We start from the raw sequence: 72089 nt of genomic DNA, 5'->3' as shown, positions 1-72089 counted from the left end.
CAAAACATAAGCAGCATTATAAATTAACAACTGCTACATGTAGTAGCATTTGTGTCCAAAGTTTTAATACAGTGTGTGTATATATGTGTGTGTGTGTGTGTGTGTGTGTGTGTGTGTGTGTGTGTGTGTGTGTGCGTGTGCGTGTGCGTGTGCGTGTGTGTGTGTGTGTGTGTGTGTGTGTGTGTGTGTGTGTGTGTGTGTGTGTGTGTGGTGTGTGTGTGTGTGTGTGTGTGTGCGTTGGTGCGTGTGTATGTGTGTTTAGTCTATGCTAAATAAGGGTCCATCCTCCTCCCGTGAGGGCATGAGGGCACAAAAGGCAGCTTTCGCTGTCGTGTACGGACCCAGGACATGTCACCAGTCATGCCCTTTAAGAGTTAATTTTGAAGCACAAATTCTTGATAATTTACCTCCATGCAATGTCCACGAAGAATAAGTCAAAGATAAAACTTTTTGATCCAAATCAATTAGAACCTAAATATACAGTAACCTGAGACAATAATGAAAGGTGGTAGGCCTTTAAAGGGCTGTTTGTGAAAGCAAAAGGACTGCCGTTCAAGCCGTCTATCCGTGCTAGGGGCTCACGCAATCTAGCACACCTTCCTTGTCGACGCAGAGCCTACTTTGTAGCGTCACTCTCCTCGGCATTAGTCAGGACATCGGCAGCTGGTTCGCAGTACAAGTTCTGATCTTTTGCGCCATCCAAAGTCTTCAAATCTTTTGCCGATTCCCTGTACCTTCTCAGCGACAGTCACGCTCCGAGGGGATTTGAGAAGAAGTTTGGATACACTGCCTAAAATGACTTCTTATATGCATCATTTACAACTTATTGTTATTTAGAGAATCTAATATTTTTTGAGAAACATCTGTTTCAATTAATAAGATTGTCTTATTTCAAAAAAATTAAATCATATAATATCTATAATCTCCTCAATTATTATAATCTAAACAGAAAATATTAAAATATAAAGTTTGATAAAAAAAAGATTTTTGGAAGTAGGCAGGTAACATATATATTTTGAGGATATATATATTAATAAATTCATACATTGTAATCTCCCTTTATAATATATACACGTATATAAGGATTGTAACTGTGTCTGTGTGACGGTGACCTGAGAAAGGTCAAACCTGCGCTCTGCACATCGTCTCATTATGATTAACATTTTGCCAAGTAGTTTTAATTTATTGCCATCGGTCCGAAAGATACAAACCGGACACCTGCTTACAGACGGACGTACAGACAACCAGATGCATAACTATATACGCCGAAATTCTTTCGGGCGTGTAACAAATTATTGATTGTCACAAACTAGCAATTATTTATCAATTGTATCTGTTGCTGTGTTAAACGGAATTCAGGCATATTAAATAGTACAGGATTGTCATGAGTTAATTATAAAAATGGAAAAATTATCCAAAACAACTATCAAATTTAGGTTGTGTTTGTTTTGTTTCTTTTCTTTTTTTATGCTATAGCAATTGCAAGTTTATGGCAAAAATGAATGCAATATAAAACGTACTCTTAAATCACTTCGGATGGTACTGAACCTCTGTCCAAAGACATCTTTATGTCCACTCTCTCATTATATACTGAAGCTTTGATATTTTGAACATGTCATGTATTTGGATCCGACTGAATTACGCTTTTATTGAACTGTCGACATCGAGTGAACATATTAATGTTTTCTTCTAGGGATCTATTTTTTCTTTGAAGTGGCTTTAAGCTTTTATTTTGTATTAAAAAAACAATTCTGTGTTGTTTTAAACTAAGTATTTTAATCAGTAATTGTATAATAATTCATCTGGGAAAAGTGCATTATGACACAGTTAAGCCTTCTTCAAAAGAGCGTCCTGAGAGCTAACAATAAGGCGTTAGGGACGTTCGTTTCTAAAATAATAGAAGATTGGGAGATGAATCGTCCGCTTCATTAATTTAAGTATAGAGAGCGTATCTGGAGCGGGGGTCTTATTGTTTATATATTTTGTATTTTGATTTGATAAATATACATGTATGAAACGATTTATCTAAAAATAATATATTAACACCAATGCTGCCTGACTCAACAAGTTATCATGCTAGAGAAACTATCTTTGCCTATTGAATTTAAGGAAAATGTTTGCTATTTAAAATCATTTTAGAGAATGACAATTTGGCTACGATCTTAAAGGCGACGTTATTCATAGCTGTATATACATGAAACCAATGTCAAACTTTGATATGCAATTTTATTATTAAAGTGACATTATGCAAAGAAGACAGTGAGTGTACAGGTAAAGATTAAAAAACACGTATTTTATGGAAGCCAATTAGTGCCATTTTGTCTAAGGAGGTTTGTCTTAGACTGATGACTTATGTATTATGCCTTATGACTTATGTCAGATGTATACCAAAAAAGGCGACAAATACACCAGTTTATGTACGTGCAGTCATTGCGGCGTACGGAAGGGGTACAAAATAGTGGGAAAAGAAGACTGCTTTGGTAAGTGTTGAACAGTTTTACTTTATTATATTGTTTATGAAAGGACAACTACTGTACAGGCTTTCTGTAAAATTAATAGCATCGAGACTACATAATTTTATGCATAACAACTTGGATTTTTGATTCAATTGATGACTTTATTGTGTTATGCCGCTCTTAACTTCTTTTTAATGCATTGAATAATGTCCTGTATTTGGTGTTCTTGTTCTTTTAACAGACATATTATTACTTATATCCAGCCCGCTTAGCTCTTTGAGAAGATATTAGTACTGGTACAGAATCCAGGAACACTAGTTATATGACTGAAATACTGTGAAATTGCCTTAAACTGCAACAAAACAAAACAAAAACTTTAAGCTGGAATATTTCTAATCTCGTCATAATTTAATACTTTGGTTTAGACACACATTAATTAAAGAACAATTTTACATGCGTAGCACCAATTGTCTTCCTTAGCAACAAGATAGCTATAGAATCTACCATCATACCAAGAAAGTAGTTGATACCAAACTCCGTCTACGTTCAAGTTTTCATCTCGTATGGCTTAATTTCAACCAAAATTAAAATACCACCTAGTAGTTGAAATATTTTAAAGCAGCATTTTAATACATTACATATAAATATTCAGTTTTGTCTGACATCTTATGAATAATGATTAACATCTTAAAAGCTTATGTACTTTGTATTTCAGATATCTTTAATGAATGTGTTTGCGTTTTATAGCATGTGGCATTGTCTGGGAAACAGCAGGCTGAGCTCGTTTTGGGAGTGACACCTGACAAGCCTAAAACATTGACAGCGCTACAGGAGATACAAGACTGGTATGAGTGATACAATATTTTTATTTTCTGTAGGTTTTACATATCATGAAAGTGTTCTGCTATTGTTTGTTGTAAATACATGTAATATTAAAATATCGTCGCGACACCTTGAGGAGTAACTAAATGTACCAACTTACGACTTCGAACTAGATACACACCCTATCACATTGTTCTTGATTATATTTTCAATGAAATTGAGACAGGCGGTCAATCTATTGATAGCTTTGCATCAATGCTTTTCTTGTGACTTATGTATAATGACTTTTGTATTATGTGTTATGTGGTATGAAATTGACAGTTATATAATATTATTTTGAATTTAAACAAATATTGTTCTTGTTTTATCATTATCATTATTTTATATATTCACATATATGAATTTGATAAAATATCATCATTCGGTACGTTGGGCTTTGTAACACTGCACTTTAGGGTCAAACGCACTTTGGGATTCGACCCCAAAGTGCGTTATGTATTTTGGGGTCTGACCCCAGAGTGCATTGCGCACTTTGGGGTCCAATTTCGAGCCCAGAGTGCGTTAAACAGGTACATATGCATTTTTTAACACCAGACGAACGACCGCACTTTGGGGTCATACAAAATTAATTTTTATTATGTTTTAAATAATATGTTGTGGTAAACAAAAATCAAGGTATTAAATAGACGCAAAACATGTGCCCTAAATTATATTAGAATCTATAGGGATTTAAATGATCTTGATCAGTATGTGAAGAATTTTCATCAAATAAAGAATTTGTATCAATTATTAAGTTCAAAATATATTTTTCTCAAATTTTCCATTTATTTTTAAAGAATGTACACTTTTCATTAACTCCATTGTTTTTAGCTAATTGCATCATTTTTCCGGTTTTTTTTCACATTTTATAAAAATATGATAGTCTTAGCATAGACAAAGGTATAAATTCTGTGAAATCTTAATAAGACATTTCAGTAAAAGGGTGTCTGATAATATGTTGAAAGAGCCATTTATTTAGCTAAATGTGACATATAAGAAACTTGACTAGGTGTAGATGCGACTTAAAGTAGTAGTCCGTTCACACAGTACTAAAAATACCATAAACTATTTAAGGAGTCGCACATTAAGAGAGAAGCATCAGAATAATGTAAAATTCTCACTCGGGTATAGAGGGGATTGTGGGGTATCGATTCCCCCCGAGGGTTAAAATAACGTTTTAAAGGCCCATTATGCTTTTGTTTGTTTTCTTTAAAGCTTTTCATTTTGATGTTCTTTTATAATATAAAAAAACTGACAAAATACATCTTACCAATTACCTGAACCATCTTTTTCATCTGTTACTTTTAGACAATGATGAGTACCTTTATAGTGAATGAGTATCTTATATGGAAGTCAAATACTACATTGTTTTGACTACTTTCATGACAAATAATTTCACATTTATCGTTACTTTATTCAGGTAACAAGCATCTTACAATTCTCTGATACCATTATTTTAATTCATGTTTGCTCTTTCTAAAGAAGTATGTATGATTTCCCATTAAAAAAGCCTCTGGCGAACGGTTGTTACGGAGCTTATAAAAAAAACTTTAAGTTTTTTGATAAGCTTAATAATGTATTTGTAAAAATCACTATTTAAAGTCCGATTGAAAAACTTGATATTTCACCAGAACATTGCAATAGTATATTTATAGTTCTTTGGAAAACAAAAATTAACTGCATTTTATTTCATCCCCATCATATTTTAAATGGGGCTCAATATGGCACCAAAAGTTATCAAGTAAATGACTGACGGAACGGGATATTTTTCGCAGCATCTTTTAATTTTAGGAATACATCCAAAATTTATGTACTAGAGTTCTTTGTTATATGAACACAATTTTTAGATATATTATGTGATAAGCAGGCTTTGATCCCCTTTCAAAATTCCATTTTATTTAGTTCCGCCCATTGTTTTCTCGTTTAGGGCACACGCATGAGTGCAAAGTGCGGTCGTTTGTCTGATGTTTTAAAATGCATGTGTACCTGTTTAACGCACTTTGGGTTCAAACGCACTTTGGGGTCCGACCCCAGAGTGCGTTACGCACTTTGGGGTCCAATTTTGACCCCAAAGTGCGTTAAACATGTACACATGCATTTTTAACATCAGACAAACGACCGCACTTTGGGGTCATAAAAGAAGCAATAAAAATGAATTTTCATTATGTTTAAAATAATATATTGTAGTCAAAGCCAATGGTAAACAAAATTCAAGGTGTTAAAATAGAGAAAATAAGAATCCCTAAAGAAAGTCAAACACGGCACAAGTGAAAATGTTTCAGGCTCGGTTTGATTGAGCCTGTTCAAGGATTTAGAAACATCCGCAGATGTGTTCATAAGGCGGTAATCATGGAACCTTCAATGTGACACATAAGTGCCATTCCATGAAAAGCGGCATATTGTCCTCAAGTAAAACATGCGTGTGCCCTTAACGAGAAAACAATGGGCGGAACTAAATAAAATGGAATTTTGAAAGGGGATCAAAGCCTGCATATCACAGATAAGACGTCAAAAGACAAATTTAAAAAGCAGGCCACATTTCCTAAGGGTGATTCAACAGTATTCAAGTAAGGAATACTGGAACCACCCAGCAAGAAAATAGCCGAATAGAAAGAATTAAATAAGCACAAGCACAACAATAATGTCGTGCTGAACGATCTTTAAGGATCGGAAGCATAACAATAAAACATAATATTGAATAGACGCAAAACATGTGCGCTGAATTATAGTAGAATCAAAATGTAATTTAAATGATCTTCATCATTTAGCGAAGAACTTTCATCAAGTACTAGTAAAGAATTTGTATCAATTAATAAGCTCAAAATATTTTTTCTCACATTTTCCATTTATTTTAAATAAATGTACACCTTTCATTATCCTCATTGCTTTTAGGTAATTGCATCATTTCCCCGTTTATTTATTTACACATTTACAGAAATATGATATTCTTAGCAAAGACAAAGATATAAATCTTGGGAAATCTAAATACATAACACATTTCATTGAAAAAGAAATGTGCCTGATAAAATGTTGAAAGGGTCATTTATTTAGCTTATCTAAGTGTGAGATTTAAGAAACTTGACTAGGTGTAGATGCGGCCTTAAGAAGCAGAAGTCCGTACAGGCAGTAAAACTATTTTAGTAGTCACATATTAAGAGCGGAACTTCATAAGAATGTAAAATTCTCATTGAGGGGTCTAGAGGTGATGGTGGGGTGTCCATCGCCCCGAGATTAAAAAATAAGGTTTTAAAGGCCCATTATACTTTTATTTATATTTCTTAAAAGCTTTTTAATTTTGATTTACTTCTATATTATCCAAAAAGTTATCATTGGCCAATTACCTGAAGCACCTTATTCATCTGTTGATTTTTGGCAATAAGTACAGTCATAGTGAATTAGTATTTTATATGAAAGAACAATACTACATTGTTTATATTTTGCTACTTTTATGACAAATTATTTCACATTAATCACTAGTTTATTCAGGTTACAATCATCTTACATTTCTTTGATACCATTATTTAAACATTATAAAATTCATGTTTGCCCTTTCTAAAGAAGTATGAAAGATTTCCCATTTAAAAAGCCTCTTGCGAAAGGTTGTTACGGAGCTTACAAAAAAAACTTAAGTTTGACTGACGATAAGCTTGATAATGTATTTGTAAAAATCACTATCTATAATCCGATCGAGAAACTTGATATTTCACCAGAACATTGCAACAGAGTATATTTATAGTTCTTTTGAAAAAATATTAACTGCATTTTATTTAAAATGCATCATATTTAAATAATATCAAGGTATTAAATAGACGCAAAAAATGTGCCCTTAATTATAGTAGAATCAATGGGATTTTAAATGATTTTGATCAGTTAGTGAAGAACTTTCATATTTAAAATGGGGCTCAATATCGACAAAACATGATATTTTTCGCAGCATCTATTAATTTTAGAAATACATTCACAATTTATGTACTAGAGTACTTTGTTATATGAACACTATTTTTAAATATTTCAAGTGGTAAAATTAATGAAACTTTTATCACTTGAGCATCAAACAAAGTATCGACCGCCATCTTGAACTCCACTTCGAATATTTCAACGTCGCAGATCGAAAATAAATCAGTACTCAGTATTTAAGCAGAACTCAGTTGACACCTTCAGGACTCTGGAACCCAAAGTGCGTTAATATGTAGCATATTTACGCACTTTGGTGTCAATTTCTCGATTTTGACCCCAAAGTGCGTTGGACCCCAAAGTGCGATGCGAAGTGTAACGCACTTTGGGGTCGGACCCAAAAGTGCGTTTGACCCCAAAGTGCGGTGTTACAGAGCATAAAAATGCGTGAAAACACAATTTCTTAGTAACTTTAAAACATCATTCAAATTTCATAAACTATTATCCTTTGATAACTGACAGAAAGCTAGATAATAAAATCATGATAGAAAGTGATCTAACAACCAATATACAAATAGTTACCCATTCCTTCTACGCAATCAGGGTACTTATTTATTACCCATGAATAAGAGTTTGTAGAAAAGCATCAAGCATAAGAAATCAGTCCTCTTTGCATCAATTAAGGACTGGAACTGTAAATCTGTTTTGTAATGAAAAAAGTTGCATAAAACTTGGAAATATAACTCTATTTACCCGAGGTGACAAAAAAGAACATATATTTTAAAGGTATTTCCAGCAGTGTAAATATGTGATGGAATCTATAAACATAGCACCAAAAAATAGACAAAAAAGTTTTTTGAGACATTAAATACGTCAATAATTTCTGGGACAATATGAGTCAAGCTTTTGTAAACATTGTTAGTCATACAGGTCTTGTAAATGTTTAATGAAATTATATAAATTAAAAAAGATATCATGTAACTTTATATAGTACACTTGTGGCTAACGAACGCGCATTTTTTGGCAACACATGCAGCTATCTCATGATGTATTTAGTCCAAGGCCGTTGTTCGAGATTGCGAAGTTTACAGTAGATATATAGTGTCTGTGAAGACACGTTGATTCAGGAAATATGTCAAAAATCAGTGTGGAATTGCCCGACGGAAAGACATATAAATACATATATGAATCTGGATTACTTTATGAGTAAGTGGGTGATATTTTTTAATCATTTATATAATATATCAAGAGTCAATGATCGCTCAAGTAACCTTTTTCTTACATATGAGTTTGTTTTTTAACAAAACGGTAAATTAAAACATTTGTGAGATTTCCACCACATTAATTAATGATTGATCAGTATGTTTGTTTAGTTTGCTTTAAAGTTTTTAACGCAATATAAGTACATTGTAGATAATGTGTTGTAAATGTCAACACAAATGTTGAATCGAGAAAATCCTGCAAACAAAATTGAACATATGGAATAAATATCATAATAGATAAATCAATATTGTATATTTATACCGTGTGTGTCTAGTAACGCCGGAATGTGAAGCTAACGCACGATTCGTGCAAAATGTAACGCAGAATTGTGCAATAAATGACGGATACCTGACAGGATTTCCAACGCGGTAAGTAAACTGGCAACAATATTTTTTATTAAGCAAATTGAAAAAAAAAGGAATAGCCGCATACGGCTGCTAAAAATCACACTCAAAACGACGATCAAGCCAACATTTTCACCAGTGAGCAATTTCGAAATAATCTTGATGAGGTATAAACATATTAAAGTCTTCGCAGCCGTATGCGGCTATTCCCTTTTTTAGTTTAGTTAAATAAAGGTCGTATTGACCAGTTTACTAACCATGTTGGAAATCCTGCCAGGTTTCAGCCATTTATTGCACAATTCAGCTTTACTTTTGCACGAATCGTGCGTTTATTTCACATTCCGGCGTTACTGGATATGCTTATACTGTTTTGCAGGCAAATCTAGTTTTATCTTGCTTAATTTCAGTGAGTCAGTGAGTTGATTTTGAATTTAGTGCCTGATAAAGACCTAAAAACGCAAATTGAAAATATACTTAACCTTGATATTCGAGAAAATGATGTTTATCTGGCGACCTTTCCGAAAAACGGTAATATTTTGTTTTTGCTCTTTTTGCGTGAGTAAATGAACTTTTATAGGCTTTACAAAATATAAAGTATTGTTGTGATAAAATAATGTTTTGTAAATAGTTAAAATGTATTCATTTATTTATTATAATGAATGTTCTCTGCAAGATTTCAGTTTTGAGTTTATTTGGAATATTTAGGTCAAGATAAAGAACGGATTTTTTTGGTTTATTATAGTTTTCGGAAGGTTTGCGAAACACCTGGATGTTATAAACTTAATTCAGTAAATGTGGTTTAAGTTTTGCAAAATGATAGCTTGATACAGTTATCATGTTTTCTTTATATAGAGGATATTAAATGAGTGTAGGTTTAATACTAAATTTATTGAACGTGTTGAATAAAATCATAATATGCGAGCCTCTGGCGAGCACAATATTGTTTTATTTAATTAGGTATTGAATCTACACGAACATGATATTTTATTTATCACATAATTTAAATAAGAAAAAGAGTCATTTTCCATTGACGTATAGAGTGACGCTAACAATTGCACGCTTTAACTTAGCGCATATGACGTCATTACACTAGTGTAATATCGTTTTTATTAATTAAATGGCTTTATCAACACACCCGTTCCGAGTTTGCGACTCCGTAAAAATGGTATTGCACGGCCGTGCATATATATTGACGTTACGCCATTAGCGTTATACAAACATAGTGTAAAGACGCGTTATACTATAGGCGCGTCAATGAAAAATGACTTATTTCACATTAAACGGTCTTTATTTTGGGTATGTGATAAATAGAATATTAGATTCGTGTAAGTTCATTACTGAATTTATTGCACTCGTTGAATAAAATAATATTATGCTCGCCAGAGGCTCGCATAATATAATTTTATTCAACTCGTGCATTGAACTTACACTCATTCAATATCCTCTATTTATTACACTCATGCACTGCGGTTTATGTGATAAACTCTTATACTTCTAGGAACACACTGGGTATGGGAAATTTTGGGTATGTTGAAAAATGGGAGATCGACGTACGATACGAAAACAAAACAATCAGCAACATTGGACTTTCAGTCACCAGAACTTATCGGAAATATTACATCACCAAGGATCCTGAACTGCCATTACCCGTGCAAACTTACACCGAAGGGAGTATTCAATAAAGGAGTGAAAATAGTTCATGTTATGCGAAACCCAAAAGATGTAATTGTATCTTGCTATTATCACATGAAGATAATGGCTGGTGAACTCTTTCAATTAAGTTTCCAAGAGTTCCTTCCCTTGATGATTGGTGACTATGGCACATGTAGGTTTGATTTCTGTTAAGTTTTTGTTTAACGTCGCGCCAACACTGTAAAGATCATAATTATGATTTACCAGCTTTATTAGTGGAAGAAGAAGGCCTCATGAACCACTTTGTGTATTATTTCAGGCACAACGGACACGTGAGTTGTACCACGGACAGTGCGTTAATTAATTGAATAGTTTCCGAGCATAAAAAAAATTCTAAGTCGTGAGCTTGATTCGAACACACAGAGATGAGGGCCTAGTTGTTTGAAGTAATCGACCTTAACCACTCGGGCATTATCGACTTATTATATCTTTTTGATCCTTTTTCAAAACCCGCATATTTTATATTAATATATTAAGAACAATTTAGAACAAAACTCTGTAGATGATGTGACTTTATTCTTTTCAGATTTTTTCTACCCATGGTTCAAATACGTGAAAGAATGGGAGAGATTTTCAAAGAAACATCCAGACCAAATACTTAACATATACTATGAAGACTTAAAGGAGGTATATTAAAATATATTCCTGTAAATTTACTAGGAAATCTGGTTTGATAGGTTAATATAAATTGCAATTATAGAACTAAGTAAGTTCTTTAAATATGCTATTTGGTGTTACACAGTGTGAAGAACAAAAACATTTTGAAGTCACAAATGAAAAAGATAAAACACATATTCAATGTAAGTATTCATTTTTTTTATTTGCCTCTTATAGCCATGACAAAATACCGCATAATAAAGACCTAACCGAAACCGTGTAGTAACAAGCAAGGAATTCCGTTCAAACTGTGCTACCATCAAACCATGGAGACAGATTTTACTTTGATTAATTATTCCTTTATTTATATAAAAAATCAACAGAGTGAAGCTAATTGTCTGTAAGTTTTCCTTTTATAATGCATCCATGCTACTTAAATACAACTTATACACAAAATTATAATCTGATTTTTTAATAGAATTCCGTCCGGGAAATAAAGAAAATGGACACATTTCTTGGAACGGGACAAACTGGTGATGTTATCAAAGAGATAGCTGAAGCATGTAGATTTAAAAACATGAAAAAAGCTGATGCAGAAGTGAAGTTGCCCGAGGAGTTCATGATTAAAGCAGGAAGACCATGTTTGTATAGATTAGGTATCAATCATTGCTGTTTAGACAAACTACATCAAAATTTGTTTCTTTATTTTTTTCATAATGCTTTTTGGTCGTCATTGGTTGCTTTTTTATAATAAAATCATTTTATTAGTTGATACATTAAAATTTGATAATAAACAATCATTTTTGTTTTTCTTTTTTGGTTTTCTTTAAATACAATTGTATCCAAGTTACATGTAAGTTAAAGAACCTGTAACACAATTTTTCTATAGTTTTAAATCATAAATATGATGCTCTTATTAAGATTTATCAAAATTGTAGGTTCCAATTTAAAGCATTATTTGTAAAAATATTACCGAATTTAACATTTCATGTAAATAAAGGGAGGTAATAAAAGTTTTATTTTCTGTAAAGTTTAAGTCAAATTATACAATAAGAAAAGAATGCATAAATTTTAATGATTACATATAATATGCACAAATATTTGCAGTACATATTTTACATATTCTTCGATGTTTGAAAATTGTTTTCTTTGCATAATTATGTACATATATATAATTTCACTTAGTACTCTTCAAATTATATTGCTGTGTCGCTTGTTACTGTGATTTTTTCGTGTTTTTTTTTTCTTGACCTTAAACATGCAATATTCTTTAATTAAAATATTCCCGTCTGCTGTAGGACTGGTGTAAAATCAAGTATACTAAGTGAGAGCTTCCAGAAAAGCTTAATGTACGATGGCTTGGAGATTCACGTTTATCATTGGAAAGAGTTGAAGGCAGCACACTAGCATTTTTGGTTAGTTTTGTTCATTCTGACAGAAAACATTACAAGAATTGGTTAAATCCTCATTCAAACATTTTTTTCAGGTGAAGTAGGTGACTGGAAAAATCACTTCACCCTTGAACAAAATGAGCAAGTGGATAAATGGATTGAGGAGAATTTGATTGAAACAGAACTTTCGTTTAAATACACACTTTGAATACAAAGAAAGGATATATAAATATTTAAGAGATGTACATAAAACAATGATACTTTAGCTTTTAAAAACACTGTGTATTTTTCTTACGCGCCTTACAAGGACTTACAGATATCGATACAAAAAGAGAAATAAAATATAGCAATTATTGGAAATGTAAAATTTCTCTTTAAGAAATAACTAATCTAAAAGCTATAACCTAATCTAAAAGCTATAATAACAATTCGTTTTTTACAAGCATTGACTTCTCTATACATCATATAAATGTATATAAATATATAAAGACCAATGTAACAACATTACCAGTGCATTGGGGGGGGGGGGGGGGGAGCAAAAATAATGAATTCTATACTTGATCATTTAGGACTTAATGATATAAGATTGTTTTATGATACCAATTAAAATTGTTTTCATTTAAAGGAGTAATTTATACAAGATTTGTAGAACGATTTTTGGCATGCAGTTAATGATTTTTGGCACTGCCAAAATTGGAAAGCAATTTTTGAACCAATATGAGAAAAATAGAAATACGACTTAGCTCTCACGATATTAGCTTGACTTTTTTTTTACTTCTATATATATGCGTTTATGTAAAAATGTGTGTATATATATAGGATATGGAAAGGATTCATACTTTGACAAAACTAATTTGACAAGACAGACCGATTAAATTTATAAAAAGGAAACGTTAAGATTTGTTCAAACATTTCTTTGTTAGAAAAAGTAAACCCCGCCCGGCGCGGCGATACATGTACTACGACAAACTCCTCACAGCGGTTACGTCACGCTTTGCTACTTTAACCACTGCCACCACTGAAATCACGTGATGATAGTTGTATCATGTGACAAAAACATGGCGGCCAGTTTCAGAACGCCAAGGATCCCATATCAAACTGGCAGATTTATAATTACATCTTTACCAGACAAAATAAGTTCAAGACACACAATTTGTTATCACTTTAAAACAAGTGCCGGATCAAATCTTTTTGTGCAATCGTTCAATAACTGTTTATATTCTGCCATTGTTTACTGATTGTTACTATGCATACGGTGTCACAGTGAAAATATCTTTCGTTATGTTTACAAAATAATTTTTATACGTATAATTTTTTTACTTTCTTGTACATTAAGCATAACTATTTAACGAAAGAAAACTAAAATGATATAAAGTATTCTATTTTAAAATTAAAAGTGAAAAAAATATATCCGGCTATATTCGACCGAATTTACTTGTGGTGGCAGTGGTTACTGTACAGATCAGGGGAAGTAACCGCTGCGAGGAGTTTGGTACTACGACCTTTGAAGGTAACTAGGGTTTGACTTGATTATTAGTCTTTACAAGAGTAACTTGCCTTAGTAGTCAGTCTATTTTTAGAACAAACACGGAATAAAAAGAAAATGTTAACAGCGCATAAATTGGATGAAAATTCTTCTATTTCTTTGAAAATTGTGAAATTACAATTGCATGTACTGAATTTATATCAAAACTTAAATAGAAGAAATTGTAGAGATTTCAGTAATATTATAATAAAAATAGGCAAAGAATCAGTATAATTAATGTACTTGATATCAAGTGTATGTATATGATAAACGAATAGCTGTAACGTTTTATTTTGTGTGGTCGTATAAAGTCTTTGGAAAATGTGTAGATCTCATACTTACCTGGTACAGGGAACACCGTGATCTGCAAGGCGGTTTCCCCAGAAAGAGGCCCTTCCATTGCACTTCGGTTGGGCTGACGCCTGCGATAGCCCCAAATGTGGGTTACTCGGGTACGCAATTTATTGGTGTGGGGACTGCGTTCGCGCTATCCCTGAATAATTTCATTTGTTATCATCATAGAAACAAGAGCTGTCGGTAGGACAGCAACGCTCGACTATTCTTAGTGCTTGATAGTAAAAAAAATGCTTGATACAGTTACCTCCTCCTGTTTACAGGTTGGGGTCATGATGGTGAACAAGTGTGCAAAGTTTCAAAGCCATATGTCAATGGACTTTGAAAATATTTGAACTATTAAAAAAACTTAAACGTAAATTCTAAAATCGAAAAAAGGGGCATAATTCTGTCAAAATGCTTGATAGAGTTACCTCCTCCTGTCTACAGGTTGGGGTCATGATGGTCAACAAGTGTGCAAAGTTTCAAAGCCATATGTCAATGGACTTTGAAAATATTTGAACTATTACAAAAACTTTAACATAAATTCTAAGTCGAAAAAGGGGCATAATTCTGTCAAAATGCTTGATACAGTTACCTCCTCCTGTCTACAGGTTTGGGTCATGATGGTGAACAAGTGTGCAAAGTTTCAAAGCCATATGTCAATGGATTTTGAAAATATTTGAACTATTACAAAAACTTTAACATAAGTGGTTACGCCGACGCCGACGCTCGGGTGACTGCAATAGCTCTTCTTATTCTTATCGAATAGTCGAGCTAAAAAATAACGTGATCTCAAACACCAAAAGCAGCAAGTGTTGTTCCCTGTTGAATCTGTAAAATGCCTTAAACAATATTATAATACAAGAAAAGCATTGATGCAAAGCATCAAAGGGCGTCCAAGCAAGAAATGCAGCAAGTGAAGATGAACTAGTACACATATGATTATAAACTACCAGAAATGTATATCACTTATGAATGAGCGGACGAAAGACATTGTTCATTATGAACTTTGATTGGCATGCTAGAGATTAGAATATTACTTGTTATTTCTTTATGATCGTGGTTATTAATAGCAACGGATATACATGTATGCAATCATTTACATGAACAGAACAGAACAGAACAGATCTTTTATTTCTGATTTGTACATAGTACATCATCATATACATAACATAATAATATTTGAGTAACATGTAATTTTCAGTGCAATCAATATAAAGAAATTAATACAATAAATAATATAAAGAGATTAATAATTGTAATTGTAACAATTGTCATTGTTCAGATATTTGTTATTAAGCCTCAGTTAAGTGAGGATGAACATATTTAAGAAGAAAAATCAATATCAAAACTAATTTTTAATCTATCATTAAACTTTATTTTTAATAAACTAAATTTTTATCTATCATTGAACATTATTTAACACTGTAGTTCTAATAGTCATAGCATTTTTGTAATATAGTGCTAATTTACATAGCTCATTTCTATTAATACTTTGCAGCAATGCAATAAATTTGTACATACTTGGGTTAACAAAATAATATCTTTTAATATAAAGGGTACGAATACTTGTATAACATGGACATATAAGAACAAAATGAAATTCATCTTCTAAGTCTCTTAAAGAACAACATTGACAATACCGTTCATTTCTTTGTATTCTATTTCTGGCATATCTACCAGTTTGTATTCTTAAGCTGTGTGCAGAAGTTCTTAATCTAGTAATAAGTCGTCTCAAATGATCAGGCAATATATCTAAATAATTTTCGTAACAAAAACTAATTTTACACACATTATATAATTCCAATACAGAACTTGTTTCTTTAGATACATGCCACCCCTGTATAAAACAATCAATTATTCGTTGTCTAAATATCGGGATAAAGTTTTTAAATACAATATCATGTGGGTTATTCCAAACATCTGAAAACCATAGTCACACAAAAGCTTTTTAACATAGGCTACCCAGTTACATAATCCTTTATTACAATCATTTAATGATAGCTGGTAAACTGAGCGTAAAATAATATTGTCTGTGTGCAGCAACTTAAACCAATATTTAACAATGCGTACATAACGGGATATGAACAAAGGATATCTTCCCAACTCTCCATATACACTAACAGTACAGGTAGTATTTCTTACTGACAACATATTTTTACAAAATTTTAAATGTATTCTTTCAATTTGTTTTGATTTTGTAAATCCCCATATTTCTGACGAATAACTCAAAATTGAGCCAACAAAAGAATCAAATAGCTGACATAATAACTTTGGTTTAAAACTATACTTTTTACAATTTAAAAGCAAAACATTAAGCGCCTTTAAAGCTTTACCTACAATGTATTCCTGATTTAAAGTAAAATTTCCGGTGTAATTGAAAACTGTTCCTAGATAATTAAAATCATTTACTACTTCAATATCATTACCATCATATGTCCAAAACTCATTTCCTAGTAAACCGCCTCTTTTCCTAAATACAACAATTTTAGTTTTATCTAAATTTACTTCTAATCCCCAACTTTTACAATATTCATATAATTTATCTAAATGCATTTGTAATTCTTGAGGCGATTTTCCTAATACAACCATATCATCAGCAAATAATAGTAAAAGTAAGATAATTTCTTCTATATCAAGTCCAGAACTAATGTTATCTTGTAAAAATAATTCTAGGTCTTCTACGAACAGAGAAAAAAGTAGTGGCGACATTATCTCCCCTTGTCTTACCTTGAACTTTGATTGGCATGCTAGAGATTAGAATATTACTTGTTATTTCTTTATGATCGTGGTTATTAATAGCAACGGATATACATGTATGCAATCATTTACATGTATAATCCATATGTGTAACGCATGATCAACACGTACCTGGCACCTTGTAATTGTCCCTTATTATGTTATCGCTATTAGCGAAGACCCCCTCTTAAGGTATCTGTTCACACTTAGTAAAAATATGACACTGGTTATATTACCATGTTGATCATGTTGAGCATAATTGTTTATTATACAATAATTGTAATATCTATTAATTTTAAAAAAAATACAAATTTTATGAATATTGTTTTCTTTTCTTTTTTGTGTTTTATGTGCTATTTCAATACTGAGTTTTTACTACTCTTTTTTTATTAAAATTGTAAAATAAATTTTAAGAATTCGATTGTCATATTGACCGACGATTATAAGTAACTGGAAAAAAGTCAGTAAATTATGGTTTATCTTTCAATATATAATATTGTTTATTCTTAAACCATGTACATGTACATTTGTATTTTTCTTTATCATTTTTTAAATTATCAATCAATTGAATAATTCATTAAATCTAATTTGTAACATTGAACAATTCCTCGCCATCTTTACTAAACACGGATAACAAATTAAATAAAATGTTTCAAAGTTGATAATTTATTACATGCTTTTCGGTGGTTTATAGAAATATATCAGTGATATAAAACTGGTAATTTCACTGTTTCAAAATGATAAATAAATAACCCCGAAGAGCGCGATTTATTGACGGATTTGAAAATGTTTGCATTGCGAAATTCTCCAGTTCGCTATTCAGTGTAACATATCGCGACATTTCATTCTTAATTAATAATCAAGCACCCTCATACCGATCGGAATGATCGGCTTTTATTATGACCTAGAAGTTGCTGTCGCCCTTTCACAAAATCTGATTTCATATATGAAGTTTGTTATTATTAAAGTAAAAAAAAATCTGTATATTTTTTTAATTACCATTTTTCATTTTTTTGGCTATTATTGGCTGTAACTTTGTTATTTTTGAATGGATTGTGTTCAAACTTTAACATAATAATCTTCAAGGATAGCCCTTTAAAATAACCAGACAGACCTTGACCTTCACTTATAAATGACCTTGACTTTGAAGATCAAGTTATTGAAATTTTCATTTTTATGGCTGTAACTTTGCTATTATTGAATGGATTGACTTCATTTCTTAAGTACAAGACCTTCATGTTTATCAAACTCAAATTGACTTTGGCTCTTTTATGACCTTGACCTTGAATGTTAAATTACTGAATTTTCACTGATTTGTGCATTAAGTGACCATATATATTTATTGGTGTGTATGTATACAACAATTGTGCATATATATAAATGCGTATATATATATATATATATAAATGCGTAATAAATACGGTGGCTCTTGTTAAGGTAGAAACAGTAGATATAGAATGCTGACAGAATGACTGGAAGTTGTAAAATATGTTGCTAAAACTTAATTGAATATGAATATCATGTTGCTTTATGTAATCAAATATACAGAGATCTAAAATAAAAAAATCTTGGCAGAGGCACATTGCAACGTGCACAAAATTTAGTAAATTAATGTCTTCTAAGAATAGCAAAACAACATTAAATCTGGTAAAATCCGTTACGAACGCTATATCTGTAAATACAATTTCTCATGATATATAAGTATCTAATGATCGTAAATATTATTATGGTACATAAATGCATTAGTTTGTACTTAAAGTGCATGTATTATTTTTGTCATAATGACATATTGTGAAAGATACAGATAAACCTTGATTTTGAACTTTGATTTTTATCTTATTACTGTCTTGTCTGTGGTACACAAGTTCTTTAACAAATGAATTTCCAAAATGAATTAAATATGTATGCCTATATATCAACATGTGTCCACTTTCGTGAATTCAACAATAAATGCACAAGAAATAGAGAATATACCGTACCTTTAGGCAAACAAGCTTTGCATTGCTATTTATAACCTTAATCTTAATATTTAAGAGAAAATAATCAATTACCTAAATTTGAGTTTTCCATTAAAGGGAAATAAGAATGGTAAGACATGTTATTATTGTACTAATGGATAAATAGGTAGATACATACTTTTATTTCCTCCAATATCGTGTTTCAAAATTCTAATAAAAATGTGACTTGCTTTTAAGATTGAATAATATTTGATCAAAGACATAATAAGTAGACGATCTTGTTTGGAACGATATTGTTTTGAAGTCGCATGCCTCATGATGAGCCAAATTGTTTCAAAACAATCAACCTTGAGAAAAATGCTATTTAAAGGAAATAAAAAATATTTGCAAATTCAAGAAATAATTTTCATGTTTTATGCAAATAATGATTCATTTTGGAGTATTTATTAGAAATAAACAAACTTGTTTATTAATTAGGAGAAGAACCTTGCTGAGCTGTGTCAAATGTTCTGATCTCTAGCAGGAAAATTATGAAATCTGCATGGAAATATTTTCAAACAGTGTCCGGTTGATGGTCTCCCTAGTATGTCAGCAAGTTTCGTTTACATAAAAATTATTGTGAAACTGACAAGTATCTGGTATTATCAAATAGTATTAAAACAACTGTTCACCCTTTTATAATATTTTGCATTCATCGTAGGAATATTGATTTATTATATTAAGTCCGACCCCGATAATTCGTAGTACTGGGACTGAATATTTACTTCGAATAAACGATGACTTCGAATAGTCGGAATCCGAACATAGTGATAGACGACAACGACTCAACTTTGACCATATGCCAATCATAGCAAAACTACCGTTTACAACACATTTGCTTCCGGTAAATATTAAAGTCTGTATTGACCATATGATCTGACGTATCATAAAAATCTGGAAACAAAGTGATCCCTCGGAAGCATAAATCACAACAAAATTACATGAAAATTGCAGACTCGGTTTGATTGAGTCTGTACATGAGGGATAATGAATAAGTGCAACATCCCTCACGCCCTCTAGCTCCGGTTTGAGCGGTACTCAATTCTCAACACTTAAAAGTGCTGGACTCAATGATCCCGAAAGACCAGAAAAACATAACAACACTGAAGTGAAGAACGGGGCAACGTAGCCGCGAGATACGACTACAGCTTTTATATAATTCCTTCTGGAGATCTGTTTGCCAACACGATATTTACATCTTAACTTGACACATACACTCATACATACATGTTATATCGTTATAACCTTCAAATGCAGCATAACGTTTATCTTCAACGTTGATATGAAATAAAGTCCGCATATTTATCAGTTAAACATGTATAAATAAAGTCAAACACGTTTGATATATTCAACCACCTATAAATATTTAAGAATATTATTTTAACTTGACGATATAACTTTGAGTTCAAGGGCATTTATTCAATTAAATAGGGTAAGTTTCATATATAATTTTGAGTTTAATGAAAATTTATAACAATAATGCCATAATCTCAAAAGACAATTTTAAAGCTATCTTTTTGCTGTAATCAAACAACGTACTATATAATTATATATATAGTTATATATCGTATTTCTTGTTATATATTTTATACTATGTTTCAAGTCAACATTTAAAATAATATCAGTTTGATACTTGATAAAGTGTGATTTCGTGAATGTAGCAATTATCTCGTTCAATTATAATTGCATTTTTTATTTTTTCTATTTCATTGCAATATTGAACGTCGGAATTTCCTGTTATAAGTGTCAAAATACCGTGTTAAACCCGGTGCTAGAGGGCGTAAGGGAGGTTGCACTTATTCATAATTCCTAATGCACACACCTATTCAAACTGAGTCTGTAATTTTTATGTATTTTTTATGTAATTTTGCTGTGATTTATGCTTACAAGGATCACACTTTATTAAGATTTTTTTCCTATAAAAACCACAGATAAAAGACATTTTAGTGGGCGGAAAACTTACAATGATAAAGATTACCACAGAACTACCTAATGGACGTAAGGAAGAATACATATTCGCGGACGGAATCAATTACAGGTGAGTGTTATAATGACATACTTGTATAATACATAATAATTAACAGTGCATGTTAAAACGATCACCAGAATCCTTCCAAAGACAAAATGGTCTTATTTAAAGTAATCACAGTTAATTTTTAAATTTAACTTTTACAGGACCATCAACATAAATTTGTTATTATGGTATTATTATGTTGTGGGTATTGACAGAATTTATCTTATTTTTTAAGAAATAATATATCCCAAACAGTGATTTTATCGCTGAATAACATCACTGTTTGGAGTTCAGATGCAACGAATTATATCACGAGGGCGTAGCCCGAGTGATATAATGATGCGCATCCGAACGACAAACAGTGATGTTATCAAGCGATACAATCACTGATATATTATTTCGATTCTAATACGACATCAACAAATAAATGTTGCTGTACCTGATATTAAGCAAAATTGCGCCTGATTAGTTTCCGTACTTATTTTCAGCGCGTCACATTTTCAGTGGCTACGTCACGTGTATATTGATTACGTCACATATCTAAACATAGAACGTCAAACAGTGACTTTATAGAATATTCTAACACGACCCGAAATTTTTCCCATTGAACATAGAAGAACAGAAAATGTGTGTTATTATGCAACAGATGCACAGTTTGACGTTCTATATTTAGACATGTGACTTATCATTATACACTTGACGTAACCATTAATAATCCGACGCGCTGAAAATAAGTACGGAAACAAATCAGGCGCAATTTTGCTAAACTATCAAGGACGGCAACATTTATTTGTTGATGTCGTGTTAGAATCGAAATAATATATCCAAATCAGTGATTGTATCGCTTGATAACATTGCTACGCCCTCTTGATATAATTCGTCGCATCCGAACTCCAAACAGTGATGTTATAGAGCGATAAAATCACTGTTTGGGATACATTATTTCTTAAATAACACACACTGTCGGTTCTTCTATGTTAAATAATAAAAAAATACGGGTCGTGTTAGAATACACTATAATAACTTTTAATAAAGTAACATTTTTTTTTTAATTTTAGCTTCAGCTGAAAAAGCAATTACTCTGATGTGTATAACTGATCAATTAATTATTTTTATTTTTAAGTTTAATAATTATTTTTGAAGTGTCTATTTTTTATAAGACTTCATGCATAAAATTACTTTTGTTGACTGCTAAAAATGTGTATCAAGTTTAAATGTAATGATAAACGCTGGGTTAGGTCACATGACTCCCTTTGTCGATACAGTGTATAGAATGACCTTTTGATGATTATCTTGATTAGACCTCGCATAAAAGTTATTATATTTCTAACTGCCCTGTTTCACAAATTTACCTGCCTTTCACGTTCGATTTATTGTGTTTTATTAAATATAATGTTCATTTTAAAAAGGGATGTATATTCCGTGCTGTTTAATTTTTACAATTAACACAACTCGTTATTCTGTATCTAGTAAGTTAATATCAGCCTGACTCGTTATTTCAGTTCAAAGGCACTGAACTTCTTACCAAAGAAAGATTTAGAAGCTCACATAAATGACGTAAAACAGTTACAAGTTCGTGATAATGACATATATTTGGCTACATTTATGAAAAGTGGTAAGTGTTGCAAATCATAGTCTGAACAGGTGTAGCAAAACACATTTTACTTGTTCTTCAGCACACAATTTAGTGTAAAAGTGATTTTTTTCCATAACAGGAGGTATATATTGTCACAAATAATAGTGTTGACTGTATTTAGTATCATATTTGACAATAAACCACGAAATAATTATAACTGCAAATCGGCTCTTACTCAGCAGTAAGTATGGGTAAGAGTTCGTATTAAGACGACCGTAGGGAGTCTTATCGAACTCTTACCCATATAACTGCAAATCGGCTCTTACAACTCGATATCAGATAAAAATATAGAAAGTGTCACCTCTTTAATTAAGCATAACATTGTTTTTCCCCAGCAGTCACGTACAAACATGTTTCCTTAAGTCTACAGGTGGATCGGGTCAAATTACCTAACTGTAGCAATGTAATCAAAGTAATTATTTTATTCACATCTTCATAATATCTTGGATTATTAATGCAGTTCATTCCTATTATATGAAACTTACTTTAAACAGTCATAAACATTTTTATGTTACTATGTAATCATTTGTCTCTACCAAATCCACGTGTATTATCTATGTAATAAATTTGAATATATACTCAAATTGCATCAGTGTTATCAGCCTTTTTAGAAACACCTGACCTGGCTAATTAAAATATGCCAATCACAATTATCAGCACTGGTCTCTTCATGAAAAAGTGGCTACACTAATTACTGTCGAGTAAGAGCCGATTTGCAGTTATTTAGTGTAGCCGCTTTTTCATGAAGAAACCAGTGCTGATAGTGAAAATTGTGATTGGCATATTTTAATTAGCCAGGTCAGGTGTTTCTAAAAAGGCTGATAACACTGTAGCAATGTGAGGATACATTCAAATTTATTACATAGATAATGCACGTGGAGCACAGCTCGCAGAGACAAATGAGAACACAGTAACTTTTTGATATCCTTTTAACTCTAAGAAAAATGTCAATTATTAATTGCTGACTGTTTATATTTTCTAGAAAAAGTAAGCAAAACATTATTTTGTTTCATATGACAGGAATAAATTGCATTAACAATCCTAGGTATTGTTGAAAACTCATTGTTTTACATGTCAGAGTAAGTAATTGGACCCTATCCTTGTTTGTACGTGACTGCTGGGGAAAAATAGTGTTCTGCTTAATTAAAGAGGTGACACTTTCTATATTTTTATCTGATATCGAGTTGTAAGAGCCGATTTGCAGTATGGGTAAGAGTTCGATAAGACTCCCTACGGTCGTCTTAATACGAACTCTATTTTTTTTCCATACATAAATGTATGTTGTTGGCCCGTGTGAGATACGTGATCCGATGTAAAATATCTATATAATTTACTTGTATAGCAGGAAATACATTGTTCTAGAACATAATATATTTATTCATCATACAAATTTTCACGTTTTATCACTTAGTAAGAATCATTTTTATAAAATAGGCTACGTCGTTGGTACAACTTACTAACTCTTGAGAATGAAATAGCTATTTCCTTTAAAAAAAAATAAGAAAAACATTCACCGGTCGAATGAGAATGTCTCAGTTTCTTCATTCATTTCAAATAGTAGATTTCTATTAAAATTTCAGTGTTTCGGTTGTCGTTTAAGTTAAGAAATTTTCTTTAGATGCCTAAAATACAAACATCGAATGTATTTAACACTCATAACTCATTGGTTTGTAAAGTCAAAGTTATACAGCACAATGAAATGTTTTATTAAACTCAGTGTGTTCTTTTATAATTACATGTATTAAGTCAGAAATAAAATCTAAGGTCATTGACCTATCCGTCATTTCTCCAAACATAAAACTAAAAGTTACCAGAGGTTCAAAAGACGTCGAAACTATAAACTACATAGAACATTAAAGCCACTTATTTATGCGATTTGTACAGAACTGTCACCGGTACATTACGTAATACAGTAAATAACACACTTCATTGTTCTGTGTTATTTTGAGAAGAACAAAAAGTAATATATTTAAATCGATGCATGTTGAGTATGATTGTAAGTTAAACATTCAAAAAAGATATACAATTTGCTAATGTACATACATTCCTAAAAATAATGTTCTGTTAAAACATATCAAAAGGTACACATTGGGTATGGGAAATCCTTGTTATGCTTCAACGTGGAAATGCTGAGTATGAAACCAAGACGAAAGAAGCTGCTTTCTTAGACTTTCAATCGCCGGAGATAGTCGACACAATTCCTTCACCAAGAGTACTGAATTCTCATTACCCTTGCAAACTTACACCAACAGGAATTTTCCAGAAGAAATGTAAAATTGTTCACGTGATCAGGAATCCAAAAGATGTTTTTGTGTCTTTGTTTCATCATTTAAGTCACCATAAAGAAGGAAGTGAATCAGAATCTTTCGAAGAGTTTCTTCCGAAATTAATTGGAGAGTATGGTCTGCGTGAGTAAGCTTTTTGACACATATACAGCTAAAGTACTTTTTCCAATCTACTTTGATTCATATCAATAATTGATTCTATGAATGCAGTAATATGTCTACTATAGTATTTCAGTTTAGAGCTGAAACTACGGGTATATTCACATTTTTAAACTGAGATTTTTTTGGCTATGAACACTTTATATCAAAAGATATAGCAGTAGTTTAAACTGCATTTACAATATTTATAACATTGAAAATTATTAATGGGTAATTGCAACCTGGAAATAGACCTGTAATGATATCTGATATTTGAGCTTATCAGTAATTAATGTGGTCAAGATGTGTGTCCAGCAACCGTGTGTACGTTTACCCTGTATAGTCACGTGACGGGCTTGTCGATACAGTGTATTATTTTCTATTTTATTCGGGAATGTTGGTTTAAGCATATTTATTTTAGCTCGATTGCGAAACAAGATTTTTGCAAGTTATATTATTCACTTTCGAGTCTGCTTCCTGGAACCAACCAGTACTGTTGTCATACGGAAAAACAAGACCGTGACCCGAGTATGGCTCGAACCCATGATCTCTGGGTTGAGAGGCAGACACCTTTACTACTAGGCCACCGCTCCCCTTCGGGAATTGTCATCTTTCAATTTAATCAAAAAAATTCTAGATGAATAGCTCTTACAGTATAGCATATTAAGTACATGTATTAAAGTATTAACTTAAATATTAATACTTTATCTTAGCTTTTAAAATCTCTGCGAGAAATGTGAGTTCAAATAATAAAAAGTAAAAGAAAAAGAAATGGCTCATGATAAAGGCTTTATCTTTTTACTCTAAAGGTTACATTTGTTTCTTCAAATGTGCATGAAGCATTTGCTTGTAAATTTAAAGTTTGAAGTGAAGAAGGGTAATTGTAGGAAAATCATACATGGCTATGATGCCATGCATGTAGAAAAAATATATTGATTTTTTATCAATTTTGGGAAAGTCCTGTTGACGTATTTTTCCACAAAATATTACATTAACAAAGTTTATCTTGCATATTTCATAAAAACATGACAAGATAGGCAACAGGACCTCCAACATAAAAACTTTATGCAATTTGACAGAATTTTCTTATTATTACACTATAATAACTTTTAATACAGTAACAAAACTCTGATGTTTATAACTGTATTATTTATTATCTGATAGGTATATGTTTTTAATATTGTAGTGTTTGTTCTCTTCATAAGAATTCATACATAAACAAATAGTTTTTCCGTAAATCACCTACTTTGTTAACGTAGATAAATACTGGGCACTGGGAAGGTTTACCTTCTTCAGGTGACTACCATCGTCGGTACAGTGTACATGTATAAGCTAGTAAAATAAAGTAGTAATATAATTCAAGTTATTAGATGTATATTGTTTCAGCAACCAATCTATTATGGTCAATTATTATAATGTTTATGTTTTTCCTCACCTTTCTCTTTAAGACTTCTTTTATCCATGGTTTCAATACGTTAAAGAATGGGAACGTTTTTCAAAAGAAAACCCGGATGATATCATAAATATTTACTATGAAGATTTGAAAGAGGTAAATTTTTGCTTTTCTTGATTTGTTTGTGTGGCAATCACGTATTTGCACGTTTCTCATTTTACATTATTTGGCACATTGGACGGTGCGTAAATGTTTATGATAAGAGGCATGATAATAACACAGTTATCTTTTTAGCTCGACTATTCGATAAGAATAAGTAGAGCTATTGCAGTCACCCGAGCGTCGGCGTCGGCGTCGGCGTCGGCGTCGGCGTAACCACTTATGTTAAAGTTTTGTAATAGTTCGAATATTTTCAAAGTCCATTGACATATGGCTTTGAAACTTTGCACACTTGTTCACCATCATGACCCCTACCTGTAGACAGGAGGCATTTTGACAAAATTATGCCCCTTTTTCGACTTAGAATTTATGTTAAAGTTTTTGTAATACCTTATATATTTTCATATTCCATTGACATATGGCTTTGAAACTTTGCACAGTTGTTCACCATTATGACCCTAACCTGTAGACAGGAGGAGGTAACTCTATCAAGCATTTTGACAGAATTATGCCCCTTTTTCGACTTAGAATTTAGGTTAAAGTTTTTGTAATACCTCAAATATTTTCAAAGTTCATTGACATATGGCTTCGAAACTTTGCACACTTGTTCACCATCATTACCCCAACCTGTAAACCGGAGGAGGTAACTGTATCAAGCATTTTTTTTTACTATCAAGCACTAACAATAGTCGAGCGTTGTTGTCCTACCGACAGCTCTTGTTTAATAATATACATGTATATGACCCATCTACATTTATTTTAACCGCAGAAATAACTATAGGTTAGTCTTCAAAGCAGCATTTATAAATGTTTCAAGTTTTCCTTTCCTCTTCAATGGAAAACATTTTAATCTTTTAATTTGTAGGATACTGTCAGAGAGATCAAGAAGTTAGACAAGTTTCTTGGCACAAACCGAAGTGACGATCTGATTAGAAATATTGCTGATGCATGCGACTTTAAAAAACTAAAGAAGGCGGACGAAGAAGTAAAAGTTCAAGAGGCATTCACAGTTGCTGCAAATAAAACTAACCCAATTTACAGAAAAGGTAATATACAGTTATACGTATTTTCGGAAACAATATGTTATGATTACTATGAAAAAAAAAACACATTCAATTGGTGATAAAATCTACACTAGCATTACATTTATTGCGAGTTTGTTAGGGTATAATATTTTCAATTTGATTATTATCTGAGATAGATAACGAAAAATGATAACAATATTTTTTCGCATAACCTCATTTTGGTAAAAGAAAATTATAATGATTAATAAATCATATAATTTGTTTTGACGATAATTAAAAGTTATGGACAAATTCAATTGATTTAATATCCAAGCAAGAGGTTCTTTATGTTTACATGTACAAGGAAACGTCTACATTTGCATTAAAATATTTTCTGCTTTTACAATAGGTCAAGTTGGAGACTGGAAGAATCATTTTACCGTCGCAATGAATGACAAGGTTGACGAATGGCTGGCAAACAATTTTGTTGATACAGATCTCAAAATAAGATATACATTATGAATTAAATAATAGATTTACTGTTTGCTTAAAAGGCTTTTCGTGATATAAATTTCGATATTCATATGATATTAATTATCGAAATCCTTGACTTATCAGTTACTTCTATATAACTTTGTAATAGCTAGTGTCAACAACAAACCTTTTAAACAGAAGTACCATTATATTACGGTATATATTTCAATGGTCTACGAGGAGTACATTTTTTATTATATGTTTTTCAAATCTTAATAAAATGATAGAAAATTATCATTTGGATTTGGAAAGAAAAGAAAATGATGATAGAGCGGTTTATTATGGACATTTATGTGATAAATGGTAACATTTTGTTCAAGAACAATATATTGTCTGTCATATAATTTATGTGAAATCTGATCATGTATCTTATACTAACCAACAAAACGCATACATTATTATTCTAAGAATTGTTGTGAAGTATGAATCTAACTGCTATCAACATAATCGTTTTTCTTTCTTTCTTTTTTTTAAAACCAATTCACTTTAAGTTTTCTAAATAATTATGGTTGCCATTTACGTATTGTGAATTTTGTTTTGAAGCTAAAGAAGAATAATTATAAATTATATATATTGTTTAAATCAAGGAATGTCGAAGTATATATATAAAACCTTAAAACTTATTGCTGTAATAGGATGGGTATTTACGGGTTAACAGTTTATCTAAGTAATTTATAAGTGATTATACCCATGAAACGAGGTTATTTTGGTTTTTTGTTTTTTTTTTGTTTTTTTTTGTGTATTTTTTTTTTTGGGGGGGGGGGGGGGGGGGGGTATATAGGAGTCACTAGGTGTTCGGTCGATCGGTAGGTCGGTCGGTCCAGCGGTCCGTTGCATTTTCCTTGTCCGGAGCATCACTTAAAGACTAATAGTTGGAATTCAATAAAACTTCATACAATGGTCAACACTTTGAGAGGAAGTGCAGTGCACAAGAACCATAACTCCAACTTTACTAATTACAGAGTTATTGCCCTTTGTTTCTTTTCCTTGTCATTTTGACGGTCTGTGATGTTTATTTTCAGGATCAGAATTTCGCTTCTACAGATATTGCCCATAATTGTTTAAGTGCGCTGGATATATAATATATTATATCTCGACGCGTAGTGTAATTAGTTCGACTAACATGTATATCAAAAATGAGCTTTGGCAATAACTGTTTGAAGTGGCTTATTAATTTCTTCTGCTACTGTTACTGGGTTCTATACCAATACTGTTTTCTGTGTCAACTTACCTTCATGAAATGTTTTCCCCATTGCATAAATAAGGGCTTTATACAAGGAGCAAAGCTATTTGAATGCTATTTTTGTTTCTGTTAATTTTTTCTTGCCTTCTTCCACTGGCGGAATTATTATCATGTAAATAGTAAAACTTTGAATTAAGAAACATCTACAAATTTGTTTTATACGGATATAATCATGGTACCGTCGATGTGACGATTCAGTGTAAGGCTATGACAAGTGGCACACATGAATGTTCGCAGGGTGACAGCCGTGATTTAAAATTTAACTGACACAACTTAATAAAGTAGAATTGTGATGAAGAAAGGTCGAATGTAAGTAATGTTTTCACAGCTATCAGCGCAATATCACAATTCATTGAACAATTATAAATCATCTCACTTAAAAGACATGTGGATCAAACATTTATACGTCCTGATTGCAGATGACAAAGGTGAACTTGTCTGGAATACAACGGGTGTTTTTTTAAGCTATTAAACATAATTGCATATACTATACTTAGATTAGGTAATATTCACTTTTTCTAAAAGCAGTATTAAAAAATTTTACTTAGGCGGTATGCGCAAGTACAAGTTATGTCCATTATTCTAGTGGGGGAAAAAAGATTTTATGTACACATCATAAGCAGTCTTATGACTTTTTGATATAAAAACATGGCATATCCTATTGATAAAATTTATCTCGATGCCTGAAATGTTGCATAAATTTGCATTAATAGTCCAATTCTTACAATATATGAATTAACGTAAAACAAGATTTGCATTACTGTATTGTAGGAAACTATTATTAAAGGTCCAAAGGAACCAACTCTGACAATTGAAAATAATAAATACACCGCAATTACTGGCCTTGTTTAAATCGGACTTAAAATCGTTATGTATGATTTATACTTCGGAATGTTAGTGATGCAATGTGCTACCTCTATCAGTTTGTCCAGGTACGTATATTAACTATATACGTTTATTTATTTTATTCTATTTTTAGCAACAACATAGATCACAGTTACATAATAAGATATATATAGAAATAAATATATATACATATTTTAAATAACAGTTTATCCAAATTAAAATATCATTTCATATTAATAATAAATAAAACAAATTAAGTTAATGACTGAGATCAGGTGAGGCATTGGATAAATGTATTTAAAAAAAATAAAAAAATAAATATATATTATACAGTCAGAATTATAATTATCACAGAATATTGTTTAAAGTTACTGATAAACATGATATAAAAGAAATAAAAGAATTTCAATAAAATTTCAATACAAAGGTTTTGTTTAAAAGTGATCTATGGTTACAAGGATAGCCCATTAAGCTGGTGTGCTTATTTCCAATTGGGTCCTGTTCACCAAATAGATGGAAACAAGATGAAACCAGAGAGACATTCATTCCTCAAATAAAAATAGACAATGGGATAATCTTCAAATTATTCAATCACAGTAGTTTTGCATTATCACAGAAAGAAAGGCACAGGAAAAAATAAGATAACTAAAAAAATAATATAGTTTGGCGAACTTATGTCGCAACTTAGTAATATAAAAAATCACTTTGATGTTGCGCAGCCCATGTTGAAGCAAAATGGCTTTTAACAGAAGTTTTATATAAAGTTGGATTTGATATACATTTTACATCATCTGGCAAACTATTCCAATCTTTAATACCATTTAGAAAAAAATGCTATTACATGTCTTATTACAATGAGAAATTGAAAAATTAAACTTAATTGATCTAGTGTAGTAGTTGTGTATATCAGACATCCGAACAAAGTTTGTTTTCATATAAGTTGGACACTTATTATAAAAAATCTTATGCATATGATTAAGTCTTAGTTGTTTTACTCTGTTTTCAATATTTAACATGTTAACATCTGTAAAATCAGAAGGAGTTAAACTAGTTCTTGGATGGTAATCTTTTATAAACCTTATGACTTTGTTTTGAGCTACTTGCAATTTCTTTTTCAGACTTTTATTTAAACTTTCGTACCAGGACGAACAAGAATAGTCAAAATGACATTGGATTAAAGCAGAACAAAGCAATTTTCTACAGTTAAATGATAGACATTTACTGTTTCTGTACAAAAATTTAAGTTTAGTGTTTACTTTAGATATGACTGTGTTAACAATTTCTTCTCCAGACAGAAGATTTTCAATTTTCAAACCAAGATATTTGACTTAGTAGATTCAATAGTGTGACCATTACAAATAATATTAAACTTATTAATCTTTTTAAGTTTTTTCTTTGGACCAAAAATCATACATTCAGTTTTTCCTAAGTGGAGAGACAGTTTATTATCAACTAGCCAATCTGAACAAGATTCTAGAGCTTTACCTAATTTCTGTTAAATAAAATCAGGATCATGATGAGAAAAAAGTATAGTGCTGTCATCAGCATACAAAAAAAGCTTACACTCAGAATCGATACTGGTGATCATATCATTTACATAGCATAAAAAGAGCAATGGACCTAAAATACTTCCCTGAGGAAAACCACAATTTACTATTGATGGAGAAGAAGAAAACTCTCCAATATATGTACTAATTGTTTTCTGTTATTTAGATAAGATTTAAACCAGTCTGTATTGGTAATTCCCATCAGATGAAGTTTTCCACAAAGAATATTATGATCAACAGTATCGAATGCCTTTTGCAACTCCAGTTAATAAGCCATTGGAATTATTCAGTCTGATATGATCTAACAAATGTATGAGACAAGTATCAGTTGAATGTGAACTTCTAAAACCAGATTGGTGTTCATACAATATATTATTTTTAACAAGAAATGATTCTAATTGATTATATACTGCTCTTTCTAAAATCTTAGAGATAATACTTAATATACTAACAGGCCTATAATTGCCCACGTCAAGTGTACTATTTTTCTTATATAATAGTTTCACCCTGGCAAGTTTTAAATCATCAGGGACAAAATTTTCTCTATACCTGGTTTGTCATTGTACAAGAAATACAAAGGACTATTTTAGTACATACATGTATGTTAAGGATACACAGGTCAATATTCCGTATAATTATAACACGGATTTATAATGTAATATAAATCCGTGATTATAATTTGCATTAAATGTCAAAATCAGTCAGAATTTATCTAGCCCTGTCCATTGGTTTTTGTATTTGTAACGTCCTATTCTTTTCCATTGATGTATTGGATGAAATGTGTAATTTTATTGTTCTGTAAATCAATTATTTGTAATTTCCTTTGAATTTTTGTTTGTATGCACGTTTTTGTATGTCCAATAATAAAAGAAGGAACTAGAAGAAAGTCTTCGATCATATATTCCCGATTAAACTGGTTTTGCCTTTAAAAAGCGCTTTCAAATTTCTAATTGATGAACCCAAAGATAACCCCGTTTAGGCTAGTTTGGGGTACAAATACAACAACAAACACGAAGCGATTTCAGTTTCAAAATTTAGTTTAAATTTTTTTAAAAAATTCAGACAAAAAGGTGAGATATTTTGTAATAAGGGCCCAAAAAGCTGTTTAATTTTAACAGTCCCGGGCAATTTTTAATTTTTAAAATGACAATATCTACTCTGTAAATAACACTTTAAAAAATGTATAAGTGTATACAGATTCGGATAAATCCGGACCTTTCCATAATTTTGGTAAAATGTTAAAAATTGCTGCGGACAGATTTTAGGTCAACTGTGGCATTCGGAGTAAGTGTCTAAAAAGGCCCGATAAAAATGGGAATTTTACAGTAACTAACAGAAACATATGGACACATTATAAATAAAAAGAATAATTGATAATGATATACAGTTGTTTACTGGTCGAAGACCATCAACCGGACACTTTTGGAACATTTTTACGTACAGATTTCATAATTTTTAACCTAGAGACCAAAAAATTAGACACAGTTCAGCTACGTTCTTCTCCTAACTTACAAACAAGTTTGTTTATTTCTGATTTTATTGACACTTATATCTGAGGCTCGACAAGGAGGGTATCAAAATTACCTAAATTGTCTACACTACAGTACAATGTGTCCGGACAGATATGTACATGACGTGATTTAATTCAGATAAAAGCCTGGTGTTTTGATTTTTAACATGATATACAATATGTCAGCAACAAATGGTGAAGTTTTGGATATTCTATTATTCACTCTGCAAATGATTATAGCTAATATATGAGGTCAGGCGTTGCTTTCTTGACCCCCAAATTTCAACGTCAACATTCTTGAAATAGACATTAAAATATCACCATTTACGGAGGTTGAAATAAATTTATTTACTTAATTTTAAAATAAACATGCACTTATTGTTGATAAAAAAGTGACTGACAACCACTGAACAAAGAAAATACTAAATTAAGCATTTTCGGGGCCGTCCGGGTTTGGTGGTTGTCCGGTTTTGGTGGTGACCCAACCAGTAGATGTCTAAACTCGTCCTGTGATCAACTTGTCACCTATTTGCTCAACTCGTCCCCTACTTTTGGTCAATTTGACCTCAATGAGTCAATTTGTCTCTAATATGGTCAACTTGTCCCCTTCTTTTTGTCAACTTGTCATTAAATTGGGTCTTAAAATAATTCTATTATTTTCCCAATCCACAGGAAAAAATTCCCAATTGAAAGTTACAAAATAAAAATATTGAATAAAAATTCTTAAATCTTTGCAAATAAGGGCTTCTTCATTGTAATAGTGCTTAAATGTTTGAAGATGCCATCATAGACAGTAATTTGTTGCATCCATTTAACCTTTTACCCCATGAGCATATTGCGAAAATTTTGGCCATTTTCACTGAAAAGCCTCCTGTAACATTAGTTCAAACTGCTATGAAACTATGAAAAATGCTTCAATACAAATGAAACTTGGCACAAATGTTGACTACACCATAGCCTCTGTAACAGCATGCTCAATTATAAATTTCCTGTTTCCATGGCAACGGGGGGAAGTCTCAAAATTGCCAAAAATCACTATTTAGCTTTGTTTTTTTCCATCAAAACTGATTTCAAAGTGCTGCAACTTCTCAATGAATGAATTGAGATAGAGTACAAGGCTTTTCAGCGTCGGTTACTAGCTACCCTAAGATCAACCTGAGGCCATTTTTAGCCTGTCACATGTCCAAAATTTTCTTGGAGATGAGGGCGACTCCGCCCCCCTTCAAACCCCCCAAACAAAAGGGGGCACATCCCCCTTCTGGCAACCCCCTGATGTAATATTTGGATGGGGGACGCCGCCGAAAAAGTGGTCACTTTTTTTAACAACATTTCTCAAACGAAAAACAGTGTTTGGGGCCTAAATCGGGCATTTTTTCACTGTTTGAGGCCTCAAAAAGGTTAATAACTGCAAACTTCAGTTATGCATTTTTCCCCCAATTGTTAACAAAACACCAATTGAAATTCCCAATTGAGTATGGGTCGTGTTCCCAAAATCCTGGAAAAAATTCCTGGTTTTAACATACATTTTAACGATCTTTTTCAAAGTGAACGTACATATCATAATACTAAATAAAGACGGGTAAGTTTGCAAGTAATCAATGTAAATTTTTATTTTGTTTATTTTTAAGTCTCTTTTAAGGCTCCCAAAGTTACACGTTTAAACTGATTCGTTTCGACTTTCATTCGTAAACGTTTACAATATTTTTTACCGTTTAATCGTATTAGGAAATGACCACATTGTGTTACAAATATCTTGATCATTGCCTGTTATCATGGATTTTATCAATTCCAAAGTCAAAAACTGAAAATGGGTGTTTATAACCTTCCAAACAGCATTGCTGTGCAATAATCGCTTGTGACATAATACGTTATTTTGTAAATTTGATTTTCCTTTGATCTTTCAAATGGGGATTCAATGCAGAAAATATGTGCTGACACATGCAGTCGTGATGAGCCCTGAACATTATTTATTTGTTCGTTTTGTACATGTGTAAAGAATAGAAAGTTAGTCATCATATGGCGACTCAAATACATGGTGTAGTATTGTACATATAAGTACCACCGTATTGTTTCGGTTCTTAACAATTGTGTAAACGTTTACAAAAAATTGTAAACGTGGGAGCCCTAGTCTCTTTCATATGCAAACATATATACATACAACTTATTAAAATTAATGAAAATTATATATGATATATAGGGAAATGAAGCTTGAAATAAGGAATACTTGTGGATTTTTTAGACATCAGTTACTCTGTTAAACAGACTGTACAAGTATATGTAGATGTAGATCTTTTTTATCGAACTGAATAAGAATGATATATATTTGAGCCGTGTCACGACAAAACCAACATAATGGGTTTGCGACCAGCATGGATCCAGACCAGCCTGCGCATCCGCGCAGTCTGCTCCATGCTGTTCGCTATCAGTTTCTCTACTTGTTATAGGGTTTGGAAGCGAACAGCATGGATCCTGATCAGACTGCGCGGATGCGCAGGCTGGTCTGGATCCATGCTGGTCGCAAACCCATTATGTTGGTTTTGTCGTGACACGGCTCATTTATGTAGACATTTTTCAATTTTTCCTGTAGTGAATGATGTCAGATATCAGCAATAAAAGACAAGAAGTTTTTTTAAAAGGAAAAGAAGGCTCTGAGTGCACTATAAATTTACATGGTTTGTTTTTTTCATTCATTTTTTAAGGTTAAGCATCGGTTTAATTATTTCAGCAAATTGTGTGTTTAACTTACATTCCACACCTTTAAATATGTACCTTAAAGAGTTTTAAAGCTTTTAGAATTGAAAATTGTGTTACCTTATAAATTGTTGTATATTAAAATCTGGACAGTCTAGTAAAATGTGCATCCTAGCCTATTTAATAATATCATAATGGTTAAAAAATATCCTATTATATAAAAGTGGTATATACATTCTTTTTTTTTTAGCTCACCTGTCACAAAGTGACAGGGTGAGCTTTTGTGATCGCTTTTCGTCCGGCGTCTGGCCGTCGTCCGGCCGTCGTCCGTAAACTTTTACTTTAAATGACATCTTCTCATAAACCACCAAGCCAATTTCATCCAAACTTCACAGGAATGTTCCTTTGGTGGTCACCTTTGAAAGTTGTTCAAAGAATTTAGTTCCATGCAGAACTCTGGTTGCCATGGCAACCAAAAGAAAAAACTTTAAATATCTTCTTCTAAATAACCCAAAGAGCTAGAGCTTAGATATTTTGCATGAAACATCTTCTAGTGAATTTCTACCAAGTTTGTTCAAATAAAATTGGCCCCGCCCCAGGGGGTCATTGATTTGCCCTATCTGCATATAGTAAAAACTTAAAAAATCTTCTTTTAAAGAACCCAAAGAGCTAGAGCTAAGATATTTAGCATAAAACATCTTCTAATGGATGTCTACCAAGTTTGTTCAAATAAAAGCCCTGGGGTCAAAATTGGCCCTGCCCCAGGTGGTCATTGATTTTCCCTATATGCATATAGTAAAAACTTAAAAAACTTCTTTTAAAGAACCCAAAGAGCTAGAGCTAAGATATTTAGCATGAAACATGTTCTGATGGATGTCTACCAAGTTTGTTCAAATAAAAGCCCTGGGGTCAAAATTGGCCCGCCCCGGGGGTCATTGATTTTCCTATATGTGTATAGCAAAAACTTAAAAAATCTTTTTTGAAAAAAAAAACCCAAATAGCTAAGGTTTAGATACTAAGCATGAAAGATCTTCTAGTGAGTGTCTACCAAGTTTGTTCAAATAAAAGCCCTGGAGTCAAAATTGGCCCCGCCCCGGGGGTCATTCATTTTCCTTATATGTGTATAACAAAAACTTAAAAAATCTTCTTTGAAAAAACTCAAATAGCTAATGTTTAGATATTAAGCATGAAGCATCTTCTAGTGAGTGTCTACCAAGTTTGTTCAAATAAAAGCCCTGGGGTCAAAATTGGCCCTGCCCCGGGGGACATTGATTTTCAATCATACAGTGTATAGCAAAATCTTCTTTGAAAAAACCCAAATAGCTAGAGTTTAGATATTAAGCATGAAACATTTGCTAGTAAGTTTCTACAAAGATTGTTCAAATAAAAGCCCTGGGGTCAAAACTGGCCCTGCCCCAGGTGTGTCATTGTTTTTAACTATATGTGTAAAGAAAAAACTTGAAAAAATCTTCTTTTAAAAAACCCAACGAGCTAGACCTTAGATGTTTGCCTTAAACATTTTCTAATGTATGTCTACCAAGTTTGTTCAAATAAAAGCCCTGGGTTTTAAACTGGCCCGCTCCGGGGGCCTATATACAGGTGAGCGACTTCAGGGCCATCATGGCCCTCTTGTTTATTAAAGGTGCTACTGTAACATCTTGGAAGAACAAAGGGGAAGAAATTTTGTTTTGCAGGTAAATGGAAGTTTATTTCTAAAACTGAGTACCAAATTAATGTATTATGCTTTTGGTAATATTGAAGTAGTCTAGTAGTAAATATTGCTGGAATAAGATTTTAGTCCATTTTATAAAGGATATATTATTTGAGCCATGTCATGACATAACCAACGTCATGCGTTTGTGACCAGCTTGGATCCAGACCAGCCTGCGCATCCGGACAGTCTAATCAGGATCCATGCTGTTGGCTTACTAACCCTGTAACAAGTAGAGAAACTGAAAGCGAACAGCATGGATCCTTATCAGACAGAGCGGATGGGCAGGTTGGTCTGGATCCATGCTGGTCGCAAACCCACTATGTTGGTTTTTTAGTGATGCGGCTCAATTTTACACTTTACAAAACGGTCAGGATATTAAGTTATTTATTAATACATGTATTTAATTATGTTTAATTAAGCACTTTAGATAATAACTGATGGGTCAAACGTACTATTTTTACATTGGATTTGTGTATGAAGCATCATTTGCCAGTTATCTAACAGATCAGTGGTTATACTTGTCTTGTACTTAAATAATTCATAACAGGGTGTCCTCTACCAGTAAAGCTGGATAGTCAACACATGACCTTTTTGATGTTAAGACTTATAAATTAAACCAAATGAATAATGAATATTTGAGCCGCTTCACGACAAAACCTACATTGTGCGTTTGCGACCAGCATGGATCCAGACCAGCCTGTGCATCCGCGCAGTCTGATCAGGATCCATGCTGTTGGCTATCAGTTTCTCTACTTGTAATAGGGTTGGTAAGCGAACAGCATGGATCCTGATCAGACTGCGCGGATGCGCAGGCTGGTCTGGATCCATGCTGGTCGCAAACCCATTATGTTGGTTTTGTCATGATGCGGCTCATTTTTTTATGCTACTTACATCAACAAACATCCTTGCAGATCTAGATATGTTCAGCTCAGTAGGCCAATCATCATGTTTCCGGATCTATGAATCCTGTGTGGGAGTATTTCATGATTTTTCACATCTTTTTGTAAAGACTAGAAAATAATGTGGTGGTTGGTAGTGTGGTAGTTTTCACTCCGGTCAAGGGGTTAGAGTTGATGACTTCTAATCCAGTTTAACCTCTCTGGCATGAGATGCTTTGGTAGTTTAGCACGGAGGAAGGTAGTCTAGTACTGCTGTAACTCTCCAGGCAGGATGGTTAGGAAAAAAACCCACCTATATGACTGAAATACTGTTGGGAAAAGGCATAAAATGAAACAAACAAACAAACAAACAGTTTTCTCTCAGGATCATAGCAGTAAGCCATATTAAAATTAAATGTACCAGAGCACATTTCAGCCACTACATAAAATACTCTTTAACAATAACACTACTTGCCGACTTTGTGTAATTGACTAAGTGTAAAGTAAATGTATTGTTAGTTTTAGAGAATGCAGTGAAAATAAAAATTAGAAATGAATTGTCACTAATAACTTACAGTTACACTTAGCCCATAGTTCTCATTGATAATAATTGGGTGAATAACTCTGACAAACTTTCATCAAATTTAATATTATTTCAGTGAAAAAGCATTACTTGATGGAAGCAAGGCAGTGAGGGGAGGTATCCCACTTGTTTTCCGTAAGTTCTTTTTATGCCACCGCAGCATCTGCGATGCGGTGGCATATAGCGATTCACCTGTGTGTGTGTGTGTGTGTGTTTGTTTGTTTGTTTGTTTGTGTGTGTGTGTGTTATATAGATTATATAGTGAACTTAAAAAATCTTCTTGTAAAAAACCACTAGTCCAATTTCAACCAAACTTGGCGGGATTGATCCTTGGGTGAAGGGCTTCCAAAGTTGTTCAAAGAATTTCATTCCATGCAGAAATCTGGTTGCCATGGCAACCAAAAGGAATTATAAGAATACATTTAAAAAATCTTCTTGTAAAGACCCAAAAGGCCTAGAGCTTAGATATTTTGCATAAGGCATTGTCTGGTAGACCTCTACCAAGATTGTTCAAATTAAAGCCCTGGGGTCAAAATCGGCCCCGCCCCAGGGGTCATTGATTTTCACTATATGTACATATAGTAAAAACTTAAAATACCTTCTTGTAAAGACCCAAAAGGCCTAGAGCTTAAATATTTTGCATAAGGCATTGTCTGGTAGACCCTTACCAATATTGTTCAAATTATAGCCCTGGGGTCAAAATCGGCCCCGCCCTTGGGGTCATTGATTTTCACTATATCTACATATAGTAAAAACTTAAAATGCCTTCTTGTAAAGACACAAAAGGCCTAGAGCTTAGATATTTTGCATAAGGCATTGTCTGGTAGACCTCTATCCAGAGCTTTGATATTTGGTATATAATATCTTCTATGGGTCCTCTTCTAAAGTTGTTTTAATTATGCCCCTAGTGTTAAAATTGCCCTGCCCCAGAGGCGATAGTTTTCCTTATATGTATAAAGCAAAAACTTGAAAAATCTTCTTCTCTGAATTGATAAAGGCTAGAGGTTAAATTTATGGCATATGATTTTGCGAAGTGAACCTTTACCAAGATTGTTCAAATTATAGCCCTGTGGTCAAAATTGTCCCCGCCCGGGGGTCATTGATTTTCATTATGTACATATAGTAAAAAAATAAAAAATATTTTTGTCTGAAGGTTCAAGGCATTGATGCTTTGATGTTTGCTATATTATATCATCTATAGGTCCTCTACCAAAGTTGTTCAAATTTTTCCCAAGGTGTCAAAATTGGCCCTGCCCGGGGGCAGTGATTCTCATTATGTACACATAGTAAAAACAGAAAATAAAACGAATGTTTTCTGAATGGGAGAAAGCTACAGCTTAGATATTTGACTTGAAATGTTTTTTCGTGGACCTGTATCAAGATTGTTTTGAATTAAACTCTTGGTCCAAAATTTTGCCTTGCCCAAGGGACAGTGACCTACTTTCTTGTCTTTTGATGCGCAGCAATGAAATTTTGACCATGTGTACAGTTTTTGTTGTAAAATTAAACTTTGATATCAGGTGACCTAGATTTTGATGATGTGACCTACTTTCTTGTCCTTTGGTGTACAGCTATGAAATTTGAACCATGTGCACAGATTAAGATGTAAAGTGAACTTTGATTTCATCTGACCTAGATTTTGACAAAGTGTCTTACTGTGTTGTCCTTTGATGAAGCCATGAAATTTAGGCTGTGTGAAATATGACCTTCACCACCAAATTCACTAGACTTGAGTGCATTGATATATTCATACTCTGATCTTTTATTGAGTTAACAACAGATTTAACCACTAATCTGATAATAAGAATAAGATAGGTCAGGGATCTATGCATTATGACAATCTTCAAAATTGTCTAGAAACAAAAAAATCTGTTCCTACACTACTATTTAGTGTTATATTAATGCGGTGGCATAGCATTTTTCTCAAATGCAATCTTGTTCTCATTTGTTATATATTTTTTAATTATGATGGAAATTAAATGAACGCATCTTTTTTAGCTTCTCTTTGAGAAGGGAATTTGGAGCTATTGTCATGACGGGGGTCACCCTGATTGACTCGGGCTAGCATTATGTTAACTATTGTCATAAATCTTTTTGTCAAATATTCTTTTATGGTCATTAACTTTAAACCTTACAATGCTAATACATTGAAACATGGTATGTTTATGTATACACAGCTTGATGAGGTGTTCCTGTCACAACCATTTTCAGGTCAAAAGTTCAAAGAACAAGGTCATTGAGACCTTTTATAAGTAGTTTTTTGTTTCAAGGTGACATATAGGGGTTACTTTTGTCGGCGTGTCGGCGTCCCCTAAGGCTTGTCTGGAGCATAACTCAGTCACAATAAGTCTGATTGACTCCAAACTTGGTATGCATGCGTCTTTTAATAACCCGAAGTGCAGTGCACAAGAACCGATACTCTTCACTTCTTAATTTTCTGAGTTATTGCCCTTTGTAAATTTTCATACTTTATTTTTGTTCGGGCCATTTCTTATAAATTATAAAAGCTATTGACTTGAAACTTCATATGATGAAAGATCTCATTAAGAAGAAGTGCAGTGCAAAAGAACTGGTACTCTGCACTTCTTACTTTTTGAGTTATTGCCCTTTGTTAATTTTTATAGTTTATTTTTGTCCAGGCCATTTTTCATAAACTATAAAAGCTATGGACTTGAAACTTTATAGGGTAATAGATCTCATTAAGAAAAAGTGCAGTGGATAAGAACAGGCACTCTGCACTTCTTATTTTTTCAGTTATTGCCCTTTGTTAATTTTCATACTTTATTTTTGTCCGGGCAATTTCTTTTAAATAATAAAAGCTATTTACTTGAAACTTCATAGGATGAGAGATCTCATTAAGAAGAAGTGCAATGCACAAGAACCGGTACTCTGCATATTTTGAGTTTTTTCCCTTTGTTAATTTTCATACTTTATTTTTGTCTGGGCCATTTCTCCTAAACTATAAAAGCTTTGGTTATGAAACTTCATAGGATGATAGATCTCATTGAGATGAAGTGAAGTGCATGAAAACTGGTACTCCATGATTTTTCAGTTATTGCCCTTTGTTGATTTTCTTACTTTATTTTTATCCTGACCATTTCATCTAAATTATAAAAGCTATGGACTTGAATCTTCATAGGATGATAAATCTCATTAAGAAGAAGTGCAGTGCACAAGAACTGATACTCTGCACTTCTTATTGTTTGAATTATTACCATTAAGCAGTGTTAATAAATAACCTGTATTTAAGAAGAAAATGCCTAAGTGACAACTGTACTGTTCACAAGGCAACACATCCGACTCGCGAAGTTCTAGTTTAAAATACTATCAATGCTATTCACATCAAACTTGGTATACTTTTTCACAACCAAACTGTGATACCATATCAGAAGGGCAGATAATCCTTCATTTTAAGCAAAGCCAATGCTAATTTTTCAGTTTTATTATAGCTAACTTTGGACCATGGACTCTAGGGCCACAGCATGGGTTTGCTAGAATAAAGAAATGGAGGGAAGATGATGCTGCAAGTCAGGTATGCTCTAATTGTTAGTTAGACACTGTTTGAAGAATGATGAAGCTGTTCTTCTCAAGGTATGCTCTAATTGTTAGTTAGACACTGTTTGATGAATGATGAAGCTGTTCTTCTCAAGGTATGCTCTAATTGTTAGTTAGACACTGTTTGAAGAATGATGAAGCTGTTCTTCTCAAGGTATGCTCTTATTGTTAGTTAAAGAATGAAGCTGCCCTTCTTAAGGTATGCTCTTATTGTTAGTTAGACACTGTTTGAAAAATAGTACAGCTGTCTTCTAATTTTAGGTTTTGGGTACATTTTATAACTAACCATAAAATGTATTCAGTTGAAACTTTAATACATGTATATTTGTTTAGAATTTTTGTTATTGTTCTTTGATCAAAACTCATTCTGTCAGTCAGGAGATGGTGCTTGTAGCAAAGTGTTTGTATTAGAAGATGATGAAGAAACTAGAAAATTGTGGAATGAAAGGTATTGAAAATTCTATACTATTCCTTCATTTCATTTTTATGATGAGCAGATATTAAGAGGCCTTCATGGCCTAATGATAAAGGTCTCTAAATTTTATTCTATCATCCTTCTTTGCAATGGTTATTTGAATCTGCCAGGGACTTCAAGGTAGATTCATGTAGGTAATCTAAGATTGATCCTTTGACAGAGTCAGATGCTATTGTGTAAAACAAGGAGAGAGGGCATGACATGTTCATGTAAATAGAAATAGTCATCATAACTTAACATTGTATGTGTGATTATAAACCCACATAAATAAAGATAAACATGATAATTATTGTGTTATTTTTAGCTCACCTGTCACAAAGTGACAGGGTGAGCTTTTGTGATCGCTTTTCGTCCGGCGTCCGTCCGTCCGTCCGTCGTCCGTCCGTCGTCCGTCCGTAAACTTTTGCTTTAAATGACATCTCCTCATAAACCACTGAGCCAATTTCATCCAAACTTCACAGGAATGTTCCTTTGGTGGTCACCTTTAAAAATTGTTCAAAGAATTTAATTCCATGCAGAACTCTGGTTGCCATGGCAACCGAAAGAAAAATCTTTAAATATCTTCTTTTAAACAACCCTAAGAGCTAGAGCTTAGATATTTGGCATGAAACATCTTCTAGTAAGTGTCTACCAAGTTTGTTCAAATAAAAGCCCTGGGGTCAAAATTGGCCCCGCCCCAGGGGGTCATTGATTTTCCCTATATGCATATATTAAAACTGAAAAATTCTTCTTTTAAAGAACCGTAAGAGCTAGAGCTTAGATATTAGGCATGAAACATCTTCTAGTGAATGTCTACCAAGTTTGTTCAAATAAAAGCCCTGGGGTCAAAATTGGCCCCGCCCCGGGGGGGTCATTGATTTTCCCTATATGCATATAGTAAAAACTTAAAAAATCTTCCTTTTAAGAACCGTAAGAGCTAGAGCTTAGATATTAAGCATGAAACATCTTCTAGTGAATGTCTACCAAGTTTGTTCAAATAAAAGCCCTGGGGTCAAAATTGGCCCGCCCCGGGGGGTCATTGATTTTCCCTATATGCATATAGTAAAAACTTAAAAAATCTTCTTTTAAAGAACCCAAAGAGGTAGAGCTAAGATATTAAGCATGAAACATCTTCTAGTGAGTGTCTACCAAGTTTGTTCAAATAAAAGCCCTGGGGTCAAAATTGACCCCGCCCCAGGGGGTCATAGATTTTCCCTATATGCATATAGTAAAAACTTAAAAAATCTTCTTTTAAAGAACCCAAAGAGCTAGAGCTAAGATATTTAGCATGAAACATCTTCTAATGAGTGTCTACCAAGTTTGTTCAAATAAAAGCCCTGGGGTCAAAATTGGCCCCGCCCCAGGGGGGCATTGATTTTCCCTATATGCATATAGTAAAAACTTAAAAAATCTTCTTTTAAAGAACTCAAAGAGCTAGAGCTAAGATATTTAGCATGAAACATGTTCTAATGGGTGTCTACCAAGTATGTTCAAATAAAAGCCCTGGGGTCAAAACTGGCCCCGCCGGGGGGGGGGGGGTCATTGATTTTCCTTATATGTGTATAGCAAAAACTTAAAAATCTTCTTTGAAAAAACCCAAATAGCTAGAGTTTAGATATTAAGCATGAAACATCTTTAAGTAAATATCTACAAAGTTTGTTCAAATAAAAGCCCGGGGGTCAAAACTGGCCCTGCCCCAGGGGTGTCATTGTTTTTAACTATATGTGTATAGTAAAAACTTTAAAAATCTTCTTTTAAAAAACCCAATGAGCTAGAACTTAGATGTTTTACATGAAACATCTTCTTATGGGTGTCTACCAAGTCTGTTCAAATAAACAAATAAAAGCCCTTGGGTAAAAATTGGCCCAGGGGTGGGGGGGGGCCTATATACAGGTGAGCGACCTCAGGGCCATCATGGCCCTCTTGTTTAGCTTACCAGAACCGAAAGTTCAGAGTGAGCTATTAGTATCAAAGGGGGATGCTCCGTCGTCCATTGTCATTCGTCAACAATAGTTTTCTTCTCTGAAACTGCTGGGCAGATTAACTTCAAATTTGGTCTGTAGCATCCTTTTGACAGTCACTCTTGAATTTGCTCATGCCATTTCAATTTTGGCCTCTTTTAGGGGTCAACAGAGCTAAAAATAGAAAAACCTTTAAACATCTTCTACTACAGAACTGATTGATGGATGATCACCAAACTTTGTCTGTAGCATTCTTGGGTAGTCCTTTATCAAGTTTGCTCATATTAATTTGATTGGCCCCTATTAGGGGCCGCTTAAGCTAAAAATAGAAATACTTTTAAACGTCTATTTCTACAGAACTAATTGACGGATGATCACCAAACTTTGTCTGTAGCATTCTTGGGTAGTCTTTTATCAAGTTTGCTCATATTAATTTGATTGGCCCCTTTGAGCGTAATCTAGGGCTAAAAGTAGAAAAACCTTTAAACATCTTCGTCTACAGAACTAATTTATGAATGATCTGTAACATTCTTGGGTAGTCTTTTATCAAGTTTTCTCATATTAATTTGATTGGCCCCTTTTAGGGGCTGCTGAAGCTAAAAATAGAAATACCTTTAAACATTTATTTCTACAGAACTAATTGATGGATGATCACCAAACTTTGTCTGTAGCATTCTTAGGTTCTCTTTAATCAAATTTGCTCATATTAATTTGATTAGCCTTTTTAGGGGCCACTAAAGCCAAAAATTGAAAAGTCTTTGAACATCATTTCCTACTGAAATTATTGATAGAAGATCACCAAACTTTGTAGCAGTCTTGGGTAGTCTTTTATCAAGTTTGCTTATATAAATTTGATTGGCCACATTTAAGATAAAGCTTAAATGCCTCAGGTCATGGCATTTCTTCAAATTATTGTTTAAACATATTCTATCCTCAAATTTAATATTACAAAATATTGACAATGGATAATTTCCAACACTGAAAAGCAGTTGTTTCTGGTGAGCTACTCAGGGCAATCAAGGCCATCTTGTTTAAATGATTATAATTATTTAAGAAAAAAAAAGATATCCTTTTTGTTTACTTCTATAAAGTGATGAAATAAATTGATATGTTTTTAGATTCCGATTAGAGTACACTGTGAAAATGGAGGAAAACAAACTTACAACATCACTGAAGATTTACAACAAAGGTATTTTAATTACGTTATGTTTGATATTATAAAGAATACAAAATTAATGTTTTTATAGGAACATTTAAGTTCCACTTTTTCTTAAACCTCATGACCCACTTGTGCTGTTGGCAAAAAAAAATAGGTGTTTGTTTACCATTTTGGTTAAGTTTTCATTGATGGTCATTTATTTATTTAAAGCTGCAGGCCTCCAGATGAGTCAAAAAAAATTCAAGAAAATCAATATTAAGAAAAATGTACTTAAATTGTAAGAATAGTGAAACATTCAAGATCCAAGTAATATTTTCCAAAGTAGAGAAAAAAACGATGTGATTGCTTTTTTGCATAATTATGCCCCCTTTTCGACTTTGAAATTCTTGATTAAGTTTTTGCGTGTAAGCTAGTATGTCCATAACTACTGAAGGGAATAGATTGAAACTTCACTTACTTATTCTCTGTGATTATCTAACATGATTGGCACAAGCCCCATAACTCTGATTTGCTTTTAAGCATGATTATGCCCCTTTTTCAACTTAAAAATTCTTGGTTTAGTTTTTGCTTGTATGCTGGTATCTCCATAACTACTGAAGGGTTAGTGCCTTTTTTGTGACAATTTTATGCATTCATAATAATCAAGCACTGATTTACTCAATAAAACATCTTAGTCACAAACCTCTGTACCTTTTTGGACAATTTTATGTATTCATATAGGTAAGCATTATTATACTCAATGAAGCACCCTTGTGACAACTTTTTCAAATAGTCAAGCGTCACTGTCATATGACAGTTCTTGTTTTCTTTGAAGTTACTTTGCACAAAAAATCACCATTTAAACGTTTGCAATTTAATCTCAAGGGTAATATTTTGGGGCATACATAACCTTCAATGACAAATGTTGGTCTTGATATAAAGAAGAAAGATACTACTACTTGTTTCTTCTGTTACAATTAAGGGTGTAAAAATTATCCTTTTCTTCATAGTAACATATTGACTGTGTTTGTATGCCAGGGTGTTATTTGTTTTACAGGAGAATCTGCCTTTAGCTTTACCACACTGATGCACACATATTTCAGGGTAGATGATATTGATAAATCTGGCGTGAAAGGATTGAAAGGTGTCAGTTATGATGATAAGGTATTTAATCACTGTAATTTCATAGAAAATGAGACTTTATAGAAATTTATATATGAATATCTTTCTTGTCGATTGAATTGTTTCATATTGATGTTCATGAAAAGTATTTTGTTTAAAATTACTTATAAGCCAAAGTGGCCTAGTGTTGTTATTTGTTTGTTGTAATTTTGCACATTCTACAAAACACCATGGCACACTTATAAGATCTGTTTTTACTCACTTATATGAACTTAATTGATGGCATATGTTGGACACTTAGCATAAATGTTTTTAAGTTACACCAACACTTTTTGTCAGAATGTGATTTTGATTTGTCCTGAATCATATTTCAATAAGCTGGTAAGGCTGCCAACCTTTTATATTTTTAAAAAACAAATTGCATGCTTATTACTTATACAGAATTTATGATGTTTCGTTAACTTGCAGTATATATCAGTATCTAACATAGAATTTATGATATGTGTGAATATTAACTATTTTAAGGTAGATGGTGGTCAACATGTAGAGGACAGGGAAACAGTGAGAATAGACAAGAACTATGACAGGTAGTAACATTATGATTATATACATGTATGCCAAGCACCATGTAAAGAGACTTCTGTCTTCTGCTTAGTTCAAAAGATAGAGGGCATTCTCTCCATGAAAAAAGATATTTGACATTGAGTCTAATGGTCACTTGTATCTCACTGCTGATTCAGAAATCAGTAGGTTTCATGCAAAGAAATTAATTGTAAGTTGTCCAAAGGAAGCCAAATAGGTTGACCGACTGTTGAGATATAGCCAAAATTGTGCTAAATCAGTGAAGAATAAAACCAAACAAAACAAATCTTACATTAATGTCAATTTTTTAGAAGGTGACACAGTCAAGTGGTTAACATGTCTGACTAGTAATCTAAGGATTGCTTTCCACATGGGTTTAAACCCCATCAGGGGCAAGCCGTTTCTTCCTTGAGCAAGAAACTACACTCATTGCTCAGTACTGGTTTGTTTTAGGAACAGTTTCAAGAAAGTGTCTTTAAGTTGTAAGCTTCCTACACAGTTAACTAAAATAAGCTCTGTATAAACCAACTTAGCTCTTGTGATTAGCCTTCGTATGCCTTGCCTTTTGTTTTATCAACCTTTCTTGGTGACAATTATATAGTGAAAGATCTGTTGAAAAAAAACTTTAAATCCATTGTTAAAACTTTATTTGAGCACACAAAAAATATTTACTCCGCAATTGCCTTCTGCTCAACCAAGACATTCTTCATACTGTAAAAATATATTTTCCTTTTTAAAAAATCTGGTTTAATAGAGTCCTAGTATAGATCTTCCTGTATCATTAAATTCTCAAGAACTGAAGAGTGCATGACACAGTCGAACTATCAACTCAACTTCTCTATGACCTTAAAAGAAGAAAAATGTTTTGCTGTATTGTGTTTTGTTTGATTTGTAGGATTAAATAAACCTCAATCTCTCCAAATTTAGAAATTTTTACATTAACTTGTTTGATTTGTAGGATTGACAAAAAACCTCTATCTCAAATTATTACATTGGCTTGTTTGATTTGTAAGGTTGACCCAAAACCTCTATCCTCTCCAAACTGAGAAATTATTACTCTATCTTGTTTGATTTGTAGGATTTACAAAAATTGTCCTGGTCCAGTTGAGTTGATTCCAGATGTGGATAAGCCAGGTTTGTCTAGAAAGCTGATCGCATCCAATTTAAATGACATAGGTAAGTTATTTATTATAGTCTTTGTCTCTCGGGAAATATATAAATTTCAATTTTCCTGAAAATGGAGAGTGAAATTTGAATATCTTTAAACTGCAAATAGGATCTGTATTTTAGATTTATACTTGGTAGGATAATTAATAATCTTATACAGTCTAACTTGCCCATGCGACCACGTGTATTAAGCGACTTTTGTCTTAAACGACCACTTTATATTCCCCCCGATCATTTTCACTCTATATTTTTAATGTATTAAGCGACTTTTGCTCAACGCGACCAGCGACCGCTAATAAGTCACCTAATTGAGAGCAATCTTTTCATTAAACGACCACTTTTACCTGTCAAGTAATTGTGTTTTTAGAGAACGCCGCCTCGTAATGTCATAAGTGTCAACAATCAAAACACAACAAATAAATGTGTGAAAAACTCTATTTCCCAAACCGTTTAAGCGTAAGCAAATGAAGTTAAGTATACGCGTGACGTGTATTATCCAATAATATCGATTAAACAATGCAACGCTCCGCCCCTACTGATGTGGTGTATACACTCAACTTGTTGACATTTAGACTGCATTGAATTGACCTTGAACTTGATCAGCAATTAAATTAGATGTACTTGTAGTTTGTGTATTTCGAATGAAAAATGCACAACAGAAAAAACGTCTTCACTAGTAGGGTTTTCGTGTTGGAGACAAGGAAAAACAACGGAGAAGTTAAACAATTCGTGAAAAAATGTCAAACATGTACGAAATGGATCACAACTGTTTTGTCAATAAATAACAGAAAGTTATTTTTTACATTGGCATCCATTTAGATTATCGAGTGTGCTAATTATTCAACACTTATGTGAAAATGAAGTTGTTTAAGATTCCCATCGCATAAGAAAGATGCCATTTGTAAATTTTGACTTTATGTCATGCTTTGTCTTAAGAGACCGTTCCATTAAGCGACCGTTTTGGTGTTTCCCTTGCGCGGTCGCTTAATACAAGTTTGACTGTACTTTAAGATGAAAGACTACATATTTTACTGGGAGTGGTTCATTTCAGTATTTCATGTGTTATAATATTTAGCTCACCTGAGGACAATGTCCTCAAGGTGAGCTTTTGTGGTGGCCCATTGTCCGTTGTCCGTGTGTGCGTGCGTCAACAATTTCTTTAAACAACTTCTCCTCCTGAACCATTTGGCCAAATTTGTTGAAACTTTGCAAGGATGTTCCTTGCATGAAGCTCTACCAAAGTTGTTCAAAGAATTAAATTACATAAAGAACTCTGGTTGCCATGGCAACTGAAATATTTTCTTTTACAAAAATCTAAAAAAAAATTCTTGTAAAAAAAAACCGAAATGGCTAGAGCTTAGATATTTCACATGAAACATCTTCTAGTGGATGTCTACCAAGTTTGTTCAAATAAAAGCCCTAGAGTCAAAATTGGCCCCGCCCCAGGGGGTCATTGATTTTTCTTATATATACATGTGAATAGTAGAAACTTAAAAAATCCTTTTGTAAAAATCCAAAAGAGTAAGAGCTGAACCATGTTTTAGTGTATATCTACCTGGTACCATGTTTGTTGAAATAATACCCCTAGGGTCAAAATTGGCACTGCCCCAGGGTCATTGATTTTTCTTATATGTACTGTTAATCCAGTGTTTTTCATGATGTTTTAATTCTTGCTTTTCTTCTGGGGTGAAAAGAAGCTCCACATTAACCTATTTCTCAGGTGAGCAATCCAGGGCCCTCTGGGCCCTCTTGTTTAATAGTTAATGAAGGATGATCACTTATGAAGGATTTAACTGGAAGGCATACAGTTATGGAAAATTTATCTGGATGACATATTTTTGACAGTCATAGCATCTTTTTAATTTGCATCCAAATGCATATTGCCCACCCTCAGTAAAGCTCTTGTTGTTATTTTATGTTTTATTTTTTTTAAATGATTAACTGTTGTTTTTTTCTGCCAATTGTTTTTGATAATGTCATATTTTTCATGTCCTAATGTATTTTATTTTCTGAATTATTCTTACAGTGGTTTGGAATCCATGGGCAGAGAAGGCCAAATCGATGTCCGATTTTGGTGATGACGAATATCACAATATGGTTTGTGTTGAAGCTGGCACAGTTAGTGAACAAGTTTCTCTTGCAGGCAATTCTGATGTTGTTTTCTCACAACAGATTATTGTTGTTGATCAACATTCCAAAATGTGACACTTATATATAATATATTTTATCTGCTACTTTTAATATATAGACAGAAATTATTTATTGGCTACTGACTTGAAATGATCTTCATTTTTTCTCTTATATACATATACAGAGTTTATGTTATATATACTTTTTTACATACAATCTGGAATATGTTATATACTATATATGATTTATTTTTTGTATAATTATGTTTATTTACATTCAATCTGGTATTGACACATATTGACACATCAGATGTTGTAAATTTCGATAGATAAACCAGAACAATTGCTTTAGGTACAAAATACTGTATAATGTGTAATGTTCTCAAAGGTCAAGGTCACACTTCTTCATCCAAAGTCTGTATCGAAAAATGCATTGATTATCTTGACCAGTCCATAACTTTGGCATTCATGAATGAATTTTGAAGTAATAATGGATGTTTGTTTTGCACATTGAAGCAATGTATTGTACACAAGACCCATGAATGTATCTCAAGGGATAAAGTCAAACTGAACTTGAAAGGAAATTTTTCATATAAGTGCATTGATATCATTTATGGACTTATAGATATTAAGTTATTTTGTATCTCATTTGTCTAGGTCCCATTTGTCAAAATCATGTTTTGCTTGTGAATAGAAGGTCATGTTTTATGCTTGTTTGAATGGATTTTGGAAAAAAAACTAGGCATAAATTTTTGCATGCAAGGTACAGATTTGAAGCATAAAGGTCAAAGTCACACTTCTGAAAATGCTTTGATGATTGTTCTGTTCAATAATGTTGTCAGTCATAAAATGATTTTGAAACCACTTGGTATTAATGTGTGTAATATATAAGAGTTCATTTCATGCTTGAGAGCAAGGCCAAGCTTCATAAAAGTACATTCCAGACAACAGTTTTGTCATTATTGAAATTGTTTTAAAATATGGTAACTTATCATATGAAGTGCAATATAATAATTAAGGGACACTTTATGCCTAAGTGCTAGGCCATCGTCTCAAATGTCCTGGCCACACTTGAATGATAAAAAGTTGGTGAAATGCATATAATATCAAGTTACGTGATAAATAATAAAATTGCATCCTAATACAGTACTACCTTTGCAGAGCAACAACACTCTGTGGGAAGCAAACATTCCGGTTGTTGTTGAGAGGTGGTTGCTTTATATAGAGGCTACTTTGGGTAGAATGGTCATAGCTTTACAGAGGTCATACTGTATATTCATCAGCATCTATTGTCAGTAGTATGACTGAAATAGTTTGTGTACATTCATGCACATTAGAAAAATATTATGAATGTTAACTTTAATAAGCATTACTTTACATACTTTATCCTTTATCTGTTTCATTGTCACCTAATATGTATGTACTGTATTATTCACAAAGTGTTTCTTAGTTTTGAATAGTATTTTTTATGTCCCAGGTTAAAGTCAAATATTAACCTTGCTCATTAAATGATAAAAGCTTACAGCCAAAGCTTTAAACTTTACATGGGCATGCTGTTGGTGTAAGCTTTCCATGATGTTCTGTCAATCATAGGGCTTTTCTGTTTCCAATTTACACTTAATATCAATTATTAAACAGAAAAATACTAATATACATCATAATTACATTATTAACTTGCGTATACTTTTTTATTTTGGGCTTTTTTGTCATTTTGCCTTTTATTTAGGGGATTTTGATCATTTTTGTACGAGTCTGAATGGCTCATCGAGGGACTTAATTCAGGTAAGCTGTGTGGCTTTTGGGAGATTTTTTTCTTACATACATGTACGTGTATGTCCAAATTGATTTGTATTGACAGCTATAAGAAAGTTTACATATTCTAATATTTGACTTGTTTATCTTATTTGGTAGGCATTTACATCAGTCATTAAATATAATGATAATTTGCATTAATTATTTAACTTTAATAATTGGATGTTATACATTGTTATGTTATACATCAGCATTTCCGTAAAATGTACACTGTTTTTATTGGTACACTGTATTCCAGAAATAGATACATTGACATTCAACTATAATTGTATATACAATCATTCATGCAACAGCTTAATGCAATAAACATATTTAATGCATTTAATAAATGTTGATATTCTGTTATGACAAAGTGTGTGAAGGACAGGCTGTAGACTATAATCTGCCTCATATCACCGGTATTGTCAAGTGACCCATAGATGTCCTTACTTTTTAAAGAAAAAATAATAGAAATACAGATAGTAAGGCTATAATTGATCCCACCATCTCTGTGACACAAAATTTAATGTAGGTTAATTTATCAATATTTTAAAGGTAAACATTTAGGCAGTTTGAAGAATGACCTACAATGTGTTCTAGGATCCTACATATTTACCGGACAATCAGTTTACCGGACAAAAGCTATTACTGCCAAATAGTGCTTTATTTTTTGCTTTGATAAAAAAATCATACGGTCTGAATCGTACACACACTTTTTATTTCAAAATGAATAACAACAAAACCACTTTCCGGTAAATATTGTTGATTCAGTGCTTTATCTACTAACAAGCCTTTTTATACGCCCGTTTGAAAAACGGGACGTATTATGGGAACGCCCTGGCGGGCGGGCGGGTGGGCGTCCAATTTGTCCGGAGCATATCTCCTACATGTATGGAGGGATTTTAATGAAACTTCATAGAAATGTTCACCACTATGAGGAGCAGTGTCGCGCACATGAACCAGGTCTCTAGGTCAAAGGTCAAGGTCACACTTAGAGGTCATTGAAAAATGCTTGGCCGGAGCAAAACTTCCACATGTATAGAGGGATTTCAATATTACTTGGCACAAATGTTCACCATTGTGAGGCGGAGTGTCGCGTGCAAGATTCAGGTCCTTGCGGCCAAGGTCAAGGTCACACATAGAGGTCAAAGTTCAGATAAAAATATGAAGATGTGTATATGGACCATTTAGTCATCATTTATTGAGGGATTGTAACACAAATGGTCATTATCAAGACTATGGCTGTGATACATATAATTTAGGTCAATATATACAAGGTCAAGGTCACTAAAGATGATGAAATATCCAGATTTGTAAATAGAATTTAATCAAAGGGCAACAACAAAGTTATTACTTTGTTCATAAATGACTTACACAATTACTCCCCTTGATCTACTTTCACTTTCAATTCTAAAAATAGAATTTAATCAAAGGGCATAAAATAATCCTCTTTCTTGGACTTGAGTATGTTCTAAAGAATGTAACATTTATTTACACATGTTTCATTCATTGGTCAAGATTCTTAACTGTGATAACTATGGTGTTCTGTAGACTTGGTATTTGTTCATAAAGATCATACAGTAATTACCTTATCAAATGTAAATACTTTCTCATAGAAATTTAATTATATTTTAATTTTCAAGTAAATATCAGTTCAGCTCATTCAAAGATTAAGAATTGTAATGAAATGTATTTCCCTAGAATAAAATCTTAAATCAGAATTTTTTTAGTTATTAAATTACAATTACATGTACTTTTTATCTTCCCTACTGATTTGTTTTAAGGTTCATTTAACAACACAGTGCCAAGGATAAAAACTTGCTTGCTAGATAACACTTATCCATAATGCCCCCATCTCCATCTAAAGCTTTCGTAAACGGGCGTATTTTGTGACTATGGCACCCTTGTTGTTTACTAGTTTTTAGCTCACCTGTCACAAAGTGACAGAGTGAGGTTTTGTGATCGCTTTTCGTCCGGCGTCTGTCCGTCGTCCGTCCGTCCGTCCGTAAACTTTTACTTTAAATGACATCTCCTCATAAACCACTAAGCCAATTTCATCCAAACTTCACAGGAATGTTCCTTTGGTGGTCACCTTTAAAATTTGTTCAAAGAATTTAATTCCATACAGAACTCTGGTTGCCATTGCAACCGAAAGAAAAAACTTTAAATATCTTCTTTTAAAAAACCCTAAGAGCTAGAGCTTAGATATTTAGCATGAAACATCTTCTAGTGAGTGTCTACCAAGTTTGTTCAAATAAAAGCCCTGGGGTCAAAATTGGCCCCGCCCCAGGGGGTCATTGATTTTCCCTATATGCATATAGTAAAAACTTAAAAAATCTTCTTTTAAAGAACCCAAAGAGCTAGAGCTAAGATATTTAGCAAGAAACATCTTCTAGTGAGTGTCTACCAAGTTTGTTCAAATAAAAGCCCTGGGGTGAAAATTAGCCCCGCCCCAGGGGGTCATTGATTTTCCCTATATGCAAATAGTAAAAACTTAAATTGTTGTGTGAATATTGCCATAAGACAGGCGCTCTCTCCTTCTGTCTTATTTACTTGCGTGACTGTAAGTTTTCGAGAACGGTGTTAGATGAATTAAGAACAAAATACGATGTGTATAAAAAAGACATGTGAATACAGTCAAACCTCATTCGCTCGAACTCAGAGGGCCTGCACAAATATGTTTGAGAGATCGGTAGTTCGAGCTGACCGAGGTTGCACTATAATCTTCTATTATATGATGAACATAGGCCTGAATAATAATTGTTCAATCTCGGTTGCTTCGAACTACCGATCTCTCGAACAAATTTGCGCAGGCCCTCTGAGTTCGAGCGAATGAGGTTTGACTGTACCTCCTCTGACCAAGTTATGAAAGCCAGCGACAAGTGACGTCCTCACTCCTTTCTTCTCCAAATCCCTCCAGAGGCGTGCACGTCGCGGAGAAGGCACACGGCAGGTCAAGGTCAAGTCATCTTAAGTACCAGAGGGGATTGGTTGACCTGTCGTGACTAACTCTGGAGGGTTGGCGCTAATGACAGCCGTTTTTGTTATCATCAGTCAGGAACATGATGCCTTGACAGTATTGTCGTCTCCTCTACCACCAACGAACGAAGAATGGGATATCAGGAAGATTCAGCTTGACAAAGACGTCCCCGATGAGACTACCTTAGTGAACCGGCAAGGATGCTATAATCTCGGACATATGGTTATTCCGGCGCCGAGTATAAATAAACTTAAAACTGACTGACTGGTCCTCACACATTGCAAAACAGTAGATGCTATCGGCTGCCTACAGCATGTTTCCGTCAGGCAATTGGATGATTGAAATGTCAGTGGCCATTGGAAAAAAGGAACAGTTTTGTCAGTATATATAACTTATACAGAATTAAACATTGGCATCATATGTCCCAGTTTGCTCAAATCAAAAGATGACGGTTGTCACATAACCAATAGAAATGAGTAATAATTACTTTATTTAGAGTTTTCTGCATTATCTTTCTTATAGCATAAATGGTATGTTATGATACAATCTCGAACCAAAGATCTCCAAAGTTCTGGAATGCTCTTATGACTACTCCTACAGATGATTTAACAAAATGACATTTTGATCAGCAATATCCATTATCACATTTATTTTGAATATTAAATATTTAGTATGTGATTTTTTACATTTTATCACATTTATTACTTCAATCTCGAATATCAAATATTCAACATTTGGAGGGTGTGGATTATAAGCTTATAGCTTCCTACACAAAAGAACTAAAATAAAATTTCTATAAACTAACCTCAAATGTTATATTTGTTATTTGTTCAATCGACTGAGCTAACACGTTGTCATTTAGATTGAATGATGGAAGTGTTTTTTGTGATAATGATAGCGTTTGTTCTGTTTGTTCGACACTTTGTTTTATTTGAACTAGTCCAGAAATGTCAAACAGTCTAATGGCTTAATTCTTATTTATTATGCATAAGGCGCTTACAGATGTCATCTTACGCGAAGAGACTAAAACCCTAATGTTGAAATTTAACCCGTAGTACTGTTAGATATGTGTAACTATAGATAATGTTATACACAATGACAAACTGATAAAACGATTCACAACAACCTTTATGAAGCTGTGAGAAACAATACTTAAAATGTAACACGTGAAATTGTATGTGCTTTATATATAAATATTAATTTCATTTTGTAGTATTCAACCTCGCTAATCATTTACAAGATTGATAAGTTTTATTAAGAATATTAATCCTTTGTTTATAAGTGTAGTACCGGGTAATACTCGGCTCTCCGTGTCTGCATTTAAGAAACAAAAATCGTTGTCTCATGTCAGAAAACCTTATTTTACAAACTCTATTTTATAACATATTATTTGCTTGCAAATCTAACATGTTAACTTTATGAAGAATCGATGCAATAAATACTCATGCATCGAGTGATCAAATAACATATACATATAGCAAATATATATATAAGTTAAGGTAAATGATATGAACGACACAAGTAGAAATATACATTTCCCACCATTGGGGATTCGGAGCTCAAACAACGAACAGATACATGTTGATATTTAGACAGCAATAAATCATAACGAACCATGAAAATGAAATAATGATTTTGAAATACTTGACGCATATTTCTCCTCAGAAAAATATATCCAATAACAATTTTTATTTTTGAAAATTTTAAAAGCTGCATCTCAAGAAAAACGTCCATTCGAGACTACTTGCCATGGCATTGATAGTTATGACATAAAATAGTATAAACCTGCAAATAATCAACTTTATGAGAAACATGTATATCAATCATAACTATAAACCGACATTTACAATAGGATTAATTTAAAAAGAAATCCTACTGGTCGTCTTATAAGGCAAGGTTTAAAGTGTTTAGAGTCTTAATTTGATTAACAAATGAACTTTTATAATCTTATGTTATTATAAATGCTTAGAATTAATGAGTTTTCTTGATTCGAAAATTTAATTGTAGTTATTCGTCAATTTGAATGATATGCTAAAGCTTTGTTTCATATTGAATGTTAAGTTATTTGTAAATTTTAATGAAAATATACATAAATATAGCCACCTAATTCACGAACTTCTAGTGAATGTTTATATGGACTTTAATAAATGCAAGTTCATAGAATACTTAAAGTCAACTGGAATGGGAAACTATACTTTGCATTACTTTTATTTTTACACTTAGGACACATGGCATAACTGTCGAACTGAAGAGTTTTAAAATTATATGGCGAATGAAATTAATTGTTTAGGAATTCTTGTGTTATGTCCAAAAAAATTAAAACGATATCATTTGAAAATATGCAATTTCTCATCGTCAACTTATCGCGAAATGTGTAAAAATATTTTCTCTTGTTTTAGAGATGATAATGCATTTTCATTATCATAATAACAAATGATATTAACTCCAGAAATAATTAAAAATCGGTAACCGTTTTGGATTTTTAACAAAGAATAATGCTTAGTTTTGAAATAAGGTTAAGGTAAAGACAAATTTTAGGGTATTGAATTAAATATGATTACATTAATATTTAACGAACAACTGTTGAATCAGTTTTGAATATACATGTAAACAATTTACACACACGCACGCCGCACGCACGCACGCACGCACAATTTCATGAAAATTAGCATGAACCTATAGGCATGCTGCTTTAAATTAATTGTTTCCAAAAATACAAGGATTGTCCAGGCAATTGCAATCGACGTAAACCTGTCTTTTATCTAAATACTCATTGCTGCTGCGTTTGTTCAAGTGGCAATATAAGTGGTAATTTGTAATTTTTGTTTATTATGACAATGTCTTTTTAAAGTATTCTTTAACCGACATTTTTGTGTTTCTTTAAAAAATAAAACTTTGAACATTTCATAAAACGCTCTCAACAAATAAAATAAGAGAACTGTAAACAGTGACAGTGATATATATTGGCGAGATACTCTCTTGGGCCCTTTTAACATAATTTGTTTCAGAACAAACTCTGAAACAAAATCATGTAACGCAATATTTTGCTGTTTTATTCATCATTTACATGTAAATTTCAAATCAGAACAAAAACTTTCAGCCTTCAATGTAACAATCTACTTTTGTAGTAACATAGTCTTGAATAGGAATGAAACAAAAATCATGCAGAGGCGAAAACCTTTTGTAATTTAAAATGATTAAAATATTTAATATATTGATATACATGTAAAAAGATGTTATTTAAATGCTCTTTGCATCTTAATATACTGGAAAAAGGGGAAATTATTTACACAGTAATATGTAAGAAGTTTCATGACATAGTTTCTATAGTGAAAAGCAAACCTTTAAATGCTTTGAAACCATAACCATTTTTTTCATTGTAAATTTATTTTTTCAGCAAATAGAACACATACGTGCATGTAAACTGCAGAAAGTATTGATGAAAATATTTTCTTCAAAGAATCATAAAAAAAAAACACAGACAATATATTGGAAAAAAGAGGTGACATTTGAAGGAATAAAATGCTTCTAGCTCATTTATAGAACTATATTTTCTTATGGCAAATAACAATTTCTCACGAACGGGAGTTTTCCCAGGTTGAACAACTATCAAATAAATTTTAAAATAAACTCGTAACGGTGAAATATGTGACATATCTTTCTGTTCAGCGATAAATAAACACGTTTAGTGTCTAGGAAAATCGTACCATAATGTAACGTATTCTTTACTGAATATCTAACACAAGAAGCTGTACACATGTAGACTATAAGACATATATGGTATCATTGTAGCAAACGACAAATATTTAATTGTAAATGTTACCAACTTGTACAATGTCATGACATTAGTTTGTTGTTTGGTCACTCCTGTTAATGTTATTATGCAACTTTCCAGCTTTACTCGTGGAGGAAGGTTTATTATTTTAAGCAAAAACTATTTTACTGATACGACTTAAACGACTCAGCCTAGAACGTTGCCATATCAAGAGATAACTTAAATTAGTCCATAGCAAAATGACGAATAGTAAAGTTTGTCTGTGTACGTGTGCGCGCGTGTGCATTATAATGCAATATAATACCAATTTAATGATCGATGCAAACATTTCTTCATTGTTCATTAATACTTTTTCTCCTTGGATTTATTATAATTTTATGTCCAAACAGTGAATTTTGTCAATTATATAAATGATTTATATTTTTTAGAGTAAACTGATTAATGTTATCGTTTGAGTCATAACCCAACATCAAGAAATACATTGACTTTCTAGTCACACCTATTAGGTAAATAAATTTCTTTTTTTTAACCTTATGATATAATTACAGATTCATAATTGCTGTCACTATTCATTTAATGATGCTATATCTACTTTATCTATCTTTAAAGCTGTACAACTTCAGTCATTTGAAGAATATCCTTAATAATCCATTTGTCCATTATCATAAAGTTCTCAAAAACAACGCAAAGCATATGATTGTACAAAACTTGAGCTATGGATGACGAAATGAATAAAGTCTGACATTATTGTCCCTTAATGTATTGTAAAGATTAACTTTTTCATGAAATGCGTTCTTTAACATGCGAGCTTGACTTTCAAAAAGAATTTGTTTTACAATAAAAACACAAGATTTTGACATCAGATCATTAAATAGGAAATGAGCAAAAAATAATTCTCGGAAACATCATAAAATGAATGACAACCTGTAGGTTATAAAAAGAGATTTACAATTTGTGTTGCAAATGGAAATGATTCCCAAAGGAGTAAATGCAATTTTCTAAAATCCCCCAAGAGTCCAATAGCTTCCTATATGACAATCATTTAAAATAAATTACAAGAATGCATCATGAATAGATCTCCATGCAGAAAGTAACTCCTAATTGAATAAATCTTCATTAAACATTATTATTCAAAAGAAATTTAATTATTCCAAAAAAATAATGACCTACAAATCTACAAACAAAACTGCTTAAAGTTAATGCAATTTTCCGATCAGTAAACACGTAAACATTGCCTTGAACATATGTAGGCAACGCTGACATTCATGCTATGACGTGACATAGAGTCACATTATATCTATCTATGTTAATGGCAATCATTTTTTTCTTTTTTATTTTTCAATCATAATATACAAATATTAAAAATCAAAGTATTGAAATACATATTAAAGTATAATTTCCAATCCATGTAATCAAATTATAACAAATATATTTGTAACTCAAAATCTTCTTATAAATATTTTTTACATATCGAATTTTCACCAAATAAACAGCTAATTTCTATTACTTTGAAATCATTTCAACACAATCATTCTAATGAAGATTCTTCTGCGCATAGGAAGAAATGAAAAACTTAAGTTGAAACATAGCAATAGGTCAACAGTGTGCAATCTAAATATTGAATTTTTTTCACAAAACAAAGTGTTTGCATACGGTTTCGTAATTTACTGTTTTCTGATATTATAATTTACAAAAGACCTAAATGAAAACTAATTTCGTTGGTCTATGATTCATCAATCAAAAGTTTAAAATACATTACATTTAGTCATTTGAAACAGTAATAAATACATTTTTACAATATACATGCAGTTGAAAAAATGTACAAAACCTGTTGCCGAAAACTTCAAGTTATCTTTGTCATAAAGACGCGTTTTACTGGAAATTGCAATTGTATAGGAAATTAAATTAATTCCAGTGGGATCTTATCTAATTAAAAGAAAATCCCGTAGCGTTCAGCGGCCTGTCTTTCCATAAACTATTAAAATACAGCACAATTTCTTTGAAATAACGTGATAAAAGCACGTTTCAATGTTTTAAAAACAATCAGGTTTGCAAAATCAAATAAATTGATGTAGCGATATCACGACATAAACACTGTATATCGAAAAGTGATGAAATTAGTTAAGAATAATAACCAATTTTGCTAAAATATTTTAATTAATGTATAAATGTAACATGCACTTTCTCCACATGCTTAAAACTTCAATTTTGTTATACAGCACAGATGAAATAGGTTTTGCACATTTAAAAGATGTACCATGATATTTACTCTTTACCTTATCATTAATATACCTACTCTTATATCATAATTTACACTCCGTATTAATGTAAACATTGATTCACAAGAAATCACTCTTTCATATTTTAAATATAAAAACAATCATACCAAAATTGCCGATTGCAAATAAAGGATTTCTGATGACATATAGTGACTTAGATATTGTTATGATTTAAAGATGATTTCAACAGTTTTCTTTCAAATTGTACGTTTTTAATCATTTTCATTTTAGAACTTATTCAACGTCTGCAACATAAGGAATATTTTAAATCAATTTGTCACATAAGACTGAAGATTAATTTGACTTAAGAATTGAGTTGATGTTCGGTATAAGTTAGGCCTTGCCTTAAATGTTTTGTTTCTAATTTATTTTCAGTTAAAGAAAATTTCATCTCAATTCATATGAGGAAGCTGTATTTTCATGGTCCAAAGAAATGTTCGAATGAAATGTGTTGCTATTAAGATTTTAACGGTGAAATACTTTTCAGCTGTTTTAAAAACAATTGACTTCTTAAATGTAACATACGATTATATCATGTTTGATTCACTGAATAAATAAATAAAAGTTCATATAAACATAAATTAGATGGTCTAAAAGTGAAACACATTTTTCTTTGTTCAGAGAAAAGTAATGTTGTGTTTATTCCCCTTTGACTCAACGGTGATTTAGTTTTTATTGCAATCTACATTTAAATGTTTGTAAAGCGTTCTTAGCACACACAAAAACAACACTGTTTGCATATAATTACAGCACTTTTGTTAATTTCAGAGGAAAAGATTTTATAATTTCCATTGGAACTAAATTGCTGCTGGGGATAGATAATAATTAACCTTACTGTCCATGAACAGGCACAATTAAACCATGATACCTGCAATATCTTTAACCGTTTGTCAGCTTTTAATGTTTCCCATTAATTTCAAAACAAGAACAAACAATAAATGCAATAAAATGAATTTGCATTTAACATTAATAAAATATTGCTAATATAAAAATATTATCAAATCTTTGATCATAAACTATTTTTACTTATCCATGATATCACGTTAAATAATAAAAAATGTCTGGCAGTCCTTAATGAAACCAACTGAGTTCCCTGGTTGACGGAGGGATATGGGGGTGTAACAATGTTTGAGAACGCATGGGGTGTTTTCTTGTTTAGAACTCAACTATATTGTCATATATCTGTAACATTTATTTAGACAAACACATTGCCAACACATTTTTGTTTTGTTGAAAACCTTTGATATATGCCATGTAACAGTGATTATTATTTCAAAAAGAATTATCATAAACGTCATCAGTTTTATAAAGAGCAAAATTGAAATTGAATTTTGAAATCAAATGGAATTGATTCCAATAAGATTTGTACATGTTCTTGTAATTATCTTAGCAGCCAGTTGATTGTAATTTTATGAAAACTTAAATCGTTATATAATTATATACTAGATAGGCATTTAATGTTTTAAGAGAAGAAGCCAGTAGATGAAGCATTTGGATTAAGTCCAAATGTTGACTAGCTCAACAGTGCTCAATTTTCAGTCCAAAATTATAATTAATTTGGCATTTTCAACATGATCAAAGATACATGTATCTAAATGTTCATATAATTTTTTTGTGATTTAAATTAACATATATGTATGTTATGAAAGGGTCCCAATAATTCCAGCTACCGTATACAATATTTTTTATTATTTGAATTGATGTTTGAAAAACGATGTACACAGGCGTGTTATTATATGCATGTATTGGTCTTACAATTTGAAATACTTCAAAGGCCTTTATCATTTTTTAGTGTTGATTATTCTATACTAGACTGACGGTCTCATACATGTAGCTCTTGTAAGGTAATAATTTACTTTTCTTTAAGAAAAGCGAATTAGAACGGAGATTAAAATTATAATAACATCTTTACGTCAGCATCATAAAAACTATTGCATCGTGATTTATGAAGCTAAGCGAATTTCTTAAAATTCAATTGAATTAAAATACTGTAATAAGAAATTAGGATTGTTGAATATTAACCAACAAGATTGGAACTCGTAATTGTTTCCCATAGGAAATTGACATTTCAATGCTAATCTAATTGCTAACGAATTTACTCAAGGCTATGTCTCAGTTGTTCAAAGAAATCTTCTAAGGCAAAATATTCACATTTCTCTTTGGTGCACTTTTATACGCTTGTTTTAATCGAAGAGAAAACATATCAACGACCAGTTTCTTTTAACATGTTAATATTAAAAACTGTTGCTTAGATGTTTAGAACATTTATATACATTTTTCATTATTTTCCCTGCAGAAATAAATACAGTGCCATCAACCCTCACAAGAAACAGAAAATGAGAACAGACATCTTACAAGAAACAGAAAATGATAAGAGACATCAAAAAAGCAAGGCCAAGATCACGGAGCGCAGCTCCGGCACAAACCAGTCACACCAGCAGTATTCCCAGAACTACAAGGGCACCATTATAATACGTTATAAATAAAAATGTTAATTCTCTTCTGTTTGAAAAAAAAATATTTGACGTTTTAGTAAATTCATATTAATATTATCATTGGTACAAGTTTATGCCTAGATATAAAAAACATTGTTATATTCGTTGACAACAAAATGATATGAGTTATTTTTACAAAAGGCTGTTCAATATGAAAGCAATATTTTCTGTTATTCATTTAATTGAATTTACTCATTTTTATGTAACAAAAATATACCTTACACCATACGTTTTGTTCCAACACAATCTTTTACATTGAATAACTATTGACAAAGAATTATTTACAACATCGGCGGAGTAAAATTTGCATTCAAACCTTATCAGATGTAAACGTAATGCACTCAAAACTCAAGTATCTGGAATTAATGTGATTTCATATTGAGCTACATGTAAGAGGTTAGAATGATTGAGTCTAACTACTTGTGGGAAAATGCATGTCACTATGAAGATGCCATTAAGCCTCATTTAATAATCATCAATGATTGGGAAGAGACAATATCTCAGCTAATGACTCTTGTAAAAATGCTAGTTCGAATTAATCCTAGAAAGAAGATTGCACAGGATTTTAAAGGCTTTTCTGGAATATTTAAAAGCCCGACTTTATCGGTCTTATGTTGACATTTCAACCGTATCATCCTCTAGTCTAAAATAAAAAAACAAAAACTTTAGAATGACTGTAGCTACATCAGCATGCACTTAAATTACAAATAAAAATATATCATATATGTAATATATGTTTTTATACATATAGAAAATAAACCCTTTGGGAGAACCCCCAAAAGACAAATTGAAAATGTAGCAGACTCGATGTGTTTTCCGTTTGGTTAACAAATTCTGGAACAGCTCCATTTTTGTTTTGCTTGCAGTGGGATATTTCAATTTTGGAATGTTCATGCTAGATTTTATCATGAAAATTCACTTACATTACTTATTACCTATGTTCCTTTCAAAATCCTGACGGTTTATTTCAAGGAAATAAGGTTGTATTCTAACGTTTATAATTAATTTAGGAAATAAACATGTACTCTGAGATTTATTTAACTCATTATATAGACTTGTTCTAACTCACTTAAAGCCTAATCAGTAATTTATTCGGCGCCGTCTGACCAGTAATTTGACAGTTAGTCGTTAAACACAATCACACATATCATTAATTATCGCTTATAATGCCAGCTAATAAATATTTCCTTCCCGGATTTCTGCAATTAAAACAATAAAATAACAAACAATTTTGACAATTCTGTAACTGCTTTAATTTAACCAATTCCAATAACAGTAGTATAATGTTGTCTGTATGTATAAACCATTATCAGTGAATGATTTATATTTTGAAAAGATTAGATTTGCACATCTTATACATTCGCATTCACATGTTTTGAAAATATTACCGAGTTCTTCAAAAGTAACCCCCTTAAATAAACGGTCATTGCTAAGAACTTGTTGACAATGCTTACTTTTATATATTTTCATGCTCGACTGAAATATCATTTAAAGATTATAATATATGAACGTATGGCAGAATTTTGCAGTGGCAATATGTTAACAGCAAAATTATGTTGACAGATGCTTTATGTAAAGTAGATTGTGTGCGAAAAAACCACATCGCAGTTATTTTTCAAAAATAAGTTCAGAAGTCTAAATTAAACAAATCCATGTGAACACAAAACGTTCAAATAAAACAGCGCGGTTTTCCCTGATATTTTATTCCCAAAGCAACAATTAAAAGAAGTATGTCTAGATTGATATACAGTCAGTCCTCTGGGAAATAGTAAAATATTTTGATAAAACATTTGTATTCAAAGCACTTAAATTACGAAATCTGTTTTACTCTCGTATTGAGTTTTGATGAAGTTTTATTTCCATCTATCAGAATTCACTTTATTTGTTACTCCAGATTTTAAAAAAAGTATTGCCTTGTTTCCTGTCAGGTATGAACGCTATTTTTTGATATTGAAAGAAAACAGCTGATGCTTTCAAAACGTAATACATGCATATGTAGGTTAATATTGTGGGGAAATCATGTTAAATATAGATTTCTACATATATAAATGATATGGACATACATGTATAAACGTATTTGTATTTGGCTTCGAGCCTTCGACCACTGTGGGAAAATTGGTATCTCGCGACCTTCAATTTGGCATTAATTTTCTCATCCTGCGAGTGCCAGACATACATGGCATCAACCAACTACTTCAACATAATTTTCCTTTCATTACATACCCATAAATGTCAGGCAAAAAAGATTTAAATTTACTGACCTTCTATTAGTTATTTCACAAATACATATAAGCTGTCAACCGCCTCCGTTGTCGAGGGGTTAGAATCGATGACTTCTAATCCAGTTATCTCTGGCGTGGATTCGATCCCCGGGAGATGCTTTGGTAGTTTCGCGCGGAGGAAGGTAGTCTAGTACTGGTGTAACTCTCCAGGAACGATGGTTAGGAAACTACCCGCCTAAATGACTGAAATACTGTTGGGAAAAGGCATAAAATGAAACAAACAAACAAACAAAACATATATGCTGTCCAGAAATAAGTTTGATGAATAAAGGCTGACTACATTAGCTGGCAAAAGAGAGACTCCACGCCCTCAGTATTATCTAGATATCAACCATTTGATATCAAATTAATTACGAGAACATTTTTCGAAGCAATGTCACTCTTGATATATTACATATATTGCTTCATGTAAGATTTAGATTAGTGTTATAGAAATGATAAATGTCGTGGTACATATAGTGCAAATTGGAACAAGACAGAACAGTTTCTTTATTTAAATTGCATGTAAATGACATAAGAGCAAAGCATATCAATATGTATAATTAATATTAACTTATCTAGGATGATGTTTATCAATATCTAGCATCTTGTATCATAGTTTGGGGACATTTCTGTTAAAAATGTATCAGAGTTAAATCATATACATACACATGCACAGTGCATTAACTGGAGTGCAGGTATTAGTTACCCGCACTCCAGAGCATGTCCATTGATTGGAGCATTTTTGCTGGGGTGTACTTATTGTGCCGGCAGAGAAATTTCATTGGTGTTTAGTTGTCAGTGCTGTTGTGAGTGAGTGTGTTTACGATCCTGTCTGCGTGCTTGTGTGTGTGTGTGGGGGGGGGGGGCACACTTGCGGGTACAAAATAATGCGATACTTATCACTTTCTTTCACAGCCTTTTAAACAATATACACTGTACCGTGTTTTTTGTTTTCTTTAAATATCACTCCCAAGAACATTAATCGCACATTCTCTAATCGGCATTTTTCAACAATTGATGCTTTTTATAAAACATCTAAAACACGGAATTGAGAAATGAAATACAGAATTGTTCTGACATCTGTGACTTAGGGATCTTTTGATATACGTATATGTGTATGTTATACCACTGTATATAAATTTTTGCCGCTAGAATAAAAATATAAGTCAGAGAATCACTGCGCCTGTATGTTTCATATGTGTCAATAAAGCGTAAGATTTACTTTATACTTATTTTTGACAGCCATCACAAATATAAAACGAGCAAAATCAGTAATTTATAAAGGTACAAATATAACTGTAAACGATTCATTACTTATTCCAAAGATCTTGAATTAAGAAATCTAATTTGATATTACCAATGTAACCACACAATGTGCATTTCCATCATTTCATGTTTATATATGACATATAATATCACTGTTGAATATTGATAAGGAACATTTTGTGTGTTTGTAAATAATATTTTAACTTATCACATAAACCGCGGCGCAGGAGTGTAATAAAGCCATTTAATAAAAACGATATTACACTAGTCAATATTACACTAGTGTAATAACACTTTGACGTCACGTAATTTGCGCTATAAACATAGCGTTAAAGCGCGCTAATGTTAGCGTTACACTATCGGCGCGTCAAAGAAAAATGACTCTTGTTAACAGTTTACCGTACTTATTTTATATATGTGATAAATAGAACATTATATTCGTGTAGATTCAATACTAAATTTATTGAACTCGTTGAATAAAACAATATTATGCTCGCCAGAGGCTCGCATAATATGATTTTATTCAACTCGTTCAATAAATTTAGTATTAAACCTACACTCATTCAATATCCTCTATTTAAATGATGTATCAATAATTGATGAAATACTCAAATTATCATTTCTTTTCACATCAATCATGGAATAATCACTTCAAGAGACAAATGCCTCTACTAATACGTCGTTGACTAATTGATTTCAGATAAAAACCTATTAGACGAGTGTGTACTATATAAAACTAGATATCAAGCATCGCAGAATGGTCAGAAGGCATATTTTAGCTATTTATACAATTATTCTGAAACTGTAAAGAAACAAACATCTTTTTTTATTCAGACATTGTATCTACAAGAACAAAATACCTTTTTGTGCCAGGTACCAGTAAAATTCGAGTACGCTCGTCAGGTTTGTCTTAAACTATAAATATTTGAACGTTTATAAAACAAAATCGGACATGACCCTTAAAATGATAAATGGGTCAATTTTGGTATATAATATTTACTTTCTTGTAAAGTGAATGTTTGGCCTATATTCTTTACAACTTTAAATAGTTTGAATATTTTAAATATGAAACACTTGTAGTTATCTTGTAAAACTAATATAGGATATTCAAAATGTATAGTTCAAAGCTTATTTTGTATCATTATACCGCTTGAAATAACATATAGTACATCTTTCCAGATTGCTCAAATTAAAAGATGACGGTTGTCACATAGCCAATAAAAATGAGTAATAATTACTTTATTTTGATTTTCCTGCATTATTTTTAAGGCATAAATTATATGTTGTGATACGCTCTCAGACCTAAGCACTCCATGTACCATGTTCTTATTATTCACTGCCAAACAGATGATTCAACAAAATATCATTTTGATCTGCAATATCCATTATCAAATTTATTTCGAATATTAAATATTTAACATGTGATTTTTTACATTTAATCACATTTATTGCTTCAATATCGAATATCAAATATATAACATTTGGAGAGTGTTGATTATAAACTTAAAGCTTCCTACCCAAAAGAACTAAAATAAAATCTGTATAAACTAACCTCAAATGTTATATTTGTTATTTGTTCAATCGACTGAGCTAACACGTTATCATCTAGATTGTATATGGAAGTGCTTTTTGTGATAATGATAGCATTTGTTCTGTTTGTTCGACACTTTGTTTTATTTGAACTAGTCCAGAAATGTCAATTAATTATTATTTATTATGCATAAGGCGCTTACAGATGTCATCTTACTCGAATACTCTAAAACCCTAATGTTGACATTTAACCCGTAGATATTTGTAATTATGGAAAATGTTAAACCGACAAAACACTGATAAAACGAATCTAAACAAACTTCATGAAATTGTAAGACTGAAACCATATTTAAAATGTAACACGTGAAATTGTATATGCTTTATGAGCAATAATATTATTTTCATTATGTAATATTCACCCTCGGTAATGACTTAAAAGATTGATACAATTAATTAAAAAATATAGATCAATCCTTTGCTTATGAATAAATGTAGTAGTGAGTAATACTCGGAAAAACATTCATCCGATAATTACTGCCATGACATTAATAGTTAATGTTTGTATCTTATTATATTGTATTTTATTATAAACCGATAATCAACTTTAGGAAAACCTGTATATCAATCAATTCTATTAACTGACATTTACAAGAGAAGTCATTTTAAAAGAAACCCCACTAATCGTCTTAATAGGCAAGGTTGATTATGTAGAAAACCTCGTTTGGATTAACAAATGGATTTTACATAATATTCCTTTTTACAAATGCTCATAATTTATGACATTTCTTTATTCGAAAATTTAATTGTAGCATTCATCAAAATGAATTATGCATGTATGATATAGCTTTGCTACATACTGAAAGCTTAGTTTGGTGTAAATTCAACTGAAAATTTATTATTTATAATTAAAGTCACATAATTCACAAACTTCAACACATGTATAAATGAACTTGAATAAATGCAGGTTCATATATTCTTTAAGTCAACTGGAATAGGAAACTATAATTTGCTATACACGTTTATAACCCTTTAGTTGTAGAAGAGTCAAAAAAGGGATATATCGCAGGAAACATGGCATAATAGTGAAACTGAAGCGTTTAATTTTTTTTATTGCGAATGGAATTAATTGTTCAGGGATTCAGTGTAACTTTAGTGAATTGTGGTGTTATGTCAAAAACCATTAAAACGGTATCATTTGAAAGGATGCAATTTCCCATCGTCAACTGATCGCAAAATGTGTCAAATATATTCTCTCTTGTTTGAAAGATAATAATGCATTTTCATAATAAAAAAAACTAAATTTAACGCCGGAAATAATTGAAAATCCGTTATTGTTTTTTTTTGAAAAAGAACAATGCTTAGTTTTAAAATTATGTTAAGGTAAAGAACAAATTTTAGTGTTACACAATAATATGAATTAAATATGAATTCATTAATATGTCATATCACCTTCTTCTCTGTTTGATTGTTATGCCTCCACACACTAAATCATAATTATTATCATAATTATGATAACACGTTATTTGTCAGAAACCTTTCTACAATACTGAGTAAATTCTGCTGCGAGTGTAAGCGAAATTTTTCAATAGCAACAATATCTTCTATCCAAAAGTTATGCAGCAATACAATTTGAAAAAGAACAAACTGTCTTTTCTAAGTGTGTAATTATGATGTACGCAATGTCTAACGTATTGAAGTTGATGATAATAATAAAAAAATGTTACAAGTCTTCAACATTAATTTTAGAAGGTACATACAAGGTCAAATATAATCACATTGTACATGTAGATTGACTTAAAACAAGAAATTACTGTAACATTCATAATATGTACGAAACATTTAACATACGATGTGGCATAAAAAGTACATTTATTTAACAGTTTTATAAATCATTTTCGTAAATTTATTATCAAACGTATGCCCTAATTTTTCAAAATCTAGTGGCAAAAGTAAATGTGTTTATTACAAAAAACCTTTTTACAAACCAAGCAACAATATTACAGAAACTTCCCTGTAAGGATTTCTGACCAATATTCCTAACATTCTCGTAAATATAAATCTCACATTTTATGTAAAGAAAAGTATATATTGTGTTTATTTTCGTGAGTTGATGAATGACAAATTAAAATATGATAGACAAGATCAACGGTGAAAGGTGGCATTCAATGAACGCAACACCCATACGACCCAAGATTTTGACAGATGGTCATTATCTTATAATTCATTAAAATATAAAATGCATTTAACAAAGCCAAAACAGTCATATTGCATTACAAACAGATACCGTGTTGCATTTGTTTGTAGGATAAATTTGAATTTCAAATAATATGA

The 72089-nt window shown here is 32.1% G+C and overlaps 3 protein-coding genes and 1 non-coding gene across 5 annotated transcripts; all 4 read left to right on the top strand.

Annotated features, from left to right (window-relative positions):
• Positions 1 to 8294: 8294 nt before the first annotated feature.
• On the top strand, positions 8295 to 13395 carry LOC132717371 (sulfotransferase 1A1-like). 2 transcript variants are annotated; one of them, XM_060700824.1, is made up of 6 exons: positions 8295 to 8417; positions 9234 to 9346; positions 10317 to 10643; positions 11037 to 11137; positions 11586 to 11763; positions 12594 to 13395. In XM_060700824.1, the coding sequence occupies exons 1-6, from the start codon at positions 8344 to 8346 to the stop codon at positions 12704 to 12706; spliced, it is 906 nt and encodes a 301-aa protein (XP_060556807.1). In that variant the 5' UTR covers positions 8295 to 8343; the 3' UTR covers positions 12707 to 13395. The 2 variants fall into 2 exon arrangements, with proteins under 2 accessions (XP_060556807.1, XP_060556808.1); XM_060700825.1 differs by lacking the exon at positions 9234 to 9346 and having other exon boundaries at positions 8314 to 8417.
• A 962-nt stretch (positions 13396 to 14357) lies between these two features.
• Positions 14358 to 14519, top strand: LOC132717372 (U1 spliceosomal RNA). Its single transcript, XR_009623951.1, has one exon. It is a non-coding gene; the product is annotated as a U1 spliceosomal RNA (small nuclear RNA).
• A 5880-nt stretch (positions 14520 to 20399) lies between these two features.
• LOC132717370 (sulfotransferase 1E1-like) lies at positions 20400 to 28716 on the top strand. The gene is made up of 7 exons (XM_060700823.1): positions 20400 to 20527; positions 21027 to 21133; positions 22612 to 22724; positions 24827 to 25153; positions 26617 to 26717; positions 27586 to 27766; positions 28134 to 28716. Exons 2-7 carry the CDS (start codon positions 21060 to 21062, stop codon positions 28244 to 28246), a joined length of 909 nt encoding a protein of 302 aa, XP_060556806.1. The 5' UTR covers positions 20400 to 20527; positions 21027 to 21059; the 3' UTR covers positions 28247 to 28716.
• Positions 28717 to 33152: 4436 nt separating this feature from the next.
• On the top strand, positions 33153 to 51615 carry LOC132717369 (uncharacterized). Its single transcript, XM_060700822.1, has 11 exons — positions 33153 to 33178; positions 35992 to 36076; positions 37738 to 37789; positions 39347 to 39405; positions 42720 to 42802; positions 43200 to 43273; positions 46359 to 46429; positions 47436 to 47542; positions 48026 to 48087; positions 49161 to 49258; positions 51276 to 51615. The coding sequence occupies exons 2-11, from the start codon at positions 35995 to 35997 to the stop codon at positions 51452 to 51454; spliced, it is 867 nt and encodes a 288-aa protein (XP_060556805.1). The 5' UTR covers positions 33153 to 33178; positions 35992 to 35994; the 3' UTR covers positions 51455 to 51615.
• Positions 51616 to 72089: the final 20474 nt, after the last annotated feature.

Source organism: Ruditapes philippinarum, unplaced genomic scaffold (genome assembly GCF_026571515.1).
Source record: "Ruditapes philippinarum isolate M1 unplaced genomic scaffold, ASM2657151v2 ctg1257_1_1_1_1, whole genome shotgun sequence".
Classification (NCBI taxonomy): Eukaryota; Metazoa; Mollusca; class Bivalvia; order Venerida; family Veneridae; genus Ruditapes; species Ruditapes philippinarum.
Note: the sequence above shows the minus strand (reverse complement) of the source record. Positions and strands in the feature narration are given on the sequence as shown.

Bases quoted from the DNA above. Each gene is read 5' to 3' on its own strand.
- LOC132717371 (XM_060700824.1), top strand. From the start codon at position 8,344: ATGTCAAAAATCAGTGTGGAATTGCCCGACGGAAAGACATATAAATAC. The intron at 9,347-10,316 runs GTAATATTTTGT...TTATACTTCTAG, and splicing joins GGCGACCTTTCCGAAAAACG to GAACACACTGGGTATGGGAA. The intron at 11,138-11,585 runs GTATATTAAAAT...ATTTTTTAATAG, and splicing joins ACTATGAAGACTTAAAGGAG to AATTCCGTCCGGGAAATAAA.
- LOC132717369 (XM_060700822.1), top strand. From the start codon at position 35,995: ATGATGTCAGATATCAGCAATAAAAGACAAGAAGTTTTTTTAAAAGGA. The intron at 36,077-37,737 runs GTTTGTTTTTTT...TGTTTATTAAAG, and splicing joins GTGCACTATAAATTTACATG to GTGCTACTGTAACATCTTGG. The intron at 48,088-49,160 runs GTAGTAACATTA...TTTGATTTGTAG, and splicing joins ATAGACAAGAACTATGACAG to GATTTACAAAAATTGTCCTG.
- LOC132717370 (XM_060700823.1), top strand. From the start codon at position 21,060: ATGATAAAGATTACCACAGAACTACCTAATGGACGTAAGGAAGAATAC. The intron at 21,134-22,611 runs GTGAGTGTTATA...TCGTTATTTCAG, and splicing joins GCGGACGGAATCAATTACAG to TTCAAAGGCACTGAACTTCT. The intron at 27,767-28,133 runs GTAATATACAGT...CTTTTACAATAG, and splicing joins TAACCCAATTTACAGAAAAG to GTCAAGTTGGAGACTGGAAG.